Genomic DNA, 72,089 nt, shown 5'->3' with positions numbered 1-72,089 from the left:
TCCTCTTTGACTGTCAATGTGTGTGTGCAAGTGTGTGTGCGTGTGTGTGTGTGTGTGTGTGTTTGTGCGCGTGTTCATGTGCATGTGTGTATGCGTGTGTGTGTGTGTGTGTGTGTGTGTGTGTGTGTGTGTGTGTGTGTGTGTGTGTGTGTGTGTGTGTGTGTGTGTGTGTGTGTGTGTGTGTGTGTGTGTGTGTGTGTGTGTGTGTGTGCATATAAAAAAGTAAATTTTAAAGTAAATGTTTCTCTATTTTTGTAGGTCATCATGAACAGTACGCACCTGCATTGGAACAAAGTGTGAAAACATCTTCAAATGTTAAAACATTAACATTTTAACTTGATCTTTTGGGTTTCACGCGTTCTTCTTTGACTGTCAGTAACGTGTGTATTTAAATTAGGATCAGTGGGTGGGATGTCTGTTAACTTCAGAGACAACCTCTCTCTGTCGGAGGATATAAGACTGCAGACTATTTCATTTCTCTATCTGAACATTCTTCAGATTTGCATCGTGTCAGAGTTCTGCTCTTCTTCTTCATCTTCATCAGCACCTGAGCTCTCTCCACCAACTCTACGGTAAGAGAAAACGCTGACTCTGGCTCCTAACAGTTTTTTTTTCGATTTTTTTGTCAACTTGTTTGTTGAATTTTCAGTCACTCTGTCGAAAAAGAATTTCAAAATTTTTGACATGTTTTTCTACGTATTTTTCAAGGTTTGTCATTTCTTTTGATGTTTGTCACTCTTCGACATTTTTATCGGCATTTTTGTTGCATTTTTGACACTTTGTTGACCCTTTCCAAAAAACCTTGACGTTAACTGTGATGTAACGTGATGTAAATATAATTCATATCACGTAGAATTATGTTCTATTCTTGACCCTTTTGATACTTTTTTCGGGGCTATTTTTACGTGCACTTTTTTGACAGTTTATCTTGCTGCTTTTTGACAGTTTTGTCGCAACTTTTATAGTTAAGTGTGATATAACGTAGTTAAATGTGATGTCATGTAGTTAAATGTGATAAACGTAGTTAAATGTGATGTAACGTAGTGTATGTGTTATCTAACTGTCAGTACACGGTGGAGGAGGTGGAGAAGAAAATCCTGGTCACCTGTGTCAAAAACAAACCTACTGAGTTTAAAATACTACAGTAATCTGTTACTACCTGATGAATCAGAGTAATCTGTTACTACCTGATGAATCAGAATACTCTATTACTACCTGATGAATCAGAGTAATCTATTACTACCTGATGAATCAGAGTAACTTGTGTCTCCTGTTGAATAAAACACATGTGACAGTTTAAATGTGAGTCTGTTTTTAATGTCATCATGTTCACTTATTCATAAAGTAGATTTGGGTTCATGTCATTTTAATAAAATAGCTGTAGTTTCCCAAACATAATTATATTTTTCTTGATTTGAGTCATATTCACACCCACAGACACACACACTCTCTCACACACACACACACACACACACACACACACACACACACACACACACACACACACACACTCACATACTCACACACAGCTAAAACATTTCCTCCTGTTGAGGATTATTTAACCAAATTAAAGTGTTCTGTTTAACTCAACATGACCGACACTTTCAACTCTCATTGTTTTGGGATTTTATGTGACACAACATTTCTTAACAAATATCCAGAGTTGTTCTTGTTGAAAAAGGGAAACAATGAAGAGTGAGAAATGTGTTTCTTTGAGGATGAGTTGAGGATTGTTCCACCAGATGGAGCCCTGACTCTCTTACACAGTTTATATTCTGTCAGAAACAAGAACAGACTGAACACAAGTGGAGCAGAAACTAAAATAATCTCTTCATCTTCAGCTCTGATCTCTAAGTGGTTGATGTTGATGATGCTGCTGGTTTTAAATAGACACTAACAGACAGAAACATCATTTACCTTTTTATGTTTTTTACCTTTACCTTTATTAATCTTCCATAACATGACTTCGTTCAGAAAATATTCATTTTACTACATTGTGTCTATTTGACAGAAAATACTAGTCTTAATGTCATTAATCAGAGGTTTGATGCTGATATCTGTTAGTTAAAATGTTTAAAACTCTTCTCCTGTAGTGTGTTCAAAATTCCTGAATTTTCCAATTCATATATTTAAAAGTTTACAGTTAATCACAATCACTAACATCCTTTTGTCCAATCTGTAGTCACATTTTCACACAATTACACAACTAGCCCAACATCGTTGTGTTCAGGCCATCCCGTTAAAACAATTCATTTTGTTTCCTCAAAATGCCTGAATTTTCAGGTACACTGTGTAATGTTTTAAGTATTTTATTAGCTAAAATCAATATCTTCATTCATAAATATGTCCTCATTGGTGTAAAATGACCTCTGGCAATGATCTGACTTATCCTTGTAAGCGAAGAATTTCTTATCTGTATTTACATTGGATGGGCAAGTCCAAGAAAGCTTCCATGTCGTTCCGCCATTTTGAAAGACTACAATTGCTGAGAGGGACATAAAGCACGAGCCTACCTGTCTCGCTAATCCACAGCGCAGTTTCGTTCAGAGCCAGCGCCACGTGACTGAAACCAGCTGAAACGGAGAAGGAGATCAGCGAGAGGCACTTGTCACTGCCCTGTAGTTAATAATAGAGCATCATACTCACTACCGCTACCGTAGTTGCAACACACATTTGAAAAAACGAGGCGCTAGAGAGCACTATTCGTTTGAATGCAAAATACAGTTTCACCGCTAGATGGGAGAAATTGAAATTGCTGGGTGTTAACACAGGGACATCCTGGTGAAACGTTGCTGATATAGACTATCAGTAGTCTAACGGTACTGTTCAGGTAACCTTGTTGTAAAAGATTGTATACTTTTAATTCTTAACTCACCAGTGCATGTTAAAGTAACCTTGCTTTTTATACAGGATGCGTTTTATTTACTTTCTTAATTTATAATAATAATAATAATTCATTACATTTATATATGTGTATATGTATGTATATATATGACACTCAAAGTGCTTTGGGGGAAGGGGGGGGACTACTCTCTACCACCACCAATGTGTAGCACCCACCTGGTTGACAGGTAGGTTTTTACTCTGTACACATGTGAAATTATACAGCATATTTTGAGGTATTATGTAGTATAACAGTGAATTGCTTGCTAATGAGTGTGGTGGAAATTCTAATACATAGTAGGTGAGATCTGAAATCATGCTTTTGTCAACAAAGTCTTTTAAGTCTTTATTCTTTGTGCAAAGAAGGTTTAGTACATCCCAGAATAATCTGACAGAATGAAGAAAGGAAGGAGAAAGCAGACGTTACTTCTGTACATCTGTTGCTGGGCAGGAAAAGGCCTGGTTGGGACAGAACTGAACAGTGTTGGGCAAGTTACTTCCAAAATGTAATATATTATAGATTACTTTTTACTGTCATTTGAGAATAACTAGTTATATTACAATATTACTATCTCTGAATTGTAATGCTTTACACTACTTTTGTGTTACTTTCACCAAAATAAAAGTGGAAGTTTGACTTTGAAGGCAGCTTGTGAACTTCACCACCGGATCAATAAAGTCTCCTCTTTATCCAATTTAATACATCATAGATTATTCATAATATTTTGTATAATTAATATGAATATGCAAAGTAAATAAAGCTATAAAAAATAGAGAAGCAAAACGAACAATAAGCAAGTAGGAGAAAATGAAAATACTCAATTAAAAGTACCTTACAGTTGTATTGAAGTACGGTATATTTACTTTCCACGTCTGATAAAATGTAATTATATTTACGTGTAGCAAGCCTAAACATTTATTTCCGACATGTTTATACCTGTCAGCAGCTTGGACACACGGCTGTCCGCGCTGACGTACCGTCACCTGTTGGGACACAGATGTTGTCCGTACTGTCTCTGGTTCTGGCTCTGACCACGGGGAACAGTGACGGGACAGCTCGCTTCAACGCAGCATAATAACTCCTCAAAATAATGTCCATCTTGAAATGTATCTGTCTCTGTAGTCATCTCAACCATTGAATACAGCAACATGAAATAATACTCACAGCTTTTTTTTTTTCTTATGAGGAATTGTTTCACGGTGTTCCTACGGTGTTAAATAATCACAAAATGTTGTGTAAAAATGCGTTGTAACTCACGTTACTGAGATTGTAACAGGTATAATATTGCAGAAATTTAATTAGTAATGCGTTAAGTTACAGCAAAAAGGAATGTGTGTGCGCGTGTGTGAATGTGCATGTGCGTGTGTGTCCTATAGAGTGTTTCTAGTGTTTGTGGAGACCTCTGAGTGTTTCTATTGTTTGTGGGGACCTCTGATTGTACACCTCCCCCCCCTCCACCTGCGCTTGGATAAAAGACTTCCTCTCAAACAGACCTCAACAAGTGAGACTCGGCCACCATCTCTCCTCCCCCCTTACACTCAGCACTGGATCCCCCCAAGGCTGTGTGTTGAGCCCACTCCTGTACACTTTCTTAATTCATAATAATAATAATAATAATTCATTACATTCATATATGTGTATATGTATGTATATATATGACACTCAAAGTGCTTTGGGGGAAGGGGGGGGGGACTACTCTCTACCACCACCAATGTGTAGCACCCACCTGGTTGACAGGTAGGTTTTTACTCTGTACACATGTCAAAATACACAGTACATTTTGAGATATTATGTAGTATAATAGTGAATTGCTTGCTAATGAGTGTGGTGGAAATTCTAATACATAGTATTTGAGATCTGAAATTATGCTTGTGTGTGTGTGTGTGTGTGTGTTTGTGTGTGTATATCAGTATTTGTGAGTGTGTTTGTGTGCGTGTGTGTGTCTGTGCCTATGTGTGTGTGTGTCTATGAGTGTGTGTGTGTGTGTGTGGGTGTCTGTGTGTGTGTGTGTGTGTGTCTGTGTGTGTGTCTGTGTGTGTGTGTGTGTGTGTGTGTCTAGGTGTGTTTTTGTGTGTTCGTGCATGTGTATGTGTGCATATGTGCGTGTGTGTTTGGGTGTGTGTTTGTGCATATGTGGTTGTGTACGCGTGTGTTTGTGTGAGTATGCGTGTGTGTGTCTATGTGTGTGTGTGTGTGTGTCTGTGTGTGTGTGTGTGTGTGTGTGTGTATAGATCCACTTGTATGTCTTCTTTGTTCTTGTTGATTATCTTGTTGTGTATTCCTATTTCTAGTTCTGCTTTGTTTTAATGTGTGTGCTGTTTTTAAGGTAAAGCACTTTAAGCACAAAAAATTTGACTTTGACATTAAACATAATAAATCCTGATGTAAAAGTCAGTGCTAGCTGCTAGTTAAAGCTAATGCTATACCTGCTATAGAAACTGCCTCAGTATTGTGTTTCATAATATAAAAAAGTATATTTCAAAGTAAATGTTTCTCTATTTTTGTAGGTCATCATGAACAGTACGCACCTGCATTGGAACAAAGTGTGAAAACATCTTCAAGTGTTAAAACATTAACATTTTAACTTGATCTTTTGGGTTTCACGCGTTCCTCTTTGACTGTCAATGTGTGTGTGCAAGTGTGTGTGCGTGTGTGTGTGTGTGTGTGTTTGTGCGCGTGTTCATGTGCATGTGTGTATGCGTGTGTGTGTGTGTGTGTGTGTGTGTGTGTGTGTGTGTGTGTGTGTGTGTGTGTGTGTGCATGTGTGTGTGTGTGTGTGTGTGTGTGTGTGTGTGTGTGTGTGCATATAAAAAAGTAAATTTTAAAGTTAATGTTTCTCTATTTTTGTAGGTCATCATGAACAGTACGCACCTGCATTGGAACAAAGTGTGAAAACATCTTCAAGTGTTAAAACATTAACATTTTAACTTGATCTTTTGGGTTTCACGCGTTCTTCTTTGACTGTCAGTAACGTGTGTATTTAAATTAGGATCAGTGGGTGGGATGTCTGTTAACTTCAGAGACAACCTCTCTCTGTCGGAGGATATAAGACTGCAGACTATTTCATTTCTCTATCTGAACATTCTTCAGATTTGCATCGTGTCAGAGTTCTGCTCTTCTTCTTCATCTTCATCAGCACCTGAGCTCTCTCCACCAACTCTACGGTAAGAGAAAACGCTGACTCTGGCTCCTAACAGTTTTTTTTTCGATTTTTTTTGTCAACTTGTTTGTTGAATTTTCAGTCACTCTGTCAAAAAAGAATTTCAAAATTTTTGACATGTTTTTCTACGTATTTTTCAAGGTTTGTCATTTCTTTTGATTTTTGTCACTCTTCGACATTTTTATCGGCATTTTTGTTGCATTTTTGACACTTTGTTGACCCTTTTCCAAAAAATTCATATCACGTAGAATTATGTTCTATTCTTGACCCTTTTGATACTTTTTTCGGGGCTATTTTTACCTGCACTTTTTTGACAGTTTTTCTTGCTGCTTTTTGACAGTTTTGTCGCAACTTTTATAGTTAAGTGTGATATAACGTAGTTAAATGTGATGTAATGTAGTTAAATGTGATAAACGTAGTTAAATGTGATGTATTTTAGTTAAATGTGATGTAATGTAGTGTGTGTTATCATGTGATATTCCAGGTATCTCTCCTGCTGCTGACTCTAGAACTCATCTCTCTCCTGTCATTCAGGTAAATATACTTTATATTATTATTCTGTCTTTAACACATTTAAACTTCTCTGATTCTGTTTCATCTGCAAGGACGAAAACTCAAAAGTTTGTTTATATTTTCACTTCATTGTTTGGTTTGTCTAACTTCATCTCGCTGCATCGGCACTTTATGGATTTCTTCTACAGAAATAAATCTGCTGAACCTGTATATGAAATGTATTTAATCTTGTGTGCAGTGGTGTACACACTATATTGGTAATAAATATAATATTTTTTAAGTGAGCCCTGGCCAAGAAGGCAGCACAGAGAGGATCCACTTTAACAGACAACAAGTAACAGACAGACAGGGATGGACAGGAATAATGAATAAGGAATTAAAACAGAAAATCATATTTTAAAAACAAGCGCAGACATGGTGATGTATTTGATGTAGGCAGGACTTGAGTTCAGTATGTGAAATAAAAACCTGCAGTTTTAGCTAATATTGCAACTCATTCCATGAAGTTGGAGCACTGTAACTAAAAGCAGTTTTGCCAAACTCTGTTTTAGTTTGTGGAAGATCATACAGTATGTATCTACTTGATCTTAGATTGTGTTCACTTTTAACACCTAGCAGATCTCTACTAGGTGTTAAAACTGTAGTTAAATATGGAGTGTGTCCAGTTATTGATTTGTACACAAAGATCAACCAATGTTTCAGCCTTCTTGTGTTGAGTGAGGGCCAATCAACCATTTCATACGATGGATTTTATAAGTTTTTGATGCTTTTCTCTGAACTTTTTGACTCTGTTTTTACTCTTGTGACACTTCAGACGTTCTGTTTTTGCATCTTGTTTTACAATTTTTTCAACGTTTTTGTAGTTTTGTTTTGTGTAACTTTTTTGTCGTTCTCTAACAGCTTTTATATGATACTATAAAGAGATGTTAGATATGTCAGAGTAAAGTCTCTACCAGCTTTTATATGATAATATAAAGAGATGTTAGATATGTCAGAGTAAAGTCTCTAACAGCTTTTATAACTCTGTTTTCTCCAGATCAACATGAAGATCTCTTTCTTTGCCGGTTTTCTGCTGCTCTCTCTGTGCCAACTGTGCAGCGGTTTCTTTGGTTTCAATAGGGGGGTTGATGATAACAAGTTTGAAAAAGAGCATCTCGTGGCTAACCTATGCACCCAGGTGATGATTGACAGAGGATTAAATGTCCTCGACAAAACCACCTGTAAGCCGGAGAAAACCTTCATCAAAGCTACAGTGGACGAGGTCCGAGCCGTCTGTGGGGGTGGAGGAAATGGAGTCAGCAAAGAGAACTTTAAACTGGTTGAGTGTAAAGTTGATCCTGCTCATAACAAGCCTCCTAACTGTCAGTACACGGTGGAGAAGGTGGAGAAGAAAATCCTGGTCACCTGTGTCAAAAACAAACCTACTGAGTTTAAAATAATAGAGTAATCTGTTACTACCTGATGAGTCAGAGTAAAATGTTACTACCTGATGAATCAGAGTAATCTGTTACTACCTGATGAGTCAGAGTAAAATGTTACTACCTGATGAATCAGAGTAACAGGTAGAATCAGAGTCTCCTGTTGAATAAAACACGTGAAACTTTAATTCTGTGTCTGTTTTTAATGTTGTCATGTTCACTCATTCATAAAGTAGATGTGGGTAAAACTACAGATCAATATAATAACAACTGTTTTAGATTTAACTCTGTAAGAAAACATCTGATTCTCTGAAGACAAGAAGTCTGAAAACTGCAGACTTTAAACATACAATATGTAACTTTCTGCCACTAGGGGTCTCTCTACCTCAACACTGGATGGTAACACAGACTTCTGATGACGTTGGGAAGTTGCGTGGAATTATGGGAGTTGTAGTTTTTATTGTTAAACACCGTCACTGATTAGAACCTGTTCAAGGACGAGTTCACCCATTCAAGTTTATTAACATCATGTTTATTCATGTTTACTCATGTCATTCTAATAAAATAGCTGCAGCTTCCCCAACATTATTATGTTTTTCTTGATTTGAGTCGTATTCACACACACACACACACACACACACACACACACACACACACACACACAAACACACACGCACACACACACACACACACACACACACACACACACAAACACACATGCACACACACACACACACACACACACACACACAAACACACACACACACACACACACACACAGACAGACACACACACACACAAACACACATGTCAACATGACTGTGAGTTCTTGTTGAAAAGGGGAACAATGAAGAGAGATAAATGTGTTTCTGTGAGGATGAGTTGAGGATTGTTCCACCAGATGGAGCCCTGACTCTCTTCACAGTTTATATTCTGACAGAAACAAGAACAGACTGAACACAAGTGGAGCAGAAACTAAAATAATCTGTTCAACTTCAGCTCTGATCTCTAAATGGTTGATGTTTATGATGCTGCTGTTTTTAATGTCTCCTTCTTGTTCATGGTTGTGTGTTACCAGTTCTCTGTGTCCTCTCTGTTTAGTTTTAGTTCTATCCTTGTTCATGGTTGTGTGTTACCAGTTCTCTGTGTCCTCTCTGTTTAGTTTTAGTTCTATCCTTGTTCATGGTTGTGTGTTACCAGTTCTCTGTGTCCTCTCTGTTTAGTTTTAGTTCTATCCTTGTTCATGGTTGTGTGTTACCAGTTCTCTGTGTCCTCTCTGTTTAGTTTTAGTTCTATCCTTGTGGATATTTCATGCTTCAGTTTCCTGTTTTACTTTGTAGTGTCTGTTTCTCTTGTGTCATGTCTTGTTTTACTTCCAAGGAAGGATCCTTCAGAGGCTAGGCCAGGCACCTCCTTAGCATTCGGAGAACACGTACAATGGAACAGGTTAGCAAGTGCACGTCATTGCGTCATTACGTCAGTGAAAAGGCCCTCCTTGGGCGCTGCAATTCAACAGTGGACAGAAATGGATGTGCTACTAATTTGTTTGCTGTTCAGCATCTTTGCTGAGATGGAGCTGGAGATGGTGAGGGAGCATCGGCGTCAGGCTGCCCGCAGGAGGAGGAGGTTAATTTGTCGCCACCTTTGCCATCAAAGACGTGGGATGGTAAGTGACGTTAAAACATGAATAAAGGGTGAATAAGTAATGTTACACTAATAGGCTAGCCTATTAGCTCCTGATTCAGCATTTATTCATCATTTTTATTTTTTTACAACTGCTAAGTTATGTCAATACATTTTAAAACTCATGGGAGTTAACATTATTTGTCGTCACCGGTATGGAGAAAAATCTTAAATGCCATAGTAGCTTAACTACTATTACTTACTACAATTTTTTTAACAACCCGGCAAAGCCGCGCGCATAGGATTGTGGGTAATATGGGAGCGCGAAGGATACACATATGCATCCTTTGCTGTCTATGGAAAATTCTCCGAACGAAGGACTCAGTCCTTGGTGGAATTCGGAGGATCCTCGACATTGGAACAGTCCTTCGACGGACGTTGATGACGTAGCATCCTCGGAATTCTGACTTCGAAGGATCCTTCCTTGACATTGAGAAACAACTTCTGTCTCTCTGTGCTGCAGTGTTTGTGGATGTCCTCAGCTCTCAGAATGAATGGGAGTAACGGGTCCTATTTCCTCTCTCTGTCTCTCTCTGTCCCTGTCTGTCTGTCTGTCTGTTTGTCTCTCTCTCGCTGTCTCTGTGTCTCTCTGTCTGTCTGTCTGTTTGTTGCAGTGTTTGTAGATGTCCTCAGCTCTCAGAATGAATGGGAGTAACGGGTCCTATTCATAAACTCTCAAGACAATGTTCTGTGATGTCACTGATGATGTCACAGTTTATGTGACAAAATCATTTATGATGTCACAGAGACAACGTATCATGATGTCAAATTACTTTGACTCAAGTTTTTGTTGCAAAGGATTTGTGACATCACTGACATCATGAGGTGGTAACTGATTCATTACCTCACCCCATTTAAAGGCAGCATGTTACATCATCAATTACATCATGGTACGTTGTATTTGTGAGATCATAAATGATGACGTGTAACATAAACTATGACATCATCAATGACATCACAGAACATTGTCTTGAGAGTTTATGAATAGGACCTGTTACTCCCATTCATTCTGAGAGCTGAGGACATCCACAAACACTGCAGCACAGATAGACAGACAGAGAGACAGCGAGAGAGAGACAGACAGACAGACAGACAGAAACAGAGAGAGGAAATAGGACCCGTTACTCCCATCAGGTTGCTCTTTGACAATGCCACGTAGACGCAGACACGCCGCTCACCCCGTTCGTAGACGTAGGAGGACTCACAGGTCGTCCCATGTCCACAGAAGCAGGAGAGTTGTCAGACGCAGACGCTAGGCAACGCTAACATGTATTTTTAGGGCACATCAAGTGTAATGATTATTTTTCAGACTGACTCAGCTGCTATAAAGACTTAGAGAAGCACCGGAAACAGCTGGATGGATTGAACTAGGAACATCACCAAGTAACTTAAATTATTAGCCAGGATTGTCATTTTTTTTTTTATTATTTCCAATCTACATTAACAGACTGAATCAACAGCAGTACTTTTATGTTTTGTGTACTTTGAGATAATTAGTTTGAGATCAGTTTGGTGTCAGAGATTTGAGAAATGGGACAGTGCAATCATCAGGAATTCTAGACTATTAGAACTGCAAAGAAAACTTTCAATTCAATTCAATTTTCAATTTTATTTATTTATAGTATCAAATCATAACAAGAGTTATGTCGAGACACTTTACAGATAGAGTAGGTCTAGACCACACTCTGTAGTTTACAAAGCCCCAACTATTACAGTGGTTGCCTCAAGAGCAAGCATTAGCAGTAGCTATTGCGACAGTGGCGAGGAAAAACTCCCTTTTTTGTTAGGAAGAAACCTCGGACAGACCCAGACTCTTGGTAGGCGGCGTCTGACAGCACCGGTTGGGGGTGTGATGAATGGTGGTTTCCTTTATTTGTGACTGATCATCTACTTTACCTGTACTCCACCACCACCACAGATCATTAGTTAGTGCCTGAAACTATTGATCTGTTACATAGAAACTATTGTTAGCATAGACCAGCGGGGAGGGTATATTGCTTCAGACACAGCACCCCGTCTCCTCTCTGCCTCTCTTCATAGTCGTCAGATTCATCTACCAACCCTTATAGAGCTGGCTCAGGTTTGCCTTGGACCAGCTCTTAATTATGCTGTTATAGGTCTAGACTGCTGGGGGACTTCCTTTGACACACTGAGCTCCTCTCTCCTCTCTCTTTCCATTTGTGTGCATTCATGTCCCAGTAATGCTTGTTACCAACTTAGTTCCGTGGAGCCTCACATTCTTCCTTGGATTGGAGTGAAACCTAAATCATGGTGCAGCTGCTGCTGTGGTCCTGCTCGGCGCCCTGCTACGCCCCACTACACCCTACTACTACTACAACTATTTTTTCTAGTCATATTTCCATTATCTTTATTGTTACTGTAATTGCCACTGTTCATCATACCAACTGCTATAATACACTGCATATATCTATATCTATATTATTCTTACTACTAGTATAATGTCATTGCTACTACATGTTGTTCATATTACATAGCCATATTTATTCTGCTCTTATAACGTTGCAATACATTTCTTGTCCTGCCTATGCACCACCTGTCTATACTTGAATATCACATTGCACTTTTCTGCTTTTTTTTGTACTTCTGGTTGGACGCAAACTGCATTTCGTTGTCTTTGTACTTTTACACTGCACAATGACAATGAAGTTGAATCTAATAATTATTATGAATCATATTTCTCTATCTGTATATCTGTATCAGTGTCTCTGTGTCCCAACTGGCACCGGCAGATGCCCGCCCACCAAGAGTCTTGGTCTGTCCGAGGTTTCTGCCTAAAAGGAAGTTTGTTCTTGCCACTGTTGCACTAAATCAGGGGCGGATGGGCCATCTGGCAATTCTGGCAAATGCCAGAGAGGCCGGACCATTTTTTTTAATGTGGGCCGCTCAGATTTATTTATTTTTTAATATACAAATAAATAGTTTTTACAGGCTGACAGCTCATAGGATGGGTTTTTATCGTGATTTCACTATGGTTATAATAGTAATAATATTAATAATAATAAATATTAAGCATTTGACGAGTCGGCAACGGCCGGCCTGGTCCCGAGATGGGCCGACCGACCCAATCAGAAGTTACTCAAATTGGGACGTTAGGTAAAAATCAAGCACGTCACCTTCAAACGGGAACGGGGATCTCTGTTTGCAGGGTTCAGGCTGTACCGGACCCTCCCGGTGATCATGCTGCTCTGGGGGACCGACTGCAGCAGCGTTAAGCCTGATGGGCAGAGAGCTTCATCGAAGCTCTGACTGCTGTCTGTCTGCGTGGCCATCTGACGGCATCAGTATTAAATTGACAGTTTCATTAATGGTTAAAAACATCTCGTTGTCGCGTTACATACTAGTACAATTTTGGTACAGTTGGTTTTAACGCCTGATGCGAAGTATAGGCCTATAGGAGTACACATGACATACCCTGAACAAGCAGCGTCGCTCTGCTCTGTCTTTCTGCTGTGCCCCATTCACGTAGTGTTTAGTTTTACACTATGAAGGTTAAACTCTGCAATTAATCCACAGTGTATGCATGAACTGTATCTGTAGGATATATTCATACACTGTAGGATATATTCAACATCACTGATCATTTTTGATCAATAGAATGTAGAAAACATTACACTTCACAGCGTTTTGTATCCATAACCTGATTGTATTATTGTACAATTTAGCAGTAAAAGCAGTAGCTTCTGTAAGTCAATCCTACATTTTTCAACTTGGAAGAAAAACATGCTCCTTGGGGGAAAAAAGTGACCATGAAGCCCTGTTCATGCTATTTTAAACAACTGGACCTTAGGTCAAGTGTTGTCCTATCCGGCCCATGTCCCAGATGTGAAAGCCCCCTTACTGGACTACTGAATATAATAATATTCTATTATATTTTGTATTTTAAATTGTTACCTGCCATCAGAATTTTGTGATTTTCTTGCCATAAATATAGACGTTTTTACCATAATTTGGTGCCCAAAAATGTATCAGAATGCAGGAATTGAAGTCTTTTACCCTCAAAATTTCCTGGGGAAGACCAGAATCACCCTGCTTTATGTGTTCCCCCAAGGCAAAGGCCAATTCTGAGCAAGGAAAAATCCTGAAGTATAATCAGACAGCCAGAAAAATATATTAAAAATGTAGAGTTTGTCAGGGTTTTGGTATTTTGTTCTGTTTTATTGTATAGTCTTGTTTCTCTGTTTTGCTTGGTTTCCTGTTTTATTTTGTAGTCTGTCTTGTCTCCCTTGTCTTGTCTAGCTTTCTTTCTGTCTTTGTTTGTTTCCCGCCTTTTTTGATTTGTTCCACCTGTTGTGTCACCTGCCTCTCGTTCCCTCATTACCTTGTGTATTTAGCCTCTCTGTTTTCCCTTGTCTCTTGTCGGATCGTCTCGTTATTTTTGCTGTGCGTTCTGTTCTGTTTGAGTTCCCTGTCTTGGATTTCCTTGTTTTCTGGATTATTGCTCCCAGTAAGTGTCTTTTTGTTTAATTAAAGCTCTTTAAACTGCATTTGGGTCCCAACCTTGCCTGCCTTCGCACCAGCCGTGACAGAACGATCCGACCAGTAATGGACCCAGCAGTTTTTGAGCCTCTCATTCACCCGTTGGATTCTGATGGTGAATTCATGATTACATTTTTTCGTGGCCTGTATGAGGAGGATCCTGCCCTTGCTAGGCACATCATGGAGGCTCGCTGGCAGGCTACTGAGAGAGAGTTTAGCTTTTCAGTCTCCAAGCCTGTCAGTCTTCCAGAGTTTCAGCAGCCAACTCGCCTCTCTGTCTTCAAGCCTGACTGCCTTTCCGAGCCTCATGTGCAGCAGACAACCAGCCTGCCTGTTTCACGGCCTACTTGCTTCCTAGCTACTGGCTCTCTGTTCCTGACCCAGCCTGCCTCCTCCCCTGCTTCCCCGGAACTTTTTCCCGTTAGCTCAACTGCTGCCTGGCTGGCGGGCACCCCCAACAGCAAGCAGTCCTTTGAGGGGACCCGCCTGGCTGTGTTTTCTGGGACTCGTGGAGGCCGAGGACGGAGGAGGGGAAGACATGGCTCCCAGCGCCATGCCCTGCATCTACCTCTTGTCGAACTTGAGCTGACCAGTGTATCTGAACCTGAGCTGACCTGTGTATCTGAGCCTGAGCTAACCTGTGTGCCTGAGCTAACCTGTGTGCCTGAGCTAACCTGTGTACCTGAGCTTGAGCTAACCTGTGTACCTGAGCCTGAGCTAACCTGTGTACCTGAGCCTGAGCTAACCTGTGTACCTGAGCTTGAGCTAACCTGTGTACCTGAGCCTGAGCTAACCTGTGTACCTGAGCCTGAGCTAACCTGTGTACCTGAGCCTGAGCTAACCTGTGTACCTGAGCCTGAGCTGACCTGTGTACCTGAGCCTGAGCTAACCTGTGTACCTGAGCCCGTGCTGTGCAGCGTACCAGAGCCCGTGCTGTTCAGCAGACCTGAGCTCGTGCTGTCCAGCGGTCCTGAGTCCGTGCGGACCAGAGTTACTGTTCCTGAGTCTACCAGTGTTCCTGAGTCTGAGTTCACCATTGTTCCTCCGCTGACGTGCAGCCTTCCAGAAGCTTCGCTGACGTGCAGCCTTCCAGAAGCTTCGCTGACGTGCAGCCTTCCAGAAGCTTCGCTGATGTGCAGCCTTCCAGAGTCTCCGATGACCACTCTGCTAGAGTCTTCCAGTCGTCCAGAGTCTCCGATGACCGCTCTGCTAGAGTCTTCCAGTCGTCCAGAGTCTCCGATGACCACTCTGCTAGAGTCTTCCAGTCGTCCAGAGTCTCCGATGACCGCTCTGCTAGAGTCTTCCAGTCGTCCAGAATCTCCGATGACCGCTCTGCTAGAGTCATCCAGTCGTCCAGAGTCTTCGATGACCGCTCTGCTAGAGTCTTCCAGTCGTCCAGAGTCTCCGATGACCGCTCTGCTAGAGTCTTCCAGTCGTCCAGAGTCTTCGATGACCACTCAGCTAGAGTCTTCCAGTCGTCCAGAGTCTTCGATGACCACTCAGCTAGAGTCTTCCAGTCGTCCAGAGTCTTCGATGACCGCTCAGCTAGAGTCATCCAGTCGTCCAGAGTCTTCGATGACCGCTCAGCTAGAGTCATCCAGTCGTCCAGAGTCTCCGATGACCGCTCTGCTAGAGTCTTCCAGTTGTCCAGAGTCTTCTATGACCGCTCTGCTAGAATCTTCCAGTCGTCCAGAGTCTTCGATGACCACTCTCCCAGAGTCTACGTCGACAGATCTCCCAGAGTCTACGTCGACCGCTCTCCCAGGGGGTTCGTCTACGGGTATGTCAGTGACTTCGCCAGTCACCGGCGCCCCTGAGACTGTCCCTGAGGCCTTGCCGGTCTCCGGCATCCCAGAGACTGCCCCTGAAGCCTTGCCGGTCTCCGGCGTCCCAGAGACCTCCCTAGTGACTTTGCCTTTGTTCTGCACCCATGAGACTTTGTCTGTGGCGGTCAGGCAGACTCCGGCCCCTCGTGTCCTGTCGGCAGTCAGGCCGACTCCGGCCCCTCGTGTCCTGTCGGCGGTCAGGCCGACTCCTGCTCCCCGTGTTTTGTCGGCGGTCCGGCCGACTCCGGCCCCTCGTGTCCTGTCGGCGGTCAGGCCGACTCCTGCTCCCCGTGTTTTGTCGGCGGTCCAGCCGACTCCTGCCCCCCGTGTTAGGTCGGGGGTCCGACCAACTTCTGCTCCAGTTAACCTGCCGGTGGAGTTGCCGACTTCTGATCCTGTTGCCTTGATTCCTGATTCTGTTGCGTTGTTGCCAGACACTGGCCCCGCTGACTCATTGCCTGTCTTCTGCCCAGCTGACCCGTCGCCTGTCTTCTGCCCAGCTGACCCGTCGCCTGTCTTCTGCCCAGCTGACCCGTCACCTGTCTTCAGCCCAGCTGACCCATTGCCTGCCCGGCCCACAGAGGGGTGTAGCCTTCGCTGGCCCGCCAGGTCTCCAGAGGGATTCAGCCTTAGCTGTTCTGCTTGTCCGCCTGAGGGATGCTGCCTTCGCCGCCGGCCTCCAGAGGGGTTTCGCCTTCGCCGCCGGTCTCCGGAGGGGTTTCTCCGGAGGGGTTTCACCTTCGCGGACGGCCTCCAGAGGGGATTTGCCTTCGCGGACGGCCTTCTGATGGGTTTCGCCTTCGCTGCCGGCCTTCAGAGGGGTTTCGCCTTCGTGGACGACCTCCAGAGGGGATTCGCCTTCGTGGACGACCTCCAGAGGTGATTCGCCTTCGTGGACGACCTCCAGAAAGGATTCGCCTTCGTGGACGGCCTTCTGATGGGTTTCGCCTTCGCCTCCGGCCTTCTGAGGGGATTCACCTTCGCCGCCGGTCTTCAGAGGGGTTACGCCTTCGCCACCGGCCTCCGGAGGAGTATCGCCTTCGCGGACGGCCTCCAGAGGGGATTCGCCTTCGTGGATGGTCTGCTGATGGGTTTCGCCTTCGCCAACGGCCTCCAGAAGGATTCTGCTTTCGCCGTCGCCCTCCAGAGGGGTTTCGCCTTCACGGACGTCCTTCAGAGGGGCTCTACCTTCGCCGACCTGTTCGGCCGCCTGAAGGATTCAGCCTTCGCCGCCTGAAGGGTTCTGTTTTCGCTGCTGGTCCAGGTGCCCATGGTTCCCGGCTGCCGAGGCCTCTCTGTTCCCTGTGCCCCAGTGACTCTCTGTCCCTTGTTGTCGGGGCCTCTCTGTCCCTGTCCCGGGGCCTTCCTGTTCCCTGTCCTGGGGTCTTCCTGTCCCGAGTGGCCTCTCCATTCCCTAGCCCCGTTTGACTTTTTTGTTATCTGTTTGGCCCTCCTCTGGTCCCCCTCTGCCCTCCCTGGGTTGTCTTTTGTTCTGTTTTTGTTTTTGGGACATCTGGAATCTGTCCCTTGGGGGGGGGGGGGGGTACTGTCAGGGTTTTGGTATTTTGTTCTGTTTTATTGTGTAGTCTTGTTTCTCTGTTTTGCTTGGTTTCCTGTTTTACTTTGTAGTCTGTCTTGTCTCCCTTGTCTTGTCTAGCTTTCTCCCTGTCTTTGTTTGTTTCCCGCCTTTTTTGATTTGTTCCACCTGTTGTGTCACCTGCCTCTCGTTCCCTCATTACCTTGTGTATTTAGCCTCTCTGTTTTCCCTTGTCTCTTGTCGGATCGTCTCGTTATTTTTGCTGTGCGTTCTGTTCTGTTTGAGTTCCCTGTCTTGGATTTCCTTGTTTTCTGGATTATTGCTCCCAGTAAGTGTCTTTTTGTTTAATTAAAGCTCTTTAAACTGCATTTGGGTCCCAACCTTGCCTGCTTTCGCACCAGCCGTGACAGAGTTAGAGAGTTGAAACGGATGAAAAGATGGAGAACCAGGCGGACAATATGTACAGTGTCAACAGAGAGAAACATACTTAGAGAATGACAGTAACAGCATACAAACAGCCTAAACAGACACACAGTATGTGTACATTTGTTATAAACGTGTGCTCTTTAAAAAGTAGTAAGCATTGTTTGCCAGTTACTTATTAAATGTTTAAAAATCTGTTACATAAGGTACTGCTTATATTATTTCACCATCTGTACACTAATGTAATTAGTGAATGCACGTGTCCATGGGTGGGGCTGCATGGTAATGTGGGCTGGTGTGACTACAGTGCCAGGGCTGAATTTTTGTCCCAGTCCGCCCCTGCACTAAATGCTTGGTCTTGGGGGAATTATTGGGTCATTGTATATCCTCTCATTAAATAAATAAATAAAATAAGTAAATTATAAGTGTCACTTAGTCAATTCAATTATATTTATAGTATCAAATCATAACAAGAGTTATCTCAAGACACTTTAAAGAGAATAAGTGAACACAGACTGATTTCGGTCCCACCCTCATTGAAAAGAAACAAATTCCTGATTAATAATTTAACTTACCTGATGATGTCACCTGTCCATCTATCCATCCAGCTGTTTTCGGTGCTTCTCCAGGTGGTGATGGCAGCTGACTCAATCTGGAAAAAATAATGTGAGATCATAACACTTGATAGGGCCCTAAAAATGCATGTTTATTAGCGTTGCCTAGCGTCTGCGTCTGACAACTCTCCTACGTCTGTGGACATGGGAGGACCTGCGAGTCCTCCTACGTCTACGAACGGGGCGAGCGGCGTGTCTGCGTCTGCGTGGCATTGTCAAAAAACAACCTGATGAGAGTAACAGGTCCTAGTTATAAACTCTCAAGACAATGTTCTGTGATGTCACTGATGATGTCACAAATCCTTTGCAACAAAAACCTTGGTTCAATCAACAGTGACATCATAGTGTTGTATGATGTCACCATTGTGTCATTGATGGTGTCACAGGAAATTGACATCATGGAATGTTGTCTCTGTGACATACCATGATGTCATTCCATGATTACAGAACATTTTTTGCAAATATATCTTCATTAGAATTTACGATAGTATCTTGTTTTATGTTGATCAACACTCTTTATGTTGAACACTGTGTGTGTGTGTGTGTGTGTGTGTGTGTGTGTGTGTGTGTGTGTGGAAGAGTGACCTCTGAGTGTTTCTAGTGTTTGTGTACTCCCAGGACATGAACTACACTTAACCCTTTCTGAAAATTTAAACTAAACTAGCAAACATGATTGTTTTCAGAAAAGTGAATCAGCCTTATTCTGAGAAACAGGAACTCAAAGAAGCAGTTCCTCAATATTAGACACTTCTATGAAAAACATTTTCAGACTTTCTACTTATTTGTTTTAACAGCTTCTTCTTAGTTTCAAAACAGGATTGACCCAGTTTTACCCAAATGTATTGAAAGTTTAGGGCCACTACTGAAATGTATCCCTGCTCTTCCTCCTTCAGTCAGGCGCGTTGTTTAGATCGACGCAAAAGTGGGGGAAGCTGTTAATCTGCACAAACTGCCATGACACAAAGCTGGTTAAAAATCAGACAGGTATCCCTCTAAGTGTACGCTATATTCAGAATATGTTCAGGGCTATACCTTGCTGTCAGAGAGCCCTTTACGACCAGGAACTGAAGACATTATCTCTGCTCTCTTCAAAGACACCAGACTCCTTTAACAATAACAACAATTTAACCACCTAGAGCATGATGGAAGTTGCTGCCTCCATCGCTCAGTCAGTTAGTGGTATTGTGGGACTTTGGTGTTTTAAAGGGTTAGTTTGAAGTCATTGGGCCATAATCTGAAGGGTTAGGAGAGAAACTACAGAAGAGGAGAGTAACCCAGGTTTACAGCTTCCAGATAAATTATATCTGTAGATTTGAAAATATAGAGTTTGACTAACAAGAAGTGCAATAAAACCACGTCGGAGCAAGAGCTTATATTAACATTAAACAAACAACTTGTGTGTGTGTGTGTGTGTGTGTGTGTGTGTTCATCTGTGTGTGTGTGTGTGTGTGTTCATCTGTGTGTGTGTGTGTGTGTTCATCTGTGTGTGTGTGTGTGTATGTTCATCTGTTTGTGTGTGTGTATCTGTTTGTATCTGTTTATGTGTGTGTGTGTGTGTGTGTGTGTGTGTGTGTGTGTGTGTGTGTGTGTATTACAGTATTGTTTCATAATATGAAAAAGTATATTTTTTAATTTAAAAAAAGTATTTTTCAAAGTTAATGTTTCTCTATTATTGTAGGTCATCATTGACAGTAAGCTGCATCGGAGCAACGTGTGAAAACATCTTAAAGTGTGAAAACAACATCTTAACTTCCTCTTTTTGGTTTTTCCGCGTTCGTCTTTGAGCGTCACTAACGTGAGTATTTAAATTAGGATCAGTGGGGGGGATGTCTGAACCTGTAGCTGAATGTTTACCGTATATGGAGATGATATTCAGCTGTTTGTTTCAGAGACAACCTCTCTCTGTGGGAGGATATAAGACTGCAGATTATTTTATTTCTCTGTCTGAACATTCTTCAGATTTGCATCGTGTCAGAGTTCTGCTCTTCTTCTTCTTCATCTTCAGACTTTGTGAAGTTTAGATTTTAACATTCAATCCCTTTTACTGAAAACAAGGACAGCAGCTCCTTCACACCTGATCTTTCTCCACCAACTCTACGGTAAGAGAAAACTCTGACTCTGGCTCCTAACATTAGTTTTTGTCATCTTGTTTGTTGACTTTTCAGTCAGACATTTTTTACACTTTTTTCTGACGTATTTTTCAAAGTTTGAAGTTAACTGTGATGTAAATATAATTCATATCATATAGAATTATGTTCTATTCTTTACCCTTTTGATACTTTTTTCAGGGCTACTTTTACTCTCTTTTTTGGCACTTTTTTTGACACTTTTTTGGGGCTATTTTTACCCTTTTTTGGCACTTTTTTATCTTTTTGACACTTCTCTCACTGCTTTTTGACAGTTTTGTCGCCACTTTTTTAGTTAACTTTGATGTAACATAGTTAACTGTGATGTAACGTAGTTAACTGTGATGTAACGTAGTTAAATACGATGTAACGTAGTTAACTGTGATGTAACGTAGTTAACTGTGATGTAACGTAGTTAAATACGATGTAACGTAGTTAACTGTGATCAGTGGTGGAATGTAATGAAGTACAAATACTTCGTTACTGTACTTAGGTACATTGTTCACGTATCTGTACTTTACTTAAGTAGAATCAATAGTGCATACTTTTGACTTTTACTTTGTTACATTTTGCAGCAATTATGTATACTTTCTACTCCACTACATTTCTACAACATTCTGTTACATTTTCGTATCAGTTTTTCCCCCTGCCAAAACGTCTTCCTGACCGTCACACGTTTGCAGTCCGCAGGGAAGCCTTCAGTAGCGGCTCCTGCTCCGCCACGCCAAGACCCGCCCTTCAATAGCATTTATTGGCCAGGCGCGTACCGCTCCCGTTACTGCTGCTGCTCCCGATACTCTGCTTGGTCATATGTGAAGCATCTGTTCACATAGGGTTAATATACAACCTGTATATTTATCTTAAAAACACTCCTGGTCCTCCTCAGCTGTGAAGCCACGTACTTGTTGTCCAAGCCTGTGTGTTCTCGCTAGATAAATGTGTGCAGCATTCACTGTCCCGTGGGAAATAATGCAAAGTCAAGCTTCATGCAGATCACCCTGATAGATAACCAGAATTGTAAGTCAGAATGTAAACTGGGCCACAGATGGTATGCACAATTACATTAACCTAAAACTAACTTAATTAAAATGCCACAGCCCATACTGTTTTTTTTTTTAATTGTTAGAATATAGATATTAATAGAATAAATTGTTATGCAAGTACTTTTACTTTTAATACTTAAAGAACATTTAAAATGAGGTACTTTTTACTTTTACTTAAGTAGGGTTGTCATTGTGGTACTTATACTTTTACTAAGGTAAATATGTCTCTGGCTATTTGTACTTTTACTTAAGTACTGAGATTCAGTACTTCCTCTACCACTGACTGTGATGTAATGTAGCTAAATATGATGTAACATAGTTAAATGTGATGTAATGTAGTGTGTGTGTTGTCATGTGATATTCCAGGTATCCCTCCTGCTGCTGACTCTAGAACTCATCTCTCTCCTCTCATTCAGGTAAATATACTTTATATTATTATTCTGTCTTTATAGCCTGGTCGCACAGAATTCCGTGAAATGATCACGAATTGTTAACAGCTCATTACGTGGTGGTGGCACGGAATGTGTGAAAAATCCATGTGGCCACCACGGAAAACAATGCCAATGTAAAGTCAATGAGAAGATGACGTAGCATTAAAGATGAACTGAACTGAAAGAATAAACGTTGATAACGTGTTGGTTATGACAAATAAAAATAAATTACACTAAAAATTTCAATTAAAAAAATCAATATAGCTTTTTTTAAGCAACACAAAATTACGTTTGTTAGTATTAGAACGCTGACAATTTCGATGACGTCACTGGCATGGTAGGACCTGCGAAGGTATATAGGCTACAGTACAGCATATTAAATACACATGAAAATGAGTAATTTTAATGGCATGGGTTACACATTTGAGCCTGTGAGGGACAAGCCTGTAGTGTCTGACTACCACCACATGGAGGACAATCTGTTTCAGGCTCCACCTTCGGATCGTTTGGGGGGGAGTGACTGCTTTGTGTGTGTGGGCGCTGCCGGAGCATGGACACTGCAACTGAGAGGTCAACCTGGACCATTTACCTGTCATGCACTCTCATTTATTGTATCCAAGCACATTATGCATTTTAGGGAATAGAGACTGCTTATATATCGTGTACATTTAGAGGAAATAGAAAAGGTCCTGTGCGTTTTAGAAAATCGAGGCAGATAAATGGAAAATGTGATTGGACGAATTCATCCAATGGGATCGCTTGTTAAGTTAGCAAAATGTTAAAACCAAAATAAATAAAGTTTAAAAAAAAAAAAAAGAAGTTTGCTGCACGTAGGAGAGTCACCCCAGGGTGACGGATGCACGGAGGATTCACGAGTTTTGCCGTTTGCTTTAGGCTAGTGCAGAGTTGGCAGAATTTTTCCTTGTGGTCGTTGATGGATATTGCACAAATGGATACTGCACAGATACCTCTTATTATGGAACTAGCAGCTTTTTCTGTGAGTTGAACTCCCTCTGCATCAACAATGTGCCCTGAGACATCAGCTAGCTTCAGGGTGAGTAGAAAGGGACATTGGATTCTGTTTGCAGACCCGCTGTGGTTTAGTTAGCACCTAGTAACGCATTATTATTGATCTGTGATATCATCAGAGTCATGGTTTATTTATACAGTCTATGGTCGGAGCGCTAGCTTGTGGAGTTTGACATAAGTGCTTCCAACGTGTTTAGCTGCTAGCCCTTTCCCTACATTGGATCGTTTGGTATCTAGCTTGGTTTTGTGACTCAATTTCAATGAACGCCCAGTGTGTCAATCTGTTTTGTTGAACGCTGTAAAGCCTACACGTCAGGCTTTATTTGTGCGTGTAAGTGTAAATGTACGTGTTTTGTGTATGTCACAACAACGTTACATCCAGCCCTTTGCCTAGTAGACTTGCTAGCATGCTGGATAACAGCTAAACATACCTCTCTGTCCTCTGCCTGATGTGAGCGTTTCAGCGCCCTGTCTCTGCGGCAGATAGCATCGTGTTAGTGTCTTGCCGTTGGTCTATCGGTCTGCCCTGTACTGTAGCCTGAAAAATCTATAATTGATGGAATGGCCTCAGGTTTCAGTCTGTTGGACTTAACCCTCACCAGTGACCCTGTTTTATCAAAATTACAGCTCTCTAAATAGTCTGACGCTAAAAAATGCTCGTTACAGACTGGAAATCCAGGGGCTGTCGGAGGGCTAGCCAGTTTTAAGGCAGCTAGCCATGAGTTGAGGACTGGTTTCCTTGTCAAAGGTAGCCTGTGGAAATGTATCGTAACCCCAGCTGCCTTAGCCCTATACAGTTCATTACTGCAGCCAGGGGCAATACAGTATGACCCCCCCCCTAGACCTGTTGGTTTCCGTTTCCTCAGCCATGTCCGTTAGCCTCAGCCTGTTTACATCCCATGGCTGCTTACCATGCCAGTGGCGTAGCCGATTGTGGAATTCCAACATGGCGGCGCCCGTGTAACAACAACAACACTTTCAATGTACCATTTTATCCCTTTTAACAAATTCAGCCATTTTAATCATTGTACCAATGAGAAGAAATAAAATACATCTGTTATATCACCTTTACTCAAATTCCAGTTCAGTTCATCTTTAAGAGCGACTATGGTAGCGAGTAGTATGTAAGGCCAAAGTTCCGCATAAGGAGGTTGGTTGGGGGGGTGGATGGGTCAAACACAGGACTTTCACCCAAGAGACTGGGGATCGTGTCCCGCATGTCAAGTTTCCTAAAGTCGCTTTCTTATTTTCCGTCCCGTTCTTCTCGCATGTCACGGAACCGTAAACCCACCCATTACCTTTTCCTTAACTTAAGGGGCCGTGTTTATTTAACGGAATTCTTTCGTGGGCCCATCACAGAATTTTCGGCGATTTGTGTTCATTTCATGGAATTCTTCCGTGGGCCCACGGAAGGTTTTGCGATTCTGTGAAACTGCCACAGATTTTGAGTTAAGGGGCCGTGTTCATTTCACGGAATTCTGTGAGATCAGGTTGTGTCTTTAACACATTAAAACTTCTCTGATTGGAGCGGCCTCTAGCTCACCCAGTAAGAGCATGCGCCCCATGTAGTCTTTTGCAGCGGCCCGGGTTTGAGTCCGGCCTGCGGCACTTTGCTGCGTGTCATCCCCCATCTCTCTCCCACCTTTCCTGTCTATCCACTGTCACTAGCCGCTTTCCGACCATTGAGATTTTTGCAGTTCCTAGAACATAAAATTCCTAGAACCCTTTTTTTCTTGTGTTCTGACTGGACCAATTTGGGGATTTTCAAGTTCCTCTGGCTGCAGTTCCTGCAACTCTTTCAGTTCCTACTTCAGGGCAGGATCTTTTCGCTGTTCCCTTTTCAGCATATGAACCCAGGTCAACGAGGTTTCCGGTACAGACAGACCAACAACAGGACAATTTTAACAATTTTCGCCATCTTATTCATCACTAAATTCACTTCTGACATTTTAGGCGAGAAATGAACTGTTTAGATTTTGAATATAGGCAGTCTTGTGAAAATTGATGCCGAATTGACAATTTGCTTTAAAGTTTAAGGAGTTGAGAAGCTCCATGAAATGAGGCGACAGCCAGCAGGCGCCTGCCGGCTAGCTCGTCACTCGGCCATGACTGGCTCAGAGACCCCGCTGTAAGCTGGAGGTCTCTCAGACCGCTCTTGTAAATAAGAGGCTTTTATTTCGCCGTTGACGATTCGTTTGTTTAAATATACAAATAAAGCTGCCTTGCCTAAATATCACAACACATGTCCATCATAAGATTAACGGGAACCTGTGGTCTTTTCGGAGTTAAACTCCACCTCGCTGGCCGGCCGTCACACACACACACACACACACACACACACACACACACACACACACACACACGTCCACAGCGCAGCAGGCAGAGGCGGGGGGAGAGAGACATACCCGTTTCTCTTTGGGAGACTTGTTTAAATTATGACAAATATGCTATATACATTAGATTTAGTATTTAGTTCATACTTTTTTTGGTGTATTTGTTTTCTGATTTTAACGCTATAAAAAGCAAAAAACTCCAATACTGCCTAAAATGCTGGTATCGGAAAGAACTGGAGTCCAAGCACAAATTCCAATACCATGTAATTTAGCTCCGAAGAAAATCTACTCTGAAGTAGTCTATGTATGTATGCTTGCGTCACTCCCTTACCCCTCCTATAGTCCGTATGGACACTTGGCCAGTGGGAATGCAAATGTAAAAAACGTTTTTTGGGGAGAGTAGTTAGTAATCTGCTTAGAAGTGGACTTTTCCTTTAACTACATTCCTGTAACTACTTGGTCGGAAAGCGGCTACTGTCTAATAAAGGGAAAAAAGCCCCCCAAAAAATAATCTTCTCTGATTCTGTTCAGCCGTAAGGACGAAAACTCAAAAGTTTGTTTCTATTTTCACTTTAGTTTGGTTTGTCTTTCTAACTTCATCTCGCTACATCAGGACTTTATGGATTTCTTCTATAGAAAGAAATCTGCTGAACCTGTATATGAAATGTATTTAATCATGTGTGCAGGTATTGTAATGTGTGCACACAATATTGGTAATAAATATAATCTTTTTGGGAGTTCATGAGCTCTGCAGAACTCCAAAGAAATGAGACATTTATCAAACTAAAAACAAATGTTACGTAAGAAGTCCATAGATTTCTTTAATTTTAAAAGCCAAATCTGATAATACTGTACATTGAACATTCAGAAAGAAGTTTAAAAGCATTTGGAAAATAAAATTACTTTTTTTAATGTTTTTCAGACACTTTTTTTGTATGATTATTTTTGGGCTTTTATTGTGACATCTTTAGACAGGAAAAGGGAGAGGGGGAGGGGGGCGACACGCAGCACAGTATGAAATGCTTTTTCTATCTGTAACGGCTCCTGCACACTGGCTGCGTGGCGTGAGTGTGCCGTTTCTGTTGCGTGTCAGTTGCGTGGCGGCTGCGTGGCGTTTTCTATGTCTTTGGACACCAGAAACGTGTCTGCTGCTGCTAGCCTTGTCTGTAAACATGAATGTTTCCCATAAACATAAACATAAATATTAGGGATGAGCGAGTACAGCATTATCAGTATCTGTATCTGTTAACCATATGAATTATCTGTATCTGTATCTGTACTCGGACTGGGCGGGGCCTAACCCGGAAGTGGGCGGGATTTAATCCGGAAGTGGGTCGTTTGTCTTGAAATGGCCGGGGCTTTAACCGGTATGTTATTTTAAGCATGCAATTGATATGGGTTGATCAGAAATTGTTATATTTATTGCTGATTAGAAAACTATTTACATGACAGCATCAGCATTGAGCTTCAGATCAATGGTTTTGATCACGATAACAAACAAACTATATACAGAACAAGAACAATGAATACAACACATGAGGTTGCAATTATGAAGTAAAATGTAATGAACAAGAGTTTTCATACTCAACATAACTTTCTTTTTATAACTTTTAATTTTTTTATGATCAGTGTGATTTTTTTATTTTTTTGGTTCTTTTTTATTTTTTTTATTTCCACACCGTGTGTGTGTGTGTGTGTGTGTGTGTGTGTGTGTGTGTGTGTATGTGTGTGTGTGTGTGTGTGTGTGTGTGTGTGTGTGTGTGTGTGTGTGTGTGTGTAAGAATAGTCCGACGCTGTTTTTCAGATCTGTTTAGAGCCAGCTGACGGTTTAAAAAAGAAAAATAATCTCCAACAGGCAGAGACGCAACGCAAGTCTCATTCTACCAAGCACCACGTCTGAACAAACCCCACATTTACCAGAACTCTACTGGTTAATAAGGAAGTACTACAAACGGAAGTAAAAAACAAACCTGAAGCTGAAAAAACCCTAATGTTAACGGAAAAGACCGGCGAACCTGAGTGACTGAGGGAGAGACAGAGAGAGAGAGAGCTGTTCTGTGTGAGTGAGCAGAGAGGGACACAGCAACACAATACATCTGTATGTGTGTAGGGGAGGGGCTCTGTGACGACTAGCCTATCACAGAACACAGACACAGTCAACTACCCAATGAGGATTTTTATTCAATCCGAGCACAGATATTGACTCTTATTACTCGTATAATACTCGTACTCGGCAAAAGTGCTTTATCCGTACCGGATACTCGTTTCAGCCGAGTATCCAGCTCAACTCTAATAAATATATACTGTCGGCAGGATTGACGGCAAAATAGGCTCCAGAATATTTCCTTCTGTATTGACAGGTGCAATATTTGAAAATCGCTAATTATTTATTATTATTTTTTTAAATGACATATCTGCATTTATGTCAAAACCTCGAGACTTTCAAACAACAACAACATCAACATGACATATAAACATCTTTTCTATTTTGCCTGGAAACGCATCCAACACGCTTGCGGGTATCGTGGAAAAATAGGCGTCGGCTCTATTTATAGCATGCACGTGTTTTTGGCACGCCTGAGATGCGTGTGCTACGCAGGCCGTGTGCAGGAGCCCTAGGTCATTCAAACTTCTCTGCTTGATATAGATTCTGTTTCAGCTTTGAGGATGATGCTTTTTAGAAGCTTTTGATGCTTTTCTCTCAACTTTTTGACACTTCTTTTTACCCTTCTGACACTGTGTTCTCCAGATCAACATGAAGATCTCTATCTTTGCCGGTGTTCTCCTGCTCTCTGCTGCTGTACTCTCTGTGGAAAAAGTGAAGCACGATGTTAAATGGTTTACAAACCAGCACATCATTGAGGAGATGAATGAAGACGACTGTACCAACGTGATTAACGGCAGAGAAATCATGAAGGACGACGGCAGCTGTAAGTGGTCCAACACCTTCATCAAAGCGCCTTTGAAAGCTGTGACAAATGTCTGTAAAACACCAGCACTGAAAGGTAATCTGCATCGAAGCACAACGCCCTTTGACCTTATTTACTGCAAACAGACGATGGAAAATGCTGCAAAGAAAGCCAAGCCTCCCCACTGTGAGTATGAGAAAGGTGAATTTAAAGCGCACAAGATAATTGAAATCGGATGTGATAAAAAAGGCAATCCTATTCACTTTCATAAATTTCTGTAATCTGTTACTACTTGATGAATCAGAGTAATCTATTACTACCTGATGAATCAGAGTAACTTGTGTCTCCTGTTGAATAAAACACATGTTGACAGTTTAACCTGGGTCTGTTTTTAATGCCGTCATGTTCAACAGAGACGGTATTTTTTGACACTTTATTTTGACATTTTTGTATATATATATAGTAACTTTTTTTTGACGTTTTTGTTGCTTTTCTCACTTGTTTCTACATTTACATTTACACTGGTATTTCTATTGTAAAATAGCTTTTTGCATAAGTGACACACTGTTTTCACTATTCTTTGTTCACCATGGCCTGTGCTGTATGTCACTTGTGAAAATTGAAATAAAAAAAGTTCGAAAAAAAACAGCCTTTTGCTTACATTATTCCCAAATTACATCTTAAAGGTTCATATTATAGTTTCCCTTGTGTCTGCTCGTGTGTTTTGCGTTTAAAGTTTGTGATGAATTATTCCAGATGGTCATGTTCTCTAACCTCCAACTGTATCTGAGATGATAACACAGCCAACACTGGATATAAGTTTATTTATAGAGTACTTTCCACAGATACACATTGTGAAAGACTTGTGATCATTAATAGTCTGTGTGTGTGTGTGTGTGTGTGTGTGTGTGTGTGTGTGTGTGTGTGATCATTAATACACTGTAAAATCTAACGGCACATCTTAATAAAAGAAGTAATTTCACGTAACTTAACCCTTCAAAAAAATTGAGTGATTCATTCACATGAATTTAACTTCACTCAAAAATTAATTGTTGAAGTTATAATTGAGTTAACTTTGTGGGAGATTTTAGGTATAGTAATACAGACACAGACACACACAGACACAGACACATACACACACGCACACAAACACACACTCATACACACATACACACAATTACACACAGACACACAGACACACAGACACACACACACACACACACAGACACACAGACACACACACACACACACACACACAGAGACTAAAAATAATACAATGAATAAAAGACGTAAGAATGTTGTTGCCCTCCTGGTCAAAATTGACACGGTCTGTTTTTCTGGTTTATAAAGCATAACCCTTTTAGCCAATGTTATTCCAACTCATAACCACTAGGGTTACACTGATTCTTTGCAGTGATGGTCAATAACGAAGTGAATAACTTTTGCATTGCATAAGAACCTTATGGGATGGGAATAAGTTGTTGGAAAAACTTTAGATTTCGATTGCAAAACGAATTAAAATATAATGTTTTGAAAATATGTTATTTGACAAGTGACAACAGACACCCTTTGAGGTGTCCGTTAGGTATGACAGTTTTTTTTTCGATTGCTAGACGACAGTGGGCACAACTGGAGTAACGTGCAAAACTCTAACTCCAGTCTGCACAGCAGCAGTTCATGTAGACCAGACTCTAACTAGAGTCTACACAGCAGCAGTTCATGTAGACCAGACTCTAACTACAGTCTACACAGCAGCAGTTCATGTAGACCAGACTCTAACTACAGTCTACACAGCAGCAGTTCATGTGGACCAAACTCTAGTTCGTTTTTTCATTGCTTGAACACAGTTTTCAAAACTCTACACACTTTTCCCATGACTTTAACCACAACGTGCACAACACTGTGGATCTACACCACTTTGCCCTAACACACTGCTGTCAAAACTGTTAACCACACATTCAAAACTGAATAGATTTCAGTCTGGTGCCTATCAAACACTGCTGATTGCAATTTTAGCTGAAAGCCTAAGCAGATGTCTTGTTTTAGACTAGTTAGTGAACATATATGGTATTTATACAGAGAAAGATCAGAAAGACTTTTTTGTATACAAACACAAAATAAGAAGGAAACGATTATACACTGTACCGTTTGAGAATAACAGGTAAAAGAGCAACGATACCAACATGTCCAGGTCAGATGTCTGAGGTTATATACACAGCTATAAAAAAAATGAAAAACATTATATATTTACAATAGTAAATCTGCGTTCGTACTGTTTTTCAGAAAGTAATGTAGGTGAAAGCAATGGAAACACCACATTTATTAGTATTTAGATATGATGCAGACATCCAGTGTGATGAAGAAAACAAAAAAAGCCACATGATGCTGGAAAGAGACAGGATTAGTCACACTATTCTCTGTTACTGTTACGTATGTACCTTTAGTTTTTTTCCCAGTAATTCCATAAATTACTAGAGACAAAATACTATATTAAAGAAAACTGCTGATTTTCATTCCTTCTTATTTACCTTATGTAAAAATTGGTATATATTTTCCTTAAACTATTGAGTAGTGTCAAGTCACTCAAATTGTTCAAACTGTGAAGATGAAAAAGTTTGTATTTTCTGTATTGGTGTTTGATGCTAGTGTTTTTACTCTCAGTGTGTTCTGAGTAACAGTGTGTGTGTCTCAGTGAGGACTGTTCATAGTGTTTCTCTGCATATAATTTTCTGCATAACAGATGTGAACTGTTTAGCTCAGGTGACTGTTGGTAATACAGACTGTGGCTTGAGTTTTGCACATGTGACTCCAGTTGTGCCCACTTTCGTTTAGCAATAGAAAAAAACTGTAACAGAAACAATGTACACAAATCTAAACTATTTCAATGTTGCTGTGGGACAAAGTGAGACTTACCTCCAATCAAAATCCATGTATGTAGATATTATGATTATATAGTGGATCGATACCAATAACACAACACCTCAACAGGCCACAACTGGGCGAAATTAAATTATGCTTGTTAAGCACTATACCAAAAATAAATAACAAATATATACACTCTTTGTAGTGCAAATAACGTAAGTGACCTGATCTTTATACTTGTGCGCTGGTGTGTGCATTGAGCCTGTGTGTGTGTGTGTGTGTGTGTGTGTGTGTGTGTGTGTATGTGTGTGTGTGAGTGTGTGTGTGTGTGTGTGTGTGAGTGTGTGTGTGTGTGTGTGTGTGTGTGTGTGTGTGTGTGTGTGTCAAGCCGGCGTGTGTGTGTGTGTGTGTGTGTGTGTGTGTGTGTGTGTGGGGAGTAGGTGGTAGAGCGTGGGAGAAGTGGGAGAAGTGAGAGCGTGACGGCGAGTAGTGACTCTAGAGTCATAGTGAGAGAAACAAAGAGTCTCCCCTATGTTTTCTGACCACGGTGGAAAATCTGTAGCAGGAAAAGTTAACCCTCTCCTTGATTTCATAACGCCATACCTGTCTCTCTCTCGTTGACTGACTTGCTTGTGTTGTTCTTGTGTTTCCGACTATGTGTGCTTTCGAACACCCGCCCAACTCTACCTCTGATTGGCTTACCATGACATTTTACTCAACCTCAGCCAATCATCAGTGTAAAACAGTAAAAAAAAAAGTCTTTGCCTCTCGGCTCAGACTCAGAGATCTAGCTGTTCTGATGAACAAAACAGCTTCAAATATAGTAATTTTTTGGCAGTAACGGCATTATTAAGATGGGAAGAGTAATCAATTAGATTACTCGTTACTGAAAAAAAGTAACACCGTTAGTAACACCGTTATTCCCATCACTGCATACACAGTTGTGAAAATGTGAAAAACACTTCCTTTACTATAGTAAAACTTTGCACTTACTGTTTTTCACAAAGTAATGTGGTATTAGCAATGGGAACACCACATTCATTTGTATTTATAGATAATGTAGGTTCATGGCAAGAGAAGACATCCAATTTGTTTAATAAAAAACTTGTAAAACGTGTGGACTATTTCATACCTTTAGTTTGTAAACATTTCCAGTAATTACATTAATTACTACGGACAAAATAAAAAATATATACAGTATATCTATTTACTGTAGGTAAGCAAACTGAGGATTTTCATTCATTCTTGTTCACCTCAAAACTTGTTTAAATTAAAAAAGTAAAGAAAATAATATAACTCTTTTCTTATAGAAAATATTGATAGTGTAAAGTCACTTCAATTGTACAAACTGTAAAGATGAAAAGGTTATATTTTCTGTATTGGTGTTTGAGTGTTTTTACTCTCTGGGCCCTATTTTAACGATCTGAAAAATATCAAACGCCAAACGCAAGTAGCTTTGTGGGCAGATCTCGGGCGCTGTTGCTATTATACCGGCGGTATAAATGACTCTTGCGCCCAATGCAAATCTAAACTGGGTTGGTCTGAAGTAGCTACATTACTCACAGGTGTGGTTTGGGCGTAACGTGCAATAAACCAATCAGAGCGTTATCTCATATTCCCTTTAAAAGCCAGGCGCGCTTGTTCCATGGCGGATTGCTATTGTAATGGCGGATTTGCTAGGCACACGCTCTTCATACATCCATGGACGCATGCCAGGAGCGGTTCACAGCCGAGGAGACAGACGTTTGCTATTGATTTTTCTTTTTGACAAAATGTAAATAAAGAAATGTTACAAAAACATACTTCCCGATGTTTTGGGCTCACTCTCACTGAATCATGAGGTTATGAATGCATGGTGATATCTTTGGAATGTAGTCTAACGTTAGACCGGGATTACCTCACTATAGACGATGCAGCTCTTCTGTCTCTCCTCTCCTGTGCTGCTGCTGCTGCTGCTGGGGCATTTGGGTTAAGTGGCATCGGCACATGCAGTTCAACATCACATCTCCTTAAGTCCTCTAATATTTCCTCATTTATGTCATCAACACATCCATGATTCATGGAAATGTTGTGTAAAACAAGGTCATATTTTTCCTTGGATTTATGTATGGTTTGTCAAAAATGGGAACTACTGGGTCCGTGAGATGAGAGAACCAAATTATTCTACATTACGGCCAAGCATGCACCCTTGAAATAGCATCTGAATAACGTGCCGCTGAATTTAGACTAGTAGTGTGTCTCAAATCGCGCACTTCTGTACTTATACTAGCTATTTGAGTACACTCAATCTGTCACTCGTCGAAGTGTGGTAAATGCAGTGCACTACAAGTACCTGGATGGTGCACTCATAACGGTCAAAAAGTTGAGTGTGGATCGATGGACACTTTCCACCCTCAACGGTCGCCATCTTGGCTATGTAGCGGAAGGGGCGGAGCTAACAAAAGGTGAAAAACTTTCGATAATGGCGGCCGAATACGCGACAGCGAGACCCACGGAGTATTACAAATGTAAGTTGAACATTAGTCTTTTGCTATACTTGGATAACATATAAGCCACCTGTTTATGTATATTTGGTTAATTTTGGAGTCGGTGATGATTTTTGTACTGCGAATTATAACGTTAATTTGTATCGTAATTTGATGTGCTATCAAGCTAGCTTTAGCTAACCTTAGCTAGCTAACAGCGGCACAGTTTAACCAAAGAAGTTACGGGTACGTCTATAATCTTTGGTTTAACCACTGGCAAATAAGTTATAACCTAGCTAATGTTACATGTGTTGTGGTATACGGTTGTTTGTTGTGTTAAACTATCGTCCTCACTGTAGACGATTTTAGCGTTAGATGAGTGATCTTGTAGATATACATTAAGCTGCGAGCGTTAGTAATAATGTTACAGTACGTTAATCTATGCTATGTTATAACGTATTAACAGTGCTGTTTGTGTCCTGACTTATATAATCGTTAGGGACACAGACGTAGCCGTCAATGCTGCCAACTTGAGGGAAGTCCTCCTCTGCTGGAAGGCCAACGACCTGGGGGAGGAGAGAGAGGATTTCCCTGCTGGTATTGTGGACAGCACGGTGCACAGTGGCCCGGGGCATAGCAAAGGCTCTGGCTAAACCACGATAACAGGTACCGCTGGCGAGCCAAAAGAGGAAGACAAGGGCCTCGATGACGGGTCCCCAGCCATGGTCACACGCCGTGCCGAGGATGTACCGTTAAAGGATCCCCTTGGAGAGTCTGAAGTCCACCATCAGATCACTTTCCCCATCAAAGTACAGGGCCAGCAATGAATAGAACAATGGCATATATTTAAATGTCTATTGGGTTGCCTCTGCTTTCACTCTTGTATTGTCACTGTAATTAATAGCTATTGCAATAAACACCCTTATATAAACATATAATATGACTATTTTCTATGTATGTTCTTTATGTCAGTTGGACACCATTTGAATTGCTCAGATTTTGCTAAAATAACTAAAAATGGCCATTTTACAATGAATAAAACATAAAACATAAAACAGAGGGCAAAAACAAGCAACAATAACAACAATCACATTCATTTTGATGAACAAAGCAGAAATGTGTTTTTCACGAGTGACAACAGTGTTGGGAATGCTCTGCCTTGGGTACAATTCACAATTTCACAGAAGAAGAAGAAGGAGGACTGAGATGTTGTGATGTAATTTCCTGTAAGTACATAAGGCAGTGCGCGATTTGAGACAACACTACCCCGTCAAATTTGATGCACTATGCAAGTAAGTACGTAGTGTACGAAGTGCACTTCAGTTAGTACACTAACGGAAGTGCGATTTGAGACACACTATAGGTTTTTCCTGGTCTGTGGCTCAATTGTTTACTGCAAAATAGCACCAGGGAACGTTTGCGCCGGAACACGCCTCCTCTTTTTGCTGAACTGCCCCCGGGAGCGCAAGTTCATTCTCTAATTTACCAACGTGAGTCTGTGGAGGGAAAAGTCCGCTGTGCGTCGAGTGCAAAATAGGAATGATACATGCGTCAGTGTACAAAGTCAATTGCGCTGGGTGCAAGATAGGGCCCTCAGTGTGTTCTGAGTGACAGTGTGTGTTATTTCAGTGAGGACTGTTCTGAGTGTTTGGCTGCACTGAGTCTGTTCTGAGACGTGTGTCAAGAGTTGTGTTGCCTGGAATGAGTTTTGGTGATGTGAACTGTTTAGCTCAGGGGACTGTTGGAAATGCAGACTGTAGTTAGAGTTTTGCACATGTAGCTTCAGTTTTGACCACTGTCGTTTAATCGAAAAAAACTGTAATGAACTTTGGCGTCGGGCGGTTCACACATCGCCGGCTCCATTAATACCTGATAATGGACACCTTGTTGGGCATTAACCCTTACATAACCTTTTTGCAGACTTTGTGATGCATTGACATACTGTAATAGCAAGAAAGGGGGGGAGATCTTGATAAGAACGTTGATATGTATCCCCCACTTTCGCAGCCAAAGCAAACAGTATAATGTGTTTTTGCAGACATAGGCAGGGAAAAGTTACAGGTGGCTTATTGTTGACCTAGTTTCCCTCGCTGTCTGCTGGGTAACCACTGCAGAAAAGTCTGATATAAAGAGAAGCTCACAGACGAGTGGAGACACTGCCGGGTCAAACACAAAGGGGTAAGTAGCAGAGATGTGGACTCCAGACTCCAGACTTGACTTGAGGCCTGATGACTCGGATGACTGGCGTGTACTCAGAAGTTTGAATGTTAGCTGTTAGATATACAATTAAATAATATAATGTTTTCACGTTTCTGTCTAACTATCAAATACGCTACGCAGCGGCAGCAGCGCAAACTGTGACTCGAATGAAGCTCCCCACTATGTGACTGTAGTGATTGGATGACTGGCTGTCAGTCAAACTCGTCATTATGGCGACACGTTAGCCTCGTTAGCCAGACCAGACCACCACTACATCTGCATGTGTGCCACGAGTCATCACTTTTGTGTGTGTGTGTCTGTGTGTGTGTGTTTGTGCCTGTGTGTGTGTGTCTGTGTGTGTGTTTGTATGTGTGTTTGTGTGTGTGTGTGTGTGTGTGTGTGTGTGTGTGTGTGTGTGTATGTGTCTGTGTGTGCGTGTTTGTGTGTGTGTGTCTGTGTGTGTGTGTGTGTGTGTGTCTCTGTGTGTGTGTGAGTCTGTGTGTCTCTGTGTGTATGTGTGGGGATGCATATGTCAGAGTAAAGTCTCTAACAGCTTTTATATGATAATATAAAGAGATGTTAGATATGTCAGAGTAAAGTCTCTAACAGCTTTTATATGATAATATAAAGAGATGTTAGATATGTCAGAGTAAAGTCTCTAACAGCTTTTATATGATAATATAAAGAGATGTTAGATATGTCAGAGTAAAGTCTCTAACAGCTTTTCTATGATAATATAAAGAGATGTTAGATATGTCAGAGTAAAGTCTCTAACAGCTTTTATATGATAATATAAAGAGATGTTAGATATGTCAGAGTAAAGTCTCTAACAGCTTTTATATGATAATATAAAGAGATGTTAGATATGTCAGAGTAAAGTCTCTAACAGCTTTTCTATGATAATATAAAGAGATGTTAGATATGTCAGAGTAAAGTCTCTAACAGCTTTTATAACTCTGTATTCTCCAGATCAACATGAAGATCTCTATCTTTGCTGGTGTTCTGCTGCTCTCTGCTGCCGTGATCTCTGTGGATGGACAAAGTTGGGCTAAGTTTGAGCAAAAGCATATCAACGATGGGATGACTGTTGTCCAATGTACCCAGGTTATAAAAGATAGAAAAATCGTGAACCCACCCACACAAGTGAACCCAAGCAACAGCTGCAAGGGTATCAATACCTTCATTATCAAAGGGGATGTGAAAGCCATCTGTGCTGTAGGAGGAGGAGACCCACATGGCACCAACGGTATGACAATTAGCAAAGCTACTTTCCCAATTGTTGACTGTAACCTGGTGAATCAGAATCCACCTGCCGTTCCCTACAACTGTCAGTACAAAGGTGTAGCTCGTAACAACAGAAGAATTATAGTCAAATGTGAACACGGTCTTCCTATTCACTTTCATGGAAGTCAGTAATCTGTCACTGCCTGATGAATCAGAGTAATCTGTTACTACCTGATGAACCAGAGTAATCTATTACTACCTGATGAATCAGAGTAACTTCTGTATCCTGTTGAATAAAACACATGTGACAGTTTAACTCTGGGTCTGTTTTTAATGTCGTCATATTCACTCATTCATAAAGTAGTCTGGCTATGTAACAAAGAGACAGTACTTTGTGTAGATAAAGTAGATGAGGGTTAAACTACAATATTAATTAATATTAACTACTAACTATTAATATAATAACAATAACAAACTGCATACAGTATACTAACAACAACTTTGTTTTAACTGGGTAAGAAAACATCTGATTCTCTGAAGACAAGAAAACTGAAAACTGCAGACGTTAAATGTACAATATGTAACTTTCTGCCCCTCGTTGCTGGAATTCGATGGTTGAGATGACTGCACAGACAGATACATTTGCGAGATGGACATTATTTTCATGAGTTTTTAAACTGCGTTGAAGCGAGCTGTCCCGTCACTGTTCCCAGAGACGGTATAAACATCTGTCGCAACAACTATTAATACGACAACTGTGTGTCCGAGCAACTGACAGATATAAACATGTCGGGAATTAATGTTTACGCTTGCTACATGTACAGTAAATATTAGCATTACATTTGATCAGAGGTGGAAAGTATAACCATACCGTACTTCAATACAATTGTAAGCTACTTTATAGGCTACTTCTAGAGTCAAGTAGGCTATTGTACATTTTACTTCACTTTTTATTTTAAAGTTTTAGTTACTTTGCAGATTCAGATTAATACTACAAAATATTATGAAAAAATGATAATCTATTAAAGTGGATAAAGATGAGACTTTGTTGATCCAGTGGTGAAACACAAGCTACCTGGCAAGTCATACTTCTGCTGTCATTTTGGTGAAAGGAACTCAAAAGGAACATAAAAAAACTATATATATATATATATATATATATATATATATATATATATATAGTAGAGCCTGACCGATAAAGGATTTTTAAGGCCAATATCAATACAAATATTTGGTGATTTAAAAATCCGATATTCCGATATATCTAATATATATATAAAATGTATGAAAATATAACCTTAAGATATGAAACTTAAAGTCCTTTGAACAAAAACACAATAACAAAAGCAGGGTTGCTCACAGTTAACAAACTCAGAGTTTTCACTAAACCTGCTTTCTGAAATGGACCCTGATCTCTCTGGGAACCATTCACCAAAAAAGGAAACAATGAAGAGTCAGAAATGTGTATCTTTGAGGATGAGTTGAGGATTGTTCCACCAGATGGAGCCCTGACTCTCTTCACAGTTTATATTCTGACAGAAACAAGAACAGACTGAACACAAGTGGAGCAGAAACTAAAATAATCTGTTCAACTTCAGCTCTGATCTCTAAATGGTTGATGTTGATAATGCTGCTGGTTTTAAGGAGAGAAACTAACAGACAGAAACATCATCTTTACCTTTATTAATCTTCCATAACATGTCTTCTTTCAGAACACATTCATGTTACTACACTTTGTCTGTTTTACAAAAAATACTAGTCTTAATGTCATTAATCAGAGAGTTTGATGCTGATATCTGTTAGTTAAAATTATTAAAACTCTTCACCTGTAATGTGTTCAAAATGCCTGAATTTTCCAATTCATATCTTTAAAGGTTTACAGTTCATCACAATCACTAACATCCTTTTGTCCAATCTGTATTTATTTATGTTTTTATTTAACCTTCATTTAACCAGGTAGGCCATTGAGAACAGGTACTAATTTGCAACAGCGACCTGGCCAAGAAACCATAAGCATACAAGACAACATACAGTTTCACATACAATAAAATGCAAGAATATAGAATACAAGAGGCTACATAAAGTGCAGAGTTAAGTAGGCAATTACAAAGCCAGCGCAAAGTGAGGTGCAATTAAGTCGATGGATATGCGAGTAGCGATAAGGTAATAACACGATATACATGAATAGACAGTTTATATAACTGCTGACATGTTGTAATGAGTAAAAAAAACAGTTGGTGCAAATTGTGGTCAAGTTAGTAAAGTAGAGCACTTATAACAATATATAGCCTATGTAGTCACATTTTCACACAATAACACAATTAGCCCAACATCGGTGTGTTCAGGCCATTCCATTAACACAATCCATGTTGTTTCCTCAACATATGCCGTCAGTTAACCCAGGGACATCCGGGTGAAACGTTCCCGATATAGACTACCAGTAACCTAACAGTACTGTTCAGCTAATCTTGCTGTAAAAGATTGAATATTTTGATTCTTATCTCACCAGTGTATTTTAAAGTAACCTTGTTTTTGTACAGGACGTTGTATTTACTTTCTTAATTTATAATAACTAGTGCAGTGCCCGTGCCTGTTTGGAACGGGCGATTACTTGGCCTGTGGTATTGCTGCTTATAGAATTCTTCAAAACCAAATTGTACCCCAAAATGACTTACAGAAGGACCCCAATCCACTTCACTGTATAGCCTACTACTGACTTACAGTGTAGGTTATGTCTACATCAGAGGAAGACATTGTACTACTGTATTTACCTGACAGAGAACGCTGCAGATTCAGAATGTAATCACAAAATATCACAATGAAAATGTGGAGTAATCAGACATGCCAGCTCTCAGCAATTTAATACAATAACAGGAAAAGAGGTAGCTGTAGCTGGTTGTGCTTTGCATGTGTGGGATTCTGAAACATCCTTAAATTCGGGAATTGTCGTTTGTTTATTCAAAGTCAAAGACAGTCCAAAGTAGTGCTACTTTGCACATTTTTGTGGGTCTGAGGTGTATTTCACATTTTAGCTGCCAAAGCTCCGCTGCTCTCTGTCTCTGGTCCTCAGTGTGAGAGGGAGAGTGGCCAGCGGCTAGAGCGGCAAAAGCCAGTGTGTGCTTCTTTTACCTATATATTTGACGATATCTTTTGCATTTCTAATCCAAACAATGTCAAACTAGGCACCGCACTTACTTGTGCCCGTAGCAAGACACATGTCAAGTTTGAAATCCATCGGACTAACAGTTCGAGAGATATGCGCATAACACACAGACACACAGACAGACAGACAGACGTTCCTGCAATTTATAGATAGATAATTCATTACATTTGTATATGAAACTCAAAGCGCTTCAGGGGAAAAGGGGGGTGGGGGGACTACTCTCTACCACCACCAATGTGTAGCACCCACCTGGGTGACAGGTAGGTTTTAACCCTGTACACATGTACAAATATACGGTGTATTTTGAGGTATTATGGAGTGTGTGGGGGAGGGGGGGCTGTTGTCATCAAAGAGGAACAAACTAGGTGCCTTGCAAAAGAGTTAACCTGCTAAATAAGTAATTTCATTATCTGATAATCTCTTAGCTACTGAACAACAACATCAGATAATGTTTTTTGACACTATGATGGAACTAAACCTGACACTTTATGAGTCTCAAAGTCAGTGAATCCACCACATTGTCCAACAACACAGTTTGCAGTTTGCATTGGTTTGGTGGTTTGCTACTTTTTGTGGTCATTAGCAGGGAAAGAATGGGGGTCAGGGTTAGGGGATAAGGGTTAGGGGGTTAGACTTAGGGGGTTAGGGTTAGAGGGTAAGGGTTAGGGGGCTGAACGAACACGCTTTTCCTGGGTTTTCGAAAGTATTTCGTTTTTGCACTTCGTCCAAGTTGTGTAGCCGTAGCTAACGGTCAAAGATGACGGCAGTTCTACACATTCATGACTCACATTGTGTCTTGACAGGGTCTCCCATGGCAAAGTGGTCTCAGGTGGGGGGCCAGACTAGGAAAAAGAAAACAGGAAGAATGACCCAGCCCAGAGGAAGCCTGGGGCCGCCGTCTGGAGCAAGGCCCAGACAGAGGTGCTTGCCAAAGAGCCCAAAGAACGTCCATGGCAAACCCCTCTCCATCCTGGGGGAAGAACTGCTGGGGGTCGGATGGCCGTGAAGGTTGAGTCTCAAAGTAAGTGAATTCCCCACGCTGTCCAACTGAACACCCAAACTCTTTCAGTCGGTGCAGTTTGCATTCATTTGGTTGTTTTGCAACTTTTTGTGGTCATTTGCAGAACAAAAACAACAAATAAACTGCAAAGAAAGCATCCCAAACGTCGGCACAGACATGTTAGAGACCCCCACCCTGACTAAAGAGCAACAAGAAACCCAAAGTAATTTTTCACCGACTTTGAGACTCAGGAATTCCTCCACAAGCAGAGTTATATATTCAGGCTGTGACAGAGTTGCTGTCAGTCAGTTTTTCTTTGTTTTGCTGAGTTCTATCATGGCTAAGGAACGTTTTTAGGGCTTTAAAGGGCACCCATTGTGTTTGGAATCTTTGCAGCTTGTCAGGACTTTAGATGTCTTGAAAAAGCCATATCGATAAGCTTAGGAGAGTTAAAGGCTCAGAGGGAGACGCTGTCTGACACGGGCCATCACACGTTATCTCTCGCCTTACACAGAACCGGTTTGGTGCTTTATCACCAAAGTCATCCATGCAAACCAAGCTCTCAGGGTTTAGCTTCCAGTTTGAATAACTAATGAAGAACAACAGAGAGAGTTTGTGAGGGAAGAGATGATATCAGAACAGCCTTAGAAAGAGTCATTCATGTGTTCATTTCCTGGTGGTTAGATTGCTGCAGAGATCTCTTCTCATGCCTCGCAACAACAAACTTCAGCTGATTAAAAACACCACAGCCAGACTCAGAACCAGGTCCAAGAGGAGAAAACACATTTTAACATCACGTCTGAGACTGCTTTCAACATTTACATCAGCACCTTTAATAGGACTGAAAGTAGACACTAAAGTAGAAACTAAATGAATGAAAGTAGACACTAAATGAATGAAAGAAGACGCTAAATGTCTGAAAGTAGAAACTAAATGACTGAAAGTAGACACTAAACGACTGAAAGTAGACACTAAATGTCTGAAAGTAGACACTAAATGAATGAAAGTAGACACTAAATGACTGAAAGTAGACACTAAATGTCTGAAAGTAGACACTAAATGAATGAAAGTAGACACTAAATGTCTGAAAGTAGACACTAAATGACTGAAAGTAGACACTAAATGACTGAAAGTAGACACTAAATGTCTGAAAGTAGACACTAAATGTCTGAAAGTAGAAACTAAATGTTTGAAAGTAGACACTAAATGAATGTCTAACCTTTCATAAAAGCTAAGATAAATTAAACATCTAATCTCCTGTAGGGATGATGTGACACTATATTATAATATATCTGCTGCTGACGCTATGAAAGATAAAGTGAGTGTGTATTATAATATATTATATGTTACCTGCTGCTGACCCTATGAAAGATAAAGTGAGCGTGTATTTTAATATAGTATAATATGTTACCTGCTGCTGACGCTATGAAAGATAAAGTGGGCGTGTATTATAATATATTATATGTTACCTACTGCTGACCCTATGAAAGATAAAGTGGGCGTGTATTATAATGTGATATTATAATATTTTACAGTATAAAGATGAAGGAGTTCTCAGACTTTTCTATCTCTCTCTCCTGTCATTCAGGTAAATATACTTTTTATGACATAACTATTTTATTTTCTTTCTTTGAGACGTTAAAACTCTGAATGGTTTAGATTCTGTTTCAGCTGCGAGAAAGAAACTTTAAGAATCTTTAGACATTTTGTTTTCAATTTTTTTGACACTTTAATAATGTTTCTGTTTCATTTTTTGTGTTTGCTTTTATGCTGTAGAAACTCGTGATGTCGCTTAACAAGTTCTTACATGATCAGACAGTTAGGAGAGATTTATAAAACTAAAGACATATGCTACGTTAGGAAGGGAGGAGATGTTAGATATGTCTGAGTCTCAAACAGCTTTTATATGATAATATAAAGAGATGTTAGATATGTCAGAGTAAAGTCTCTAACAGCTTTTATATGGTAATATAAAGAGATGTTAGATATGTCAGAGTAAAGTCTCTAACAGCTTTTATATGATAATATAAAGAGATGTTAGATATGTCAGAGTAAAGTCTCTAACAGCTTTTATATGGTAATATAAAGAGATGTTAGATATGTCAGAGTAAAGTCTCTAACAGCTTTTATATGATAATATAAAGAGATGTTAGATATGTCAGAGTAAAGTCTCTAACAGCTTTTAAATGATCAGTGTTGGGCAAGTTACTTCCAAAATGTAATACATTATAGATTACTAGTTACTGTCATTTGAGAGTAATTAGTTATATTACAATATTACTGTCTCTGAATTGTAATGCGTTACACTACTTTTCCAAAATAACAGGGGATGTTTGATTTGGCAGCCATAGCTTGTGAATTTCACCACCGGATCAATAAAGTCTCGTCTTTATCCACTTTAATACATCATAGATTATTCATATTTTGTATAATTAATATAAATATGCAAATTAACTAAAGCTATACAAAATAGATAAGTAAAACATATAATAGGCAAGTAGGAGAAAATGAAAATACTCAAAAGTACAGCATTGTTGTAAAATGTTTGTTTATAGCACTTCAATAAGAAATTCATGTTGTTTAGGTTAAAACACTCTAAAGGAAATGTTCAATTATAGTGTGATTAAAACTCACTATTAACATTATTTACAGTACTTGATTTACAGCTGATTTGTGAAAAGGTAGCCTACACAACCTTATTTAACAGTAATTTAGTTTTACTGCGAACCGTCACAGGAAGTGCTTTTATTTTGAAGTAAGCTACACGGAAGTTGTCTGTTGTGTAGCATACTCTTGCTAGCTTACTGAGATGCAACGTGTCTGTCAGGCTCCAGTTGTTCACTTTCTTGTTTGTAAAACTGCAACATGTTGAACAGTAAATGGTCACAGCAAAAGACAAGCGCTTTTGGTCGTCATTCGAAGCCATTCCACTACAGGCAGAGTTACTCTCTACGGCTGATAAAATGCAATGATATTTACGTGTAGCAAGCCTCAACATTAATTCCCGACATGTTTATATCTGTCAGCCGCTGACGTACCGTCACCTGTTGGGACATACATGCTGACGTACCGTCTCTGGTTCTGACCACGGGAACAGAAACAAGACAGCTCACTTCAACGCAGTGTAATAACTCCTGAAAATAATATCCATCTCGCAAATGTATTTGTCTCTGCAGTCATCTCAACCATCGAATACAGCGACAGGAAAATAATACGGCTTTTTTTTCCTGTGAAGAAATGTGTTGCGGTGTTGGTGAATTCTTAAAAAAAACAATGCACCACTAAATGTTGCGTTAAAATGCGTTGTAACTCGCGTTACTGAGATTGTAACGAGTATAATATTACCGAAATTTAATTAGTAATGCGTTACATTACTGCGTTACAGCAAAAAGGAATACATTACTGTAATTGCGTTACTTTTGTAACGCGTTACTCCCAACACTGTATATGATAATATAAAGAGATGTTAGATATGTCAGAGTAAAGTCTCTAACAGCTTTTATATGATAATATAAAGAGATGTTAGATATGTCAGAGTAAAGTCTCTAACAGCTTTTATATGATAATATAAAGAGATGTTAGATATGTCAGAGTATGGCAGAGGAGGAGAAATCAGAATGTAACCACTGCAGAACCATCATCAAATAGCTTTATTTCTCTCTCTCTGTCTCTGTCTCTCTCTCTCTCTCTCTCATTCTCTCTCTCTCTCTCTCTCTCTCTCTGTCTCTGTCTCTCTCTCTCTCTTTCTCTCTCTCTCTCTCTACTGTACAATGCCAATTTCAAGTAGCTACAAAACAGTTCTGCTGGTATACAGCTGGACCGTTGTGTGTGAAAAAATTACAATTAAATGTAGGAAAGTACCACAGATGGGAATTGAACCTGCGGCCCATGACATCAAGGACAGAGCCTCTACCACTATTCCACCCAGGCACACATGACCAGTGAAGTGTGTGTGTGTGTGTGTGTGTGTGTGTGTGTGTGTGTGTGTGTGTGTGTGTGTGTGTGTGTGTGTGTGTGTGTGTGTGTGTGTGTGTGTGTGTGTGTGTGTGTGTGTGTGTGTGTGAGAGATGTTCTGTTAATGTTTATATTACTGTGTGTAGTTGCAATTTGACTGTCTGGCAAAAATGCTGCATCATGCTTACTAATCAGTGGCCACGTTTGTAACCACCGTGGAGATCCCTCACGTATCACCTGCTGTTAGACTGCTCCCATTAAGAGACACTGAGAGCAACCTGTCAAATAAAGGCTCAGACAGCCTAAACGATAGGTGGTATCAGTGAGATGACCACATTGTGAGCGCCAGAAGGCCTTTATGAACATATTGATATAAAATGTATGTGGATAAACCTCCAAATGTGGGCATATCAGCGATTCAAAAAAGAGGTTCGCTGTGCGTTTTGCTTGGAAATGTCGAAGATGTTTAACATGGGCAGCGAATGGAGGAAGATTTGGAAGCTCATCGAGCCAAATATATAACCCATACCAGATAAATGAGCACATTGGCTGAATGTAGACAAGAATACTACACACCCATTATAATTGATGAAATTTCCTGAAATTTACAATAAATTTAAAAAGCTTTTTCACAAAACTGTAAAATATATCAAAGTGATGAGATATAGCCTGATAGCTGAATATTTCATGAATAGTTTAAAGTTTGAAACAGGTCTGTAGGTGAAAGAATGTAGGTGTGGTGTTTATAGCTGAACGTATGCAGAAGTTACAGACGACCAAAAACGTATAGAAGAGAACAGAATAACAATAATGGGAATGCTGCTGAATCAGCATTCACACAATAAAGATATAAGATGATACAAGAACATAATGCATATGCTCCAAAGCCAACTGGACCTGGTAGACAATTTAACATTTAATTTCATGCATTTAAGCTTCTCTTTCATAATGCTCATATGTAAGCACTGTATTTAATCCCTTTCAATAACTCGTTAACTCTGCTTTTTTAGCACATTATATTTTATAATGTTACAGAATGTCTGATTATTACACTTCAGACCAGTTTAAATCAAGAGAATTGTTTGTTTGCTCTATTTTTGTATGCATCCATCAGGAAGTAGGACACAATTACAACACACACAAAGTCACACAAATAAAATGAGGCAATGACAGTGGTGCTTCAAGTTGCCTCTAGATGTGTCTCTGTTTGTATTTCGGCTGTGGCCACAGCCATCTCTTTGTAGATTTGCTTAGGGTTGCTGCTGTCTGTTTTGCTCACCTCACCTGTACATTAGAGGCCCCTCATTGTCTGTGATCCCACCCTATCCTCCCCTCACCTTTGGCAGCTATATAGGAGGCTGGGATAAAGGCAGCAGACGTCAACCCAACTCAGCTCACAGAGAGGAGGGCTATATACACTTACAAGGTGAGGATGACATCCACGGCAAATCGACTGGCCCGTCAGCAGGACAGGGAACAAGGCATTGGCACAAACGAGAAAACAGTGAAGTTCTCCCAGCAGGATTATGAGACTCTGCGCAAGCAGTGTTTGAAGAGTGGACGCCTGTTTGAGGACAACTGCTTCCCAGCTGAGCCCACATCACTGGGCTACAATGAGCTGGGACCAGGCTCACCCAAAACCAAGGGGGTTGTTTGGAAAAGGCCAAAGGTAGGAAGCCTCTAAGAAAACACACAGCAATGAAAACTAACCAAACATAAAACGAACACTGTGTTTTTTAAATGATCCTATGGTTGGTGAGCTTGTCACTGACTTGACATTAAATATTGCATTTCTTTCATTTACTGAATTGCGAATATTAAATTTTTTAAACTAAGACTTTGGAAAGCAGAAGTAAAAAACAATATATATAAAAAAGAGTAGCTGTACCTCGTTACTTTCTGCATCACGATCAGAACTTAAGCCTCATACTGTATTACTATTCACCATAGTAATAATCTCTGGGAGAGAATTTACCTAAATGTGTTGAATCATGTTTTGTGAATTATTTTCATAGGAGTATTCTTTACTTTCAACGCAGTCATCAGATCTAAATCATTGAACTGTATTTCCTCCTATTATCTCAGTAGTGTGATACTGCACAATCCAAGGAAAGATTTCTCAAGACTGCTCTCAAATGTTCAACTGTTTGTGATTGTTTGGTTCTCTATATAGGAGCTGTGCTCAAACCCAAAGTTCATTGTTGATGGAGCCACAAGGATGGACATTTGCCAAGGAGCTCTGGGTAAGTGAGGGGAAAGAATGAAGGGATTGATGGATGGATGAATGGATGGATGGATGGATGGATGGATGGATGGATGGATGGATGGATGGATGGATGGATGGATATATGGATGGATGGATGGATGGATGGATGGATGATGGGGTGTTTTGGATTTTCAAAGGGAACCACAAACATCCCTGGTCTATGTCCCTCCACCTATTCTGCCATTAAGCTTGTGGTGGTTTGTGGGCACATGCTGTTTACAGCATCTGCTGCACTGCGGTGAATGCTGCATATTGCTCAATCTCAGAGCATGTCTCTGATTTTACTGTGTAGGTGACTGCTGGCTTCTGGCCGCAATAGCCAGTCTGACTCTAGACCAGCAGATCCTGGCTCGCGTAGTGCCCCAGGAACAGAGTTTTACTGAAGGTTACGCTGGGATATTTCACTTCCAGGTCAGACAAATGTCCTTCTTATCTGACTTCTAACTTTTTTCCAGCCATGTCCGACCATAAAATGATGGCTCATGGTAATAGGTTAAAAAAAGCAATGAAATGTACTTTTGTGTTGTGTACTAAGTTGCCCTATATTGCCATGCTGTGACATGCAGAGAACAGAACATATTATTCAAGGATCACACAATTGTCTTGCTCATGAGTCATAAAAGTATTTTACGTTGAGTTTACTGATGGGAATATTTTCTTCTCAGTTCTGGCAGTTTGGTGAGTGGGTGGATGTGGTGATCGATGACCGTTTACCAACAAGAAATGGAAAGCTGCTGTTTGTTCACTCAGCGGTGGGCTCAGAGTTTTGGAGCGCGCTGCTGGAGAAGGCCTACGCCAAGTATGGATCGTTATTTTTTTGCTTCATCGAAACGTTAATCCAGTGAAAATTTACAATATATATTTGGTAAATCTGGTCACATCCCTCTGTGTCTGACAGGTTGTATGGCAGCTATGAGGCCCTGTCAAGTGGAAACACTATTGAGGGTTTTGAAGATTTCACAGGAGGGATTGCAGAAGTATACACCTTAGACAAAGCTCCACCGAAGCTCTTCCAAATCATGCAGAAGGCCCTGAGCCTGGGTTCACTGCTTGGTTGCTCTATTAAAAAAGTAGGTCTTAGGCTTATTTTCATACTAATTTGCTTATTTTCATACAGAGTTACATGCTTACCTGCAAGCCAACACACCAACAGTGAAGTGTTGTTCTTGGTGTTTTCAGAAGAACAGTGCCGAGACAGAGGCAATTACAGCTCTCAAACTTGTCAAGGGACATGCATACTCAGTCACTGGTGCAGAGGAGGTATATGATTATCTAAACTGTCAACATTATGCTGTTTTTTTCAACTGCATGTAAATTCCATTGCCTGCTGTTGTTCTCTCCCAGGTTCATTTCCAAGGTAAGCCGGTTCAGCTGGTTCGCATGAGAAACCCATGGGGTCAGGTGGAGTGGACTGGGCCTTGGTGTGATGGGTAAATAATTACGTTGTAGATCCATTAACCATCAGCTACCATTAGTTATTTCCAGGATTATCCTAAAAGCATGATTGTTTTTTTTTAATCACAATTAGGTCCAGTGAATGGAACCATATCAGCAAAGATGAGAAATCAAAGTTGAACCATGCGGCTGATGATGGAGAATTCTGGTAAATCTATTGGCTTTAACCCTTCATTTACATGAGAATAAATTTAATATTTTACATATTTTCACCATCACCAAATTAACTATTTAGGCTCAGACTAGGAAAAGTGATGGACACAATGTTCTTTGTTGAGAAATGTGTTTCTCTCCTCAGGATGTCCTATTCAGACTTTATCAAGCAGTTCTCCAGGCTGGAGATCTGTAACTTGACCCCAGACACGCTCATGAGTGATAAAGTGGGCCACTGGAAGCATTACCAGTATGAAGGGATGTGGAGGGTGGGCTCTACTGCAGGCGGCTGCCAGAATTTCTCAGGTAAAAGATAAACCATATTTATGCCTGAGCAAGAAGTTCTGTTACAGGTTTTTATAATGAATTACACTTTTGTTTGTTCCAGACACATTCTCGTCCAACCCTCAGTTTGTGGTGCGCCTGGAGGATGTGGATGATGATCCACTGGATGGGAAGGATGGTTGTACCTTTCTGGTTGGGCTCATGCAAAAGGATGGGCGACAGCAGAAGAGGCTCGGCCGCAACCTTGAGTGCATTGGCTTTTCCATTTATAAGGTGCCTCAGAATAATTTGATGTTTCATTATCATGAAATCAGAGCTCTGTATTTGACTGATTTCTTTTTAAATTACTTCTTCTGTCTGTTTCCTCTTTACAGGTCCCAGATCAGGTATATATTTAAACTGTTATATCCCTTATTTTCTCTGAAATTTGAAATGCAACATAGACAACACAAGTGTCACGAGTATTGCTTGATTGCATTATGATTTTCTGGGTGGCTTCTTGGCGTTTTTATTTATAAAAGGCCTTTTCTCCTGCTACTCTTCAGTACAAAGGCCAACGCAATGTTCACCTGGGTCCAGATGTCCTGCTGCGACAGAGACCTGTGGCCACGAGCAGCTCCTTCATCCCCACACGGGAAGTGTGCAACCGCTTTAAACTTCCTCCAGGAGAATATGCCATTGTTCCCTCGACCTTTCAGCCTGACAAGAATGGCAGCTTCCTTCTCAGGGTGTTCTCTGAGAAACATGCTGCAGCCAGGTATTGTGTTACAGTAACATACAGACTGATTGATGTTTGCAGGCTAATGTAGACCTCAGAGCTTTGCTGTAATACAGCCATCTAGTGGACAAAGCTCAGAGGCCAGCTTCTTCTTTGGTCACAGAGTCTTAAATTCACAGTCAAAATGTCTACTCCAACAGAATGTGTTCAAGCTATGGATTTCTATTTTTTTCAGTCCACTGGAGCAGCACATTGACATTCAAATAGAGGAGGTAAGAACATCCACAGAATGATAAAGCTGCTCTTGCTTTGGTTAGGCATTCTTTTCTTTCCACCTTAGTACTGAGATTAAATGAAATAGCATGTCACATTCCATTTGAAATGATTATTACTTAATGTTTAACATACGTTGTGTTAAATTTAACAATATTTAAAAAATGAATCAAATTTGAAGAGCCAGTGCTTCTCCTATTTGACATGAGTAACATACTGTCTCCGACTCACAGGAGGAGCTAGCTGAGAGTGATGTGGATCCTCATTTCAAGGAGCTCTTCAAGCAGAGTGCTGGCAATGTATGTCAACATGAGAACTATTGGATAAAAGAAATGCATCAACAGCTCTGAACCTGGATTACAAATCCAGCAGTAAAACAACTTATAATGTGCATTTTTCAAACAGGACATGGAGGTATCGGCCTTTGAACTGGTTGAAATTTTGGACAAAGTTGTCTCTCACCGTGAGTGAATTTAAACTCTTACATACATAAACAAGTAGCCTTTTTATTTTCATTGATTTACTGTAAGAGTTAGAGCTAGCTATGTTGTGTCACTTTCTTGCAGGGTCTGATATCAAGACAGATGGCTTCAGCCTGGAGACAGGTCGCCTTATTGTCAGTCTGCTAGATGTATCCTCTAAGAAATAAATTGTCCTCCCACAGTTGATGTTTTGAAACTCTACTTTAAAAATGTTGGGATTTGGGTGCATTGTACATATACTGCATGGAATTAAGATATGTGAACAATCATAAATTCATCATCCAGGATGAGCTTTTTATAAACCTTAACATTCCTCAGAAAGATGAAAGTGGCAAAATGGGGCTGATGGAATTCCACTTGCTTTGGAGCAAAATCCAGAAATACCTGGTAAGTTGTCATTTATGCAATTTGAAATAAGTAAGTGTAATGAGTAGGGCTGTCAATCGATTAAAAAAATGTATCTAATTAATTACATACTCTGTGATTAATTAATATAAATTAATCGCATACATAATTTTTGCCCAGTGCCTTAACCGATACATTTTAAGAAAGTTAAAAAGAAAAAAAAAATAAGGGTACTAAACAACAGTTGGCAACATTAAAGAAGGCTTGTTTATTGCTAAGGCCATATGGTCAAAATTAAATGATTTAATAATAATGTAATAACTATAACAATAACTTATTTCACTAGTAAATTGCTGTTGAATGAGAAAAACAACTATCAGATGGGAAAAGGGCCTTTAACAACAAATTTGAATGCACCACGAGGCTGTAGGTTACCAGTTTCATTGAACGCACCGTCTGTGTTTTTCCGACAACGGCAGCGGCACATTGCATCCCGGTGTTAAATCCTCTACAGTAAAATACAGTCAAACTTTACACCGTTTAGAGTTAGCTGTCAGCATTGTAACCATGTTTAATCCAGCTACTAGCTAGCGGTAGGCTAACGTTAGCTGCTGCGATGTTTCTGTTTCCTGTAACGTCTGTTTCAGAGCATCCGAGAGAAGCGCAGACATATCAGTGGCACCGAAATGACGCGCCGAAATCCGCGTTGCTATTCGGTCCGGTAGATGCAGGTCATGAAGGCACCTGTGCCATATTAGCACCGGATTTCGGTACCCAACCCTATTCAGGAGGAAGATTTTTATAAGTAAATGTTCCAGTTAATGATCCAGGCAGCACATTCTCATCTCCCTCCTTCATTTTACAGTCGAATGGTGGCTAGAACGGCTCCGGGTCAAACCTCAATATGGAATGGATTAATCTCCGTTATTTTTTTTAACGCGTTATTTTTTCTCAGATGACAGCCCTAGTAATGAGGGAAATGAGTTTTGGTTGTTATACCTGGCTGTATCTGTTAACACAACACATGGGTGCCTGGGTCATATAGGCGATCTTCAAGAAATATGACACAGACAGCTCTGGCTCCATGAACTCCCACGAGATGAGAGGCGCCGCCACTGAAGCAGGTAACAAACATTATCACGTGAGGAATCTCATACACTAATATTATATAGTTTGAAAAGAGCTTCTTTTTTACATTATTTATCATAACCTTACTGCTTTGCTGCAACATTTTCTCTGCAAGTTTACGTTTTATGGCTTGAAATACAGGGATAACATTTGCTTTCCTGATAAGAATCAAAATGAGCTATTTAGATACCTGCATACTTTAGTTATTTTTGAACAGAGTATGCCACTATAGTTTACACACATATATATACAAGTTATGAGACACATATTCAAAATACGACATGCTTGTAAAAATTAAAAAATACAGCTTTGTAAATACAGTACTTTCCTATGATGCTTATTTTTGTATTGTATTTGACCACTGAGCCCCACAGGCAGTGGCAGGGTGGGTGTGTGTGTGTGTGTGTGTGTGTGTGTGTGTGTGTGTGTGTGTGTTTAATTCATATATATTTACCACAGGAACAAATAGCGTGGGCCAGGCTGTGTATCTTAACTCTACCATTAGCATTTTTCTTCCCCAGGTTTCCATGTCAACAGTGCTGTGCTGCAGTCCATTGTCAGCCGTTATTCCGATGCTCAGTATGTCATAGACTTTGACAGTTTTGTGGGTTGTCTCATTAAACTGGAAATGCTCTTCAGTAAGTGTCCACAAAACACAACATTATCCATTCAGTATATCTAATATTAATTTGTAGACTCTGAGAGCGGTGGCATATTTACATTACCAGAACCTTTTTTTCTGTCTCTACCAGAAATGTTTAAGACTCTGGAGAGAGCTGACACAGGGAAGATTGAGCTGGATATGCAACAGGTGTGTAAGACTATAACAAAAACTGCTGGTTTGTTGGTATTTCTAGTTTAGACAGCTTGCTGTATAATTTTGTTTCCTCTCTCAGTGGCTGTGCCTGGCCATCCTCTGACTCTGGAGACAAGATAAGCGAGGGCCCTATTGTGATACCTGCTGGAGGATTAACAATACATTTATTGAATTCTTAAAAAAAAGCTATTTTTTACAAACTAAGTAAACCCAATGACAGTTCACATGCACTATATAAGTTCCAAATGCTTGAAAATGGCTAAAATGTGTTTGTAAATTTGAATCATATTTGCTGAACATAAACATGGGGACATGTTGTATCACTCACATGTATTATTCATTTTAAATCTTTTTTTGTGTGCAGCGGGAACAATTCTGTCTTATTAGTTGGTGTTTTTGCTCTTTTAGCTGTTGCAAAACTTCTGTGAAATGAAAGAAAATAAAGAAACTAACAAACTATGGCCTCTGGACTATCAGACTATAATTTATAAAACATTGCACAGATCAGACACATATGGTTAAAATAGTCAGAGGTGAAATAGTTTTCACTGTTTATGATTGTTGGGGAGATATTATTGCAGTACTGAAATTGGTTGGACCAAAAGAGGTATAAATATAATTGTGATTTCATTCCACCAATTCTTATTGTTTTTAACATATTTCAAGGTTGTTGTTGTGTTGCATGTGCATCGTCATCCACAAGCGAACGTCATTCACAAGCGACAGCAGTCGGCGGGGACGAGGCAGCCGGCAGCTGCCTTCAACCTCCTACCTAACAGTCGGCTCTATCGCCTAGTTTTTATTATACTAATAAAGTGTTTTTAAAACCAAAGATACATTTTTACGTGTAAGTAAGTATTAGCCTCACGCTAATTTATCAAGACTAGGCCTACCGGCTAAACTAACGCTAGCTTCATGGCAACCTCTACACCTGGCGAGTCCCCACTCCCCCTCAGGATTTCCTCGTTGTTCAATAATACAAACAAAGAAATTGCTGACCTCAGGGAAGATGTTCGTCGGCTTTCCGAGGACTTAAAAACCAAAGATGCTTTGTTAACCGCCTGCTTGGACGTGGCTCATAATCAGTCGCTCCGGATCTCATCTCTCTCGGCGGCCTTCCAGGATACCGCGCCATGGGACCCAGCTGCCTGCCCACGCCCATCGTCCTGCTCGACACCGGTTATCAAGCCACCCTGGACTGAGGTGGTTTGCGGCCGAAAGAGAGCCTCGGGTAGGGCTCCATCGCCTCCTGCCCTCAGCCTCTCCAACCGCTTCAATGCTTTGTCGGAGTCGGAGCCGGTGGTGGCCAGTGCGGCTCACCGGGCTCGCCCCGCTTCAAAGCAGACTGACCAGCCGTCGTCACGGAAGACGATTGCTACCGCGCGGCGAAAGCTTCTGAGGGATGCGGTAGTCAGACGGTCCAGTGGCCTACACTGCCTGGATCGGCCAAATGACAACGTTCCTCAAAAACAATCCCCACAACCGAACGGTAAGCATTCTTCCTCTTCTTTTCCCTGCCCATCTGAAACCGACACTGACTGTTTTGCTCCCGTCACCGGCTACCCACACCCCCCCACTCCTCGTCCGCTCTTCCCCCTAACCACAGTAATTATTGGGGACTCCATCACTAGAGACCTACGGTTTCATAATGCTGTCACACACTGTTTTCCCGGAGCCAAAGTTGCAGACATCCTGGCTAAAGTTATGGACCTGATACCCTCATTTCCGACCTCTATCAAACGCATCGTGGTCCATTGTGGACATAACGACATGTCCACTCAGATTCAGGAGTGTGAGCGCACAAGGCGAGACTTTACCACTCTCATTGAGGCTTTAAAAAGCACTGGGAAGTCGGTTTTTATTTCGGGCCCACTTCCATCTCTAGGTCGCGGATCAGGCCTCTTTAGCAGACTACTCTCCCTTAACACCTGGCTCCAGCTCACATGCAGCATTCACAGGATAGGTTTTATTGACAACTTCAATCTGTTTTGGGAACGTGGCTCCCTGTTCAGCAGGGATGGGATTCATCCCAATACACGCGGAAGCCAGATGCTACGTGGAAATTTGCACCACGCCCTGCATACCCAGACCTCTGATTGACTGTTTACATCCCGTAAACACTCCCACAAGCACACTGACCAGACACACTCTCCCAAAGTCAATAATCAGAGATACAGCGCTACACGCCCCTCTGTGCTCCCTTCAGAGCAATCACCCATTCATAATCCCATAACCACCGTGTCTGTCCCCCGACTGAGACCGTTTAAACCAAACGCTAACAAAAGAGGTGCTATACTAAACAACCTAATTGGAATTAAAACAACCACTGCAACGATAGAACAGAATAGGAAAATCAAATGTGGACTATTAAATATTAGATCTCTGTCATCGAAAGCATTATTGGTAAACGAATTGATATCAGATAACCACATTGATTTATTCTGCCTCACCGAAACCTGGCTGGGCCATGACGAATATGTTAGTCTAAACGAAGCCACTCCTCCCAGTCATAATAATACCCAAATTCCACGAGGCTCAGGCCGAGGAGGGGGAGTTGCAGCCATATTTGACTCGAGCCTGTTAATTAATCCTAAACCTAAACTAAATTATAACTCGTTTGAAAGCCTTGTTCTTAATCTTCAACACCCAACATGGAAAACAGTACAGCCAATTATATTCGTTGTTGTTTACCGAGCACCAGGTCCATATTCTGAGTTTTTATCTGAATTCTCAGAGTTTTTATCATGCGTAGTCCTTCAATCAGACAAAGTACTTATTGTAGGTGATTTTAATATCCATGTGGACATTGAGAGCAATAGCCTTAGTACTGCTTTCAATTCACTGCTAGATTCTATTGGTTTCAGTCAGAGGGTGCATAAGGCCACGCACTGTTTTAACCACACCCTCGACCTTGTGCTAGAATATGGCATCAAAATTGACGATTTAATAGTATTTCCGCAGAATCCTTTATTATCAGACCATTTTTTAATAACTTTCGAATTCCTACTACCAGACTATACGAAATTAAATAAAAGTTTCTACACTAGATGCTTATCTGACAGTGCTATAGCTAAATTTAAGGAAGCTATTCCAACAGCACTTAACTCAATGTCATGCCTTAATATAACAGAGGACTGTTATGTTAACTCTAGTCCCTCCCAACTTGATAACTTTGTAGACGCTGCTACGGCCTGCCTACGGACTACTTTAGACTCGGTTGCTCCTCTCAAAAAGAAGATGATGAAGGAAAGGAAACTAGCACCTTGGTATAACTCCCAAACTCGCAAATTAAAGCAAATCTCACGAAAACTTGAAAGTAAATGGCGTTCCACCAAACTGGAAGAATCTCGTGTGGATTGGCAAGATAGTCTAAAAAATTATAGGAGGGCCCTCAGAAATGCCAGATCAGACTATTACTCATCACTAATAGAAGAAAATAAGAACAACCCAAGGTTTCTTTTCAGCACTGTAGCCAGGCTGACAAAGAGTCATAGCTCTGTTGAGCCATCTATTCCTATAGCTCTGAGTAGTGATGACTTCATGACCTTTTTTAATGATAAAATTATAACAATTAGAGAAAAAATTCATCACCTTCTGCCCACAGCTTCCAACGACTCACCATTGGGCGCAGGAGGGCTAGAGAGAACGATAAGACCTGATACTTATTTAGACGGCTTTTATCCTTTAGACCTCCAACAATTAATGTTAAGGGTCTCTTCAGCTAAGCCAACTACCTGTCTCTTAGACCCCATTCCAACGAAGCTACTTAAAGAAGCACTACCCGTGGTCAACACCACATTATTAGATACGATCAATATGTCCTTATTAACGGGTCACGTACCGCAGTCTTTTAAAGTAGCTGTGATAAAACCTATTCTGAAAAAACCCACCCTCGACCCTGAGGTCTTAGCCAACTATAGACCTATATCTAACCTCCCGTTTCTCTCCAAAATCCTTGAGAAGGTAGTCGCTAATCAATTGTGTGACTTTCTGCATAGAAATAGTCTATTTGAAGACTTTCAGTCAGGATTTAGAATGCATCATAGCACAGAGACGGCACTGGTGAAAATCACTAACGACCTTCTAACTGCTGCTGACAAAGGACTTGTCTCCGTACTTGTCTTATTAGATCTTAGTGCTGCATTCGACACTATTGACCATACCATCCTCTTACAGAGACTGGAACATTTAGTTGGCATTAAAGGAATCGCACTAAGCTGGTTTAAGTCCTATTTTTCTGAGCGATCCCAATTTGTTAATATTAACGATAAACCATCCAAATACGCTAAAGTTAGCCATGGCGTTCCTCAAGGCTCAGTGCTTGGACCAATTCTATTCTCTTTATATATGCTTCCTCTAGGCAATATTATTAGGAAACACTCAATTAACTTTCACTGTTACGCAGACGACACCCAATTATATCTGTCAATCAAGCCAGACGAAAGCGGTCAGTTAGCTAAACTTCAAGCGTGCATTAAAGATATAAAATCCTGGATGACCCACAATTTTCTGATGTTGAACTCAAACAAAACGGAAGTTATTGTGCTGGGACCCAAGCACCACCGAACTTCATTATCTAAATATATAGCTACCCTAGATGGTATTGCCCTGGCCTCCAGCACTACTGTCAGAAATCTAGGAGTCATTTTTGACCAGGATCTATCCTTTAACGCCCACTTAAAACAAACCTCAAGAACAGCCTTTTTCCATCTTCGTAACATTGCCAAAATCAGGAATATCCTGTCTCAAAACGATGCTGAAAAACTAGTCCATGCATTCGTAACTTCCCGGCTGGACTACTGTAATTCTTTACTATCAGGCTGCTCAAATAAGTCCCTCAAGACCCTCCAGCTGATCCAGAATGCTGCAGCACGTGTTCTGACAAGAACTAACAAAAGAGATCACATTTCTCCTGTATTAGCTTCTCTGCATTGGCTTCCTGTAAAATCCAGGATTGAATTTAAAATCCTTCTCCTGACCTACAAAGCACTAAATGGTCAAGCACCATCATACATAGAAGAGCTTTTAGTACCTTATTGTCCCACTAGAGCACTGCGCTCCCAGAACTCAGAGCTACTTGTGGTTCCTAGAGTCTCTAAAAGTAGAATCGGAGCCAGAGCCTTCAGCTACCAGGCTCCTCTCCTGTGGAACCAGCTCCCAACTTGGGTTCGGGGGGCTGACACCGTCGCCACATTTAAGAATAAACTGAAAACCATCATCTTTGATAAAGCTTATAGTTAGGGAGTGAGGAGTTGCAGCATAGTAGAGTAGAGTAGAGGGAGGCAGGAAGTACAAGCCCGTTCCGGCAGGGGAGAGTACGAGCCCGGTCCAGGGCCCCTCTCTTTAGCCTGCCTCTCTTAGTTATGCTATTATAACTCTAGACTGCTGTGGGAAGCTCCTTCCAAGGACACAATGAGCCGCTCCCTCTTCTCTCTTTTCACTTGTCTCCTTTTGTGTGCATCTTAGTCCCAGAAATGCCTGTTACTAACCTAGCTCTGGGGAGTTTTCTCCCCGGAGTCCCTTTGCTTCTTCTTCACCCAGAACATCGCCTTGGAATTGGGTGGCACCTACACCGGGGTCCTGGGTGCAGCTGACGCTATGGACTTACCACACCCTGCTACGCTCTGCGTTTCCCCGCAGTGTCCGACTGCATCCTGCCCCGTCCAACCGCGTCCACCCAGGCTGCTGTGCCACACTACACCCCGTAACGCCCTGCTGTGCCCTACTATGACATGAACTACTATGACTACCATTGTGATCACTGTTTCACTATCTTTATTATGACTATTATTGCCACCATTCACCACTCCCCCAACTGGTGCCGTCAGACACCGCCTACCAAGAGTCTGGGTCTGTCCGAGGTTTCTTCCTAACAAAAAAAGGGAGTTTTTCCTTGCCACTGTCGCAATAGCTACTGCTAATGCTTGCTCTTGAGGCAACCACTGTAATAGTTGGGGCTTCGTAAAGTACAGAGTTTGGTCTAGACCTACTCTATCTGTAAAGTGTCTCGAGATATCTCTTGTTATGATTTGATACTATAAATAAAATTGAATTGAATTGAATTGAATTGAATTAATCTTTTGTGGACCAGCACACGTTTCACTTCCATCCATTTGGGCCACATCTGGGCCAATCACGGGCCATCAATCAAAGACAGAGGCAGAGTAATGAGACAGTTGAGCAAGAGACAGTTTGGCTTGAACAATAAAGGGTGTGAAGACAGTGGAGCTGCACATACAGCACAGAGCCTGTCTAAACACACACACACACACACACACACACACACACACACACACACACACACACAAGACAGTCGTAAAAAGACAGAAAGTCTTAATCTTTTAAAATGTCCGGCATTGCCGCTAAACTTCAGCCCAGCCGAGAGAAATTACAGAAAATTGGATCCAACTCTCAGGCGGCCAAATACCTCAACCAGGACTTTGAATTGCTGAGAAAAAACTGTCCAGAGAGAGGACAGCTGTTTCAGGGTGACTGCTTTGAGGCTCTGCCCTCATTCTTAGGCTTCTATGAACTTGGACCAAAGTCCTACAATGTTCGGGCATCACTTAGAAAAGACATAAGGTGGGTACAATAAGTAGATGGAAACAAACACCAAAAGATTCAACACAGTCTCACTCCCTACTGATCAAATGTCTGACGCATGGTCAAGGACCCCTGGCACCAAGTTCCAATGAAAGAGGTGCACCTTTTGCGTTGTTTTTCAATGTGGGGTTCCGTCAGATAGACATTCATGTTAATCCCTCCATCAATGTCCATCAACAGTGATGCCGTCACTTTATGAGACTATTTACTGTATAAAAAAGGACACTAAATGTCTGAAAGTAGACACTAAATGACTGAAAGTAGACACTAAATGACTGAAAGTAGACACTAAATGTCTGAAAGTAGACACTAAATGTCTGAAAGTAGACACTAAATGACTGAAAGGAGACACTAAATGTCTGTAAGTAGACACTAAATGACTGAAAGGAGACACTAAATGTCTGTAAGTAGACACTAAATGACTGAAAGTAGACACAATGGCACTCATTTATCACATAGAAACCAGCGTAGATATGAGCGCAGAAATCCTCTTACGACAGGCTTCACGTGTGATTCATGAAACGTTTGTATCACACCAATCACAGCGTAAGAATGGTCGTACATTGATAAAAGCAGTGGCTGGAAACGATCGTAATTTAAATATCACGCCCCAATATATTCTCGGTTTTGAGGCCTCGCCCCTACAATTTACGACATGGAGATATGTAATCTGGCTGAGAAGCAGCACTTTTCAGAGGTGGAGACTGAAACCCTGATATCTCAGGTTCACTATTGGGCAGCCTGAAAACTGGGATTAAAGGCTGTAGAAAGAATGCGGAATAAAAAGAGATCACTGATGCAATGAACAGTGTTACAGTGTTACAACAGGTAAATTGGACTCCAGCTGAAGTTTATTTAATTTATACATACTTGACATATGTATGCTACAGTCTTAATAGTAATACAGGCTTATATTGCAATCTCTTAGGCCTACATGGGGTACCTATATTTAAATAAACACACAGTAGCGGAGTTTATGCAGTGTCTTTTATTTTATTTGTGTTTTTTTTTTTTTTTCACGAGTCAGAGCCAGGCAACCGTGAGCTGTGAGGGGGAGCACGTGTTCCCCCCTCCGTGCTGGACCACCACCCCGTCTCCTGACAGCAGAGGGGCTGGAAAAACAAGCCGAAATAACTCGGTCAATAATTTGTTCACTTGTGGCCATTAACGACACTTTAAAAGAGAACCAGAAACCTGAAGAATAAATAAAAATGTTGTGCATCATCATGTTTCCTGTATTGAATATCATTGCCAAACATAACACTATAGGCTACCTTTTAAAAGCGAGGAATAATTTCCTGTCTCCTTGGTATAGCCCCAGTTGGGGCTGTGCTGGACACTGTTCTCTGGGCATCGGGTCATCTGGCTCCATCTCTACATTTCTGTCAGGTCCATAACGTCAAGAACAACACAATAAAAGCTTTAAGAATTTATTGAATAAATTATGAATTAAATTTGGCGGTATGGCTCTGTTCAGAGGACAGCAGCAGCAGCATTAGGGGACGCTCACACAGTTTAAGACTGGGAGAGCTAAACTATTCCACCAAACAAACCATACCTGGCCTTCCTCTCATGATAAAAATAAAATGAGAGGAAGGAATTAAATAGTGTCAGGTCTATTTTAAGTCAAGAACAGCGTAGACAATAAAAATGCTTTAAGAATTTTTGAATAAAGGAGTCGGTTGGGCTGCCGACAGGACACGGGGGGCAGGAGTCTCTGGGACGCATATGTATGCGAAGCTTGGACCCAAATGCAGTTAAAGTGTGTGTGTGTGTGTGTGTGTGTGTGTGTGTGTGTGTGTGTGTGTGTGTGTGTGTGTGTGTGTGTGGCCCAAGAAAGGCCGACAGACCGACTCATCCTGCCAATCCTTCTAGACACACTCAGAAACAGAAGGACAGTTGTGTATCTAAAAAGGTACAATGCTTGTCACAGGAGAGGTTCCCTTTAGAAAGACAATTGTGTATCCTTCAGTACCGGTATGTTTCATGTTGTACCCTTAAATTAGTCCAAAAATACATTTCAGGCTTCTTAAAAAACATACTGTACTCTTAAGGAAACTATTTTTAAGTGTGTAGGAGGAGACCCTTGCAATTAAAAAACATGTTTTAACATCCAGTCACACCTTAGGAGTAATACTGTTGTGAAGTTTAGCAAGTGTTGATTGTCTGCTGGGAGGAAATTATGATTAATCATCTGTCCACTAAATTAGACATACGTTGCCGGCTATGTTTCAACTACAATTCATACTGTTACAGACTCGCGGGGACCTCAAAGTACTTCATTTGCAGTAACTGTTTTGGCACAAAATCTAATAATTATTGTTATTAGAATGTAACTTTCTGAGGAGTTATGAGCAGAGTTCAACGTTGTTGCATTATATTGAATGGTATTGAATATATGTGTGAAAACAGAAAAAACACGATTAAAAACATTTTTTATAGTTTTCACATTATATATAATTTTATTCATTGCCTTGTTAGATACGTATTTCTAAATTTCAATAACTCAAAACACATGCCGTCCATTAAAAAGTTCCCAGATGATGCTGCGGGCCTCAAACAAACCATTTAAACTTCATCTGACATCAACTCTGATCTGATTCTGCTCTGAAAGACCAAACAGTCCTGGAGACTTTATATTGATCTGCAGTTTTATCCACATCTAATTTATCAATTATTGAACAGGACTGTATTAAAAACAGAATCAAGTGTAAACTGTCTGCTGTGTTTAATTCAACAGGAGACACAAGTTATACACTGATTCATCAGGTAGTAACAGATTACAGAAATCTACAGTACTTTTATCGTGTATAGAAAAATCACCATCACCAAACTCACCAGACTCCATGTAAATAATCAGGACTTTTAGCGTGTATAGAGCCAGCATATTTCCACCAGACTCCATGTAAATAATCAGGACTTTTAGCGTGTATAGAGCCAGCATATTTCCACCAGACTCCATGTAAATAATCAGTACTTTTAGCGTGTATAGAGCCAGCATATTTCCACCAGACTCCATGTAAATAATCAGTACTTTTAGCGTGTATAGAGCCAGCATATCTTCACATGTAAATGGGTGAATTAAGGGTTTATTTCAACCAAACCAGAGTGGTGATTGTTGGAACAGTGGAAACATGAACCAAGACGGACTTTGGTAGTTTTATTTAGTTTCTGTCCACTTTGAATGAAGTGTGTTTTACGATGAGTTTGGTGATGGTGATTTCGGGGCTGTTTCCTGTTAAACTAAAAGGATCTTACTCTTTAACTAAAAGGTCTATCTCTGTAGGGATCCTTTCATAATGTTGTCAGACACTCAGAATAATAATCTGAGTCTGTCAGCAGCAACAACAGAACTTTTAGTGACTCTAACTGCTGCTGAACATTAGTCCTGTAGGGTTACATTACAGCTTAGTTCTTGTTTAATACTGGACCAGTTTCAGAGATTGTTGTTCCATCAGACACTCAGACACACAAACATTGAGACATAGGGTCCAGGTGGTCCAAGGTACTCTTTAACTTCTTCTGAAACCAGACTCCATTCACTTTTCTATCTGCTGAAAAAAAAAAAAGAAGTTAACCTTTAAGGGTCGACCAAAGGAAAAGACAAATTGTGTGTAAACTTTGTTTATCTGCAGGTTGATGAAGGTGAAGTTCCTTCTTCCTCTCTCTGGGTCTTTGTGTTGATCAGCCCTCGAGATGGTCCAGCGGTGGAAGGACGCCGACCGTAGACTGGGATACGGGGGTTCAAACCCTGTCTAAGGTACGCCACACAGGAGTGTTTGTGATGAATTGATGTGGTTTCATTTGTCTGCAATGTTCTTCCTAATTCATGTGCTCACACAGTAACACATTATCATCCGGTTGATTACTGGCATCATTTTTTGTATTGCACGTTTTCCGAAATGGTCAATGTTTCCCCTAAATGGGTGTAACTTTGAGTTGGGAACCAATGAGGTTGGATTATATTTTAGATTATATTTTTAGGTTGAAGTAAAGGGAAGCTGTGGTTTGATGCTGAGAGCTTTGATCGGTTTCTGCAGAGACTGACAACATGAAGGCGTCATCATCTGTGTCTCTGCTGCTCGGTGAGTCTAAATTCATTCATTCATCACTTCATAACAACTTCAACTCTCGTCTGGATAAAAACAGATTTATGTGTTTGGTTGAAAAGTTATTTAAGATCACTGAATGATGGGGAAGCAGCAAAGTTCATCTTTTCATCTTATTAGTCTTTTGTGTGTATTATAAAGATATTATTATAAATCAAAGTTATTAGGGCCCGACAACCGACAGCGGCGAAGGCCCTATTTAAACTGAAGGAATTATTTTTCCTTCTGTCTTTTCTGCAAATGAATTGCCTTTTTGAGGAGCTTAACATAAACTAAATCTCACCAAAATTGGCGGTTACATCAAGTCTGGTGAAAATGTACGTATTTTAAGGGTTTCGGTACTAGGCGCACAAAAATGGCTCGCTAGCGCCCCCTACAAAGTTAAAAGAATTGAGCATCTGCAGTATGTTTATTGCAGACTCAAAAAACTTGGTACACATATGTAGCATGTCAAGACATACAAAACACGTCATTGGAGCTGTACCCTAAACCCAACAGGACGTCCGCCATTTTGAATTGAATGTTCGAAATTAGTGCGATTATGGCCATTTCCACATGTCCTACTTTAACTTGTTTTGTTTTTTTGTGGATTTGATTATATATGTTAAAATCAAAGTAATTAGATATTGATGTTCAAATGATAAAAGTAGAATGGGCTGGTTGATAAAACCGGTGATTATGAAACAATAAAGAACTCATTCCACAGTTTTGAGGGCAGAAAAGAAAATGCTTATTGACTACGTTAATAGCTTTTGTATAAGTTATGAAGATCATAGAAAAGAACACTGAAAGTAAGAAACACAAACAACATTCATCACACTTTAGATCTCTAACCGCTACTTTGAAGTGTTTTTCAATTGAAAAATTGTAAATTATGGGGAAGAGAAGCTGCTGTATCGCTGCATTGTTCAGGGCTAACTTAAAATCACTCCCATACTGTGGCCAAAGGTTGTTTTTTTTTAGATTATCAAAGTAAATATGATTTGAGAGGTATTTTTAAGGTTACTTTTCAAAAAGCATACGAAGAAATTGAAAGATTGCAGATTGTAGAAACATTTCTGTAAACAATCTGTGATCTGTAACATTATTCCAGCATTTGTCTTGTTAAAAAAAAGGAAATAGAATAATACAAGTTACAAAATGTTACACCAAACTTTCAATTAAACACATTTGATTTATCATTCAACTCTAATATGAACATATATATCTTCTGTATGTCTCTTTAGAGTTTAGATTCTAAAACACTGCACTAAACAGAGCTGCTACTTTATGAATGAGTGAACATGACAACATTAAAAACAGACCCAGAGTTAAACTGTCACATGTGTTTTATTCAACAGGAGACACAAGTTACTCTGATTCATCAGGTAGTAATAGATTACTCTGATTCATCAGGTAGTAACAGATTACTCAGATTCATCATACGGAGGTGAGGTATATATAACCTTCTCAAGGTGAGTAGGATTGCCGTAGGCATCACATTTGACTTCAATTTTTCCGTAGCGTTCCACACCAGTATAATTACACCGAGGCTTGATTTGTCTAGTACGGGTTAGGGTGCATTCAACAACATAGAAATTGTCTGGGGTTCTTCCTTCATTCCTACAGGCGGCTTTGACCTCATCAAAATTCCCTTTGATGAAGGTATTGAAGTCCCTACAGTTGTTGCCAACGTTGATTCTTCTGTCCTCCATCACCTGGTTACATTGGTCTTCAGTCATCTCAGGGTTGATATGCTTATCAGCAAACGTGACTCTATAAGCAGCATCTGCAGTTTCTGGTCCCAGGAACATGAGAGCAGCAGAGAGCAGCAGAACACCAGCAAAGATAGAGATCTTCATGTTGATCTGGAGAATACAGAGTTATAAAAGCTGTTAGAGACTTTACTCTGACATATCTAACATCTCTTTATATTATCATATAAAAGCTGTTAGAGACTTTACTCTGACATATCTAACATCTCTTTATATTATCATATAAAAGCTGTTAGAGACTTTACTCTGACATATCTAACACCTCTTTATATTATCATATAAAAGCTGTTAGAGACTTTACTCTGACATCTCTAACATCTCTTTTAATAACTTTACAATAAAAGTGAGCGTTGAAAGCGTAAAAAAGCATTAAATCATAAATTAAAAAGTAAAACATTATAAACCATCTTTTCATAGTGTGTAAATAACTAAAGTTAAAAAACATGTCTTACTGATGTTATGAAGTTAAACTTCTTGAATGTTGAAGCAGAATCACCCCAGTTTTATTAAATCAGATTTGACTTTTTTTGTGCTTTTATAATGATTTGTTTTACAGTTTTTTTTTTAAAAAAAGCGTTAGTAAAATGAGCATCAACGGCATGAAACAAACTTTGTTAAAAGTTACAAAAGCATCTTTGAAGCTCTAAAAGTTTTAAATCTTCAGACATGATGGAAACATGCACATCACCTCCCATTTGACCCATTTTCGAAAAGTTTCTATATCGGAAATTTAGGTTTCTATCAATCAAAATGTCCAAAAAAAAAACGTGGATGGTTCCATAAGACGCGCTTTACAAGTAAAATAAATGATCAGTTCACTACTTTTTTGAATTTGGGTGTTTTGTTTAATTTTATAGCATTTGAAAAAAATTGATGAATGAACGTTGGAAAAAGCTTCAAAAACTTTGGGGAAAAAAACAAAAAAAAAGTCAAAACAGCATGAAAAGTGACAAAAAAAAGCTGCAAAAGGGAAAAAAAACCTTGGAAAAAAGTAACAAAACGATGAAAAAAAGTGATTAAAAATGTCGGAAAAAGCAGCAGAAAAAGTTGCATAGTGGGCGGGAGGACAACACAAGGGTTAAAAAAAGCTTTAAAAGTGTTGAAAGCGAGCGGAAAAAGGGACAAGCGAGCATCACGTCGGAAGGGTTGGGTACCGAAAATAGGGCACCGGATCCGACATAAACGGTAGTAACAAGACCGAATAAGATCGAAAATTTTGGTTCCTCATTTCGGTGCCTGACTTTTTTTCGCTGCACGGGACGGTACATTACCGTTAACTAGTAGTTGGATTAAACACAGTGGTGAAAATGCTGACAGCTTATGTTAAGCGGTGTAAAGTGTGACTGTATTTCCCTGTAGAGGACTCCAACACCGGGACATAACAGTCTGCAGCTGCCGATGTCGGAAAACTTGAAACTCGCCTTACCAGCCTCGTGGTGCATTCAAAGTTATTGTAAAATACCCTTTTCCCATTTGTCGTTTACCAGCAATTTACTGGTGAAATAAGTTATTGTTATAAGTTATTATTACATTTTTAATAAATCATTTCATTTTGACCATTTTGTGCTCCTTTTTATATTTTATATTATATAGATTATAAATATATAATATATATTTCGGTTCAGGCACCAGCACCATTTTAAAAGTATCGTTTTAGCACCGGCATCGGAAAAAACCCAAACCATACCCAACCCTAGTCGGAAGCGAGCGTGGCAAAAAAAATGTTTTTAAAAAACCTGTTAACCTGTTAAAGCGAGTTTGAATGAGTCCCGAACTACCTGGACTGTCGGGTTCAAACAGCTGAGATTAAAGAAGATTCATCGGATACTTTAGACTATTTTCTTACAATAAAGAATAAAAAATAAAATGAGAGGAGAGAGTCAGCGTCATTCTTGTGACAAAAGTGACAAAAATGTTGGGTTGTTGGGTGGCCCAGTGGTGGAGCGAGCGTCCATATGTAAAGGCCCAGTCCTCCAACTGTCACAAATTAAAGGCCTAAATGCCCAAAAAAGTGACGTAATGGAAAATCACATATTTGTCTATTAACCCTAACCCTAACCCTAACATATCTTACAAAAAAATGTCAAAAGTCTAAAAAAGTGTGAAATACAGCAAAGAAAAGTTAGTGTTGATAAATTAACAAAAACTTTAAAAGAAATGGCAAAAATATCAATAATTAGAGAAAAATTATTACCAAAGAGTTGTTGCAGAAAGCTTCAGTCTGTCCTTCACTCCGCTGGTTTCATGCAATGAGAAAGATGAAATGGTTACCAAAACAAAGAGTAAACTCTGACACGATGCAAATCTGAAGAGTCTGCAGACAGAAAAATGAAATCATCTCGTGTCTTATATCGTCTGAAAGAGAGAGGTTGTCTCTGAAGTTCATCACCATATATGGTCCCCAATCAGCTCCAGGTTCAGGTGTTACACCCACAGATCAGATATAAATACACACTTCACTTATGGTCAAAGGCAAACAGGAAATCAAGAAGGAAAGTTAAGATGATGTTTTCACACTTTGTTCTGACACAGATGCTGACTAAAGTAGGTACTAGGTAAATGATGACCTACAAGAACAGACAAACATTGAAAATAATTTTGTTAATATCACAATGTAGCCAGTTTACAGTCCGTTTACAGTCCATTTACAGTCCGTTTTTAGTCAAATTTCAGTTAGGATGTACTGATGTATGCATGCACTTTTGAGTGTGTGTGTGTGTGTGTGTGTGTGTGTGTGTGTGTGTGTGTGTGTGTGTGCGTCTCACTGTGTGTGTGTGTGTGTGTGTGTGTGTGTGTCTGTGGTTTCAGCCAGTTTTCAGTCAGTTTTTAGTCAGTGTGCAGTCAGGATGTGACCCACCACAAGTAGATCCTATATGATAACCACAGACCATTGCCTCTCATTGGTGATATGAAGAACTCACAAAGCCATTCTTACAATTAATTTAATAATCAACACAAACAGCTGTTTGATCGATCAACATAAAACAAGATACTATCGTAGTACTATTGGGTGGTGATGGCACAGTGTATATGACTCATGCCTTTGGTGTGGGAGACCTGGGTCCGAATCCCACTGCGATACATCAACCAGTGTGTTCCTGAGCAAGAACCTACTAGTTGCTCCAGAGGCTGCACGCCTCTGACATATAGAGCAGTTGTAAGTTGCTTTGGATCAACTTACATTTATTTATTTATTTATTAATTTATTTGACAGGGACAGTGTACATTAATTAGCATTTCTGCAAATGCACCAGAATTAGCCAAAAGGCTATTTTTCATCCGTTGTCCCTGGACAGATCTTAAAATTGATTTTGAAATTTGAAATTTGAATCATTACAAAAGCCAAATCTGATTTAATAAAACTGGGATGATTCTGCTTCAACATTCAGAAAGAAGTTTAACTTCATAACATCAGTAATAAATGTTTTTTAACTTTAGTTATTTACACACTATGAAAAGATGATTTATAATGTTTTATTTATTTATTTTTATGATTTAATGCTTTTTTTACGCTTTCAACGCTCACTTTTATTGTAAAGTTATTAAAAAAAGATGTTAGATATGTCAGAGTAAAGTCTCTAACAGCTTTTATATGATAATATAAAGAGATGTTAGATATGTCAGAGTAAAGTCTCTAACAGCTTTTATATGATAATATAAAGAGATGTTAGATATGTCAGAGTAAAGTCTCTAACAGCTTTTATATGACAATATAAAGAGATGTTAGATATGTCAGAGTAAAGTCTCTAACAGCTTTTATATGATAATATAAAGAGATGTTAGATATGTCAGAGTAAAGTCTCTAACAGCTTTTATATGATAATATAAAGAGATGTTAGATATGTCAGAGTAAAGTCTCTAACAGCTTTTATAACTCTGTGTTCTCCAGATCAACATGAAGATCTCTTTCTTTGCCGGTGTTCTGCTGTTCTCTGCTGCCGTGCTCTCTGTGGACGGAGAAACTGCAGCTGGGTTTGAAAATGACCATATCAACCTGTGACCTGTGACTATGACACGGTAATAAAAGAAAAAAAAAAAAACTTTGTTTGTAAGGAGATCAATACCTTCATCAAAGAGTCTTTCCAAAATGTCGAAAAAATCTGTGGGGCTGAAGGAACAAAATACAATAACCCAAAGAAACCTAAAGTTAAGAATCTGAAAAAAGCAAACACACCTTTGACATTGTTATGCAGTTAAAGGACAATTCCGGCGCAAAACGAACCTAGGGGTTAATAACAGATGTGTATCCACTCTGTCCCTCTGGGACATGTTTTCATGCTAATCCAATGGGTTTGTAGCTTGAAAGACGCTAGCACAGACCACTGATTAGCTTACAACGCTAGTATTCGGGGCACAGGGAAAGTAAAAATAAATCGCTATTTCGTACCACTAAAAAAGCTCAAAATATCATCACACTTCAACGGTAGCATAATGAGGGTCCCAAAATGTAAACCGAAGCATTGAGAACTTTGTAAATGTACAGACAGCTTATTGAACGAAGAGCTGCGGGAGCTCCGTGAAAGGGCTACGAGAGAGAGAGAGCTACTGGTAGTAGTAGTAGGTAAGTGTTTATCAGAGAGGGGAAATCTTCAGATTGTACAAAAGACTACGTCTCTTGGGTGTTGCAAGGCAACAGGTCCCACTTCGTGCAACACAGACACTCCTGTTCGGTGGCCATAGCTTCACAATGACCGCAAGTACACCACCAGTTTCCCGAAGTATGAGGCTCTGTTGTTTTGCGCCGGAATTGTCCTTTAACTGCATCCAGAAAAAGCTTAATGTTGTGGCGAGGTATCCCCACTGTCAGTACAATGCTAAATCAGTCAAGACGAACATCATAGTCGCATGTACTAAGAATAAACCTGTTCACTTTGAAACGTTCCAACCTGATGAATCAGAGTAATCTGTTACTACCTGTTGAATAAAACACATGTGAGAGTTTAACTCTGGGTCTTTTTTTAATGAATTGTAGTATATGACCATTCTATAACTTTCTATAAACTTTGCTTAAAGGTTTGGTATAAGGAGTCCTATGAACTTTACTCTACATTTACTGAGAACATCTGGAAATTGTTAACATGAGCAGAGGTCCCCCCAAGACAGAAGAGACCTTTTTTGGAGTTGTGCCAGAAAACAGGCATTGATTGGTTAGTTATCCGTCCAATGATATACTTACAAAATTACGTCCTATGTTGATATAATGCATAGGATATATACGTTGTACACACAAAGAAAAGGCGGAACAACCTTTGGAAGAATTTGGGTTGGTCGTTCTCCAAGCTCTCTACAGGAGTTTGTAAAATTGATGCTGAATCTTTGCTTGTAATAAACCTTTTTATAATCAAGAACAGTGTCGGCGGATTCCTCTTCATACAGCATCACAGCATTACTATTTAAGACACCACAGAATGAATGAGTTTATTGGTTGTAACCAAAGGGTAGGGTCAGAAGCTTCAGCTTATATAAGCCCCCCCTCTCACATTTTTTAAAAGTAACAAACAAATTAACAAGGAAAGAATTTACAAACAAAGAAAGATAAAAATAAATCATACAAAAAAACAGCTAGAGAACATACACACCCAGATAACTTTCCACATACATGCTTACATAGAGTATGTTTGCATATGCATGCATACACCTACATACTGTATATACATACATACATACATACATACACTTACCTACATATATACACATACATACATACATACATACATACAAACATACATGCCTACATATGCCCATAAGGGTCAGTACTTATATACAGTACATATACATATCCTAAATAATGATGATAACCATAATGATAATAATGATGTTCATCATCATCACCACCATTATCAGCATTCTCACAGAATAATAATACTCAATGGCTATACTTATCTTGTGTCATGTCTTTGAACCCTTTTTTTAAAACTGAAGACATTCCTACTATGTTTTAATTCCTCTGGTAATGCGTTAAATAACTTCACACCACAGACAGATATGCATCTGCTTTTCATCACTGAGTTACAGGTAGGTTGTTTCCAATTGAGTTCTCCTCTGAGAGCATAACCCCCTTCTCTTTCTCTAAACATGGTTTGTATGTTGGGAGGAAGTAGGTTATTTCGAGCTTTATACAGGACTAATGCAGTTTTCTGGTTCAACAGGTCCATGAATTTCAGTGTTTTTGACTTAAGAAATAATGAGTTGGTATGATTAATGCCGTCATGTTCACTCATTCATAAAGAAGATGTGGGTAAAGCTACAGATCAATATAATAACAATAACAACAAAACAATCATTATTTTACAAAATATTTCATAGTTTTCAACAGGGGTGCTTCTAGGATCAGATCTTTAGGGGGGCTCTGCCCCTAATGAGAATGTGACACAGATAAACCAGTAATTTCATTATCTGATATCTCTG

The 72,089-nt window shown here is 40.2% G+C and overlaps 1 protein-coding gene and 1 long non-coding RNA gene across 3 annotated transcripts; one reads left to right on the top strand and one right to left on the bottom strand.

The window, feature by feature from the left end:
• The first annotated feature begins 22,096 nt into the window (after nucleotides 1–22,096).
• LOC116058023 (calpain-2 catalytic subunit-like) lies at nucleotides 22,097–53,683 on the top strand. Of its 2 annotated transcripts, none has more exons than XM_036005904.1 (22): nucleotides 22,097–22,140; nucleotides 46,640–46,962; nucleotides 47,467–47,536; nucleotides 47,852–47,970; nucleotides 48,225–48,358; nucleotides 48,458–48,629; nucleotides 48,739–48,819; nucleotides 48,904–48,989; nucleotides 49,088–49,162; nucleotides 49,313–49,473; nucleotides 49,556–49,725; nucleotides 49,827–49,838; nucleotides 49,998–50,209; nucleotides 50,406–50,442; nucleotides 50,677–50,742; nucleotides 50,849–50,906; nucleotides 51,010–51,074; nucleotides 51,244–51,312; nucleotides 52,316–52,394; nucleotides 52,920–53,036; nucleotides 53,151–53,209; nucleotides 53,295–53,683. In XM_036005904.1, exons 2-22 carry the CDS (start codon nucleotides 46,726–46,728, stop codon nucleotides 53,316–53,318), a joined length of 2,103 nt encoding a protein of 700 aa, XP_035861797.1. In that variant the 5' UTR covers nucleotides 22,097–22,140; nucleotides 46,640–46,725; the 3' UTR covers nucleotides 53,319–53,683. The 2 variants fall into 2 exon arrangements, with proteins under 2 accessions (XP_035861797.1, XP_031166503.1); XM_031310643.2 differs by lacking the exon at nucleotides 22,097–22,140 and adding an exon at nucleotides 42,907–42,927.
• Nucleotides 48,887–66,500, bottom strand: LOC116058045. Its single transcript, XR_004106949.2, has 3 exons — nucleotides 66,370–66,500; nucleotides 54,772–54,774; nucleotides 48,887–48,896 (listed from the first exon to the last, which is right to left on the bottom strand). It is a non-coding gene; the product is annotated as an uncharacterized LOC116058045 (long non-coding RNA).
• Between the last annotated feature and the right edge of the window lie 5,589 nt (nucleotides 66,501–72,089).

Source organism: Sander lucioperca, chromosome 10 (assembly GCF_008315115.2).
Source record: "Sander lucioperca isolate FBNREF2018 chromosome 10, SLUC_FBN_1.2, whole genome shotgun sequence".
NCBI lineage: Eukaryota > Metazoa > Chordata > Actinopteri > Perciformes > Percidae > Sander > Sander lucioperca.
This window is presented reverse-complemented; position numbering and strand designations above follow the sequence as displayed.

What these genes read in the sequence shown, in the direction of transcription:
- LOC116058023 (XM_036005904.1), top strand. Translation starts at nt 46,726, where the DNA reads ATGACATCCACGGCAAATCGACTGGCCCGTCAGCAGGACAGGGAACAA. An exon ending in CTGGGATATTTCACTTCCAG is followed by an intron (nt 47,971 to 48,224) that starts GTCAGACAAATG and finishes TTTTCTTCTCAG; the next exon opens with TTCTGGCAGTTTGGTGAGTG. An exon ending in TCAAGCAGAGTGCTGGCAAT is followed by an intron (nt 50,743 to 50,848) that starts GTATGTCAACAT and finishes TTTTTCAAACAG; the next exon opens with GACATGGAGGTATCGGCCTT.